Here is a 60,948-nt window from a genome sequence, read left to right as displayed (position 1 = left end):
TTAACACCCCGATAGCAATGAATAAATTAAAGGCTTTGACAATAAATATATACAAATATTTTATCTGTGGAAACCGTGGCGCTGATTGTAAACTCCCTAAAGCACTAAATGGGCTGGCTCCGGCCTATATAGCCGAACTCCTCCATCGCTACACCCCAGCCAGAGCTTTAAGTTGGGCTGACCAGCTGCTGCTGATAGTGCCCAAGACCAGGCTCAAAACCGAGCATTCGCAGCAGCTGGCCCTAGGCTCCGGAACACTCTGCCCCTCCGTGTGAGGTCGGCCCAGACCCTAGGGTTTTTTAAATCTACACTTAAAACTCACTTCTTCTCTCTGGCCTTCTCGTCTGAGCGGAGCACGACTCCTGACATTTCCGTGTGTGATTTTTTATTTGTGCTGTTGTATTTGTTGTAAAGTGTTTATATGTACAGCACTTTGGCTCGACCAAAAATCGTTTTAAAATGTGCTATATAAATAAGATTTGATTTGACAACAAAAACTTGTTCTGATTTGACTAAAAGTGGGGAATATTCAAAATGTTGTTTATGACTGAATCTCCAGAATCCGTATACATTTAATTTCTTATTATCTTTGTTGCACAATATGATCCAAGACTAGATAGAAAAGAAAACATGCTGCTCTTGTTGTAAACTTACCGAATCAAACCTTTGACCCGCAAGACAGGAAACCTATAGATAACCTCATCAGAGTTGTTCAGTGTATGCAGATACATGTGTTGGTGAACGACCTTCAGCAGGCCCATTAGCACAGACGCTGACCTCATATGATAAAGGAGGGTTGTCAGAAGAGTGGAGTAAGAAGGGGGAAGGAGGTTCTCATTAAATGGAAAGCCTTTCCGGATATGTCATGGTCTCCGCTCCTAAAACTGTAATGCAAGGGGACATGAAAAGGCACAAAGCATGATCTCTCTCTCTCATATATATATATACACACATACACACACACTTAAAAAGGTCAAAGGGGTCAGTAACGTTGACAAAGATATATTCTCAGTGTAACACTTGCCTGCTTGTTTTAATGCTGGGAAATGGGAATTGACTCCATGACTTTGTCAAAATACCACTGCCCTATTGTTTTGTGCTGACCACACACATTGAAATGCAAACCATAATAAGCAATACATCATTCTTATTAAATATGAGCAGATGATACTCAATTTGTGTGAGACATTTGGCCGCACTAGCAGACAGTAAAACTGTAACAATCTATTTTGTAACAAGAGATATCACTACATCAGCTACAGCCTGCAAATCCCTAAGAACTTTGAGAGACATTCCCACAGGACTCAGTTGATACATGGAATACTGCAATTTCGTTTTAAATGCAACAGTAAAATGGTGGGAAGTCGGGTATTTTTCAGGACAGGGTGAGTTGAAGAATGTGGCCCTGAGGGTTGATGGCTGCGTGGGCGAGGGGCTCGCCAAGACACACCAGGGGGCTGACACATTCCCATTTTGTTACAAGCCAGGTTGTTAAAAAGATGGGTAAAAAAGACAGATTTGTGCATAATGATTGCTTGACATGCGTGTCAAACAGAAACAGACTTTTTACTCCAACACAAACTGATATTCTCAAATTCGGGTTGATAAAGATATTTTTCTCCAAAGTTTAGATTGAAAATCCTTGAACTCGACTGCAACATGTCAAATTAACATAAGGTAACTGTCACACAGTGAATCAGACACTGTAAGGGCCCCAGGAGCCAGGGTCGGCGTCATGGGGGGTCATTCGCGGGCCATGCCCCCCCCAAATGAGTCACTGTGCCCCCCCAACGCAGGGTGGGCAAGCCTTGCCACTTTGCCGTTTATTTATTTTGTAATCATATAAGTGAAAGCGTTTCCACTAAAGGTTTTTTGTGTGAAATACATCAGAAATAAAGAATACAAATATAAAACACAGCCTGAGGTGTGCTCACTGCTGCTCTCTGATTGGTGTGTTGCTTGCGACCTTTGTTTTGTTATCATTACGTGGCTGTGTGTTTAGATGAAAGCCCAGTGGCGATCTGTTCATCGGTTACACTGATTATACAGTAAACAAGCCATCGAAAAAATAATATGATATACAGTACAGTACAAGTAGCCTACCTCTGGGTCTCTGTGTTTCATTCAAGCTCGGCTCTGTGTTTGTGTGTGTGGCACGAGTGCATTTTGTGAGTGCGTGAGCGGAATGTTGTTGTTAGCATCTGGTTAGCTAGCTATGCTAACGGATATAAAGAGCTGTTTCTACACCAAGGTGGAGGAGAGTCCTCTCCTGTCAGACTGAGAGGATCGTATAACGTCAGCTCAGTGGTAAGGACTCTCTCAGTGTTTAGATAGTTAACTTTAGTGTAGGTTATCTCAGTGGGTCTCAAACGGTGTGGTCATTTATGTAAACAAGTATTTGCGAGGAATACCTTTATATGATCATTATAGTTATTAAAGAATAAGAGAATAAATAAAAACAGGTATGAAATACTATAGGACAGTAACACAAGAATACAGTTTAAAGGGGAGTGATTAGTAAAATATCCATAAAGAAAAAGTAAATCTGTTTACAGTTCTGTTTCATATGGATGCTCAGAGATCCATAGATCTCTTCACTTTGCTCTCAAAGCGCACCAGATTGATGCATTTCACTTCAATATTTAAAAAAACATCTTCCCGGGGGAGCATGCCCCCTGGACCCCCCTAGAGGAGGTTAGGTCCACCCCCACCTAAAACATGTTCACATGGATAGGATACTAAATACATTTGCACACTTTTAATATGGTGGCCTATGTCCATATGTTTCTGTTTTGGTGGTCGTGCCACAATCGTGCATGTATGCACAAGTCATAGGCGCGCTATACAATAGCACTACACCCTGAACTGTGTGTGAAAGACAATAGACTTTACAGCATGTTTTTTTTAATTGAAGTTGCGTTGGTGTTTGTGTGTTGGTTGTTGAGGGCAGTGTGTGCCCCCCCTTGGTAAATGATTGCCCCCCCATTCGATTTGTTCTAGAGCCGACCCTGCCAGGCGCTCTGAGGCCAGCTGCTGCCTGCTCTGCCTGCTTGGTAATCAAAGCTATTTTCCAGCTACACTTTGAGTTACATTAACACAGGGACCTGTCCTTGGTACTGAAATTAGCCAATCTATTACATAATGAGTGCTAAGAGCACAAACACCTGGAGGCTTCTGCAGATCAAGACAGAAGCTTTACATAAATAACTCCAACATGGCAAAACAGGGATTTTCCAGCACATTACAAAGCAATGACGAAGCCCCCTCCTCATCAACCAGGTCTTCAAATCTGTCATCAGGTTAAAACAAGAGGGCTCAGTCTGACACAAACACACTTAATATGCCGTTGGAGTACTACTGTATAAATGAGAGCATTCCTGCAGGCTTGCCTGTAGTTAAAGTGCCAGACGATGCCTGGTGAACACACAGAATAACAGACCTAGCAGGTGTGGAATGCCAGCTTTGACAGGCACACACATGTAAAACCGTACATGTACAGTATGTCGGCTGCATGTTGTAAACCCCAACACCTCCTAATGACAGATGCTTCACCCTGGGGTGCTGCTGAGGGGGCTGACCGTTGGCTTTCAGTCACGCTTACCTGAAGGAGGAAAGACATCTCAGGTAGAAAAACATGGTAGAAAATGTTTTAATATGTGACTGGAGTGCGAAAGAAAGAGGAAGCTTTTATTTTTTTCTTAACAAAAACAGGTTTGTTTTGGAGCTGTGGTTCACAACAGGAAGAGAGCGCATGAGTTCAAACAACAGATGGCATGAACCACAAGTCAACTGCTGGGTGTGAAAAGACATACATAGTTATGGAGTAAATAAAAGGTTTATTAGAAAGGCACACACATTTTATCTCTGAAGATCTAACCTTGTTTTTAGTCACTGTTGGGGTTCACACTGGTTACAAAACATTTGGCTTAGGGTTTGAACAATGCAACTTTAAACATAGTTTCAGTCACAGCGGCAGTTTAATTGTGACTTGTTTATTCACTCTTTCCCAGGGTAAGTAAAGGGTTCGGACACAGAAACATGTGCCCATTTGAGAATGTCAGAGCAGAGTAACATTCAGCTGTTTGGAGAAGAACCACATGCTGAACATTGTACCTTTATTTAATAAAGTATTAACCTTTAGAGAAAATAGCAGAAAAGCCATTCCACACAGCAATGACCTGGAAAGGCTGTTGTTTAAGTCATTAAAGTCACCAAACTGATATTAAAATGCATCACCCCTGCTTAAACAAAAACAATTAGCACAACAATGTAATACTTGAAAAGTATCCCTCACAATCATTTGAACTGATGAGTCAAACTTGTGTAACTTGTAGTGATTTTTCAAGAGCATATTGGATATTCAGCAGCATCCTGCAGGTTAAGACAAAAGAGGTTACATAATGGAATTGTGTGCGTTCATCAGAATTGTAGTAAATAAATACACAAACTCTGCCTATTTCAAGTCAAAAACGTATGACATGCGTCAAAAACAAGGCACTGTTATAAGACATTTGAGTAAAAGTTCCCAAAAGAAGACAATGAGTTGAAAACGGCATAAAAGCAAAAGCATAAAAATAAAACATAAAATTCACTTAATATGGCTGTATGAGGTCATCTTCGGCATGTCAAACAGATGTGCAAATACAGCATTAAGCTAAAGCTTCAGTAATCTTTTCCACCAGAAAATAGAGGGCAAAGAAAGCACTTCCTGTCAAAGATGGAGGGCATAGATGAGTCTGATGGTGCACGCGTGGAGCAGGGGATCACGAGTACAGAGCAGGAACCTGGACAAAAAAACAAAACAGAATGATGATCTAAAGAGTGTATAAGTGAGAGTATCCTCACAGACTGGAGTCTCGGCACTGAGTGAATGAGGTAGTAAACTAAATACTCCAGGGAGGAAATAAAGTCTAGCAATAGAGACAATGACTGCTCGTAAAATATTTATAATGACACAATGGATGATCCTTCAAAAAGGCTGGGACGGTTTATGGAACATTTTATGTTGATGTGCAATAGAGGATACCTGAGACAACATCTATCTTTGAAGAGCGCTTCAGAAGAGCCCAGTGATCTCCTCTGTGACCGGGTCAAGGTCGATGTCGTAGAAACAAGGTCGGGTTGGCAGGCCCGGCATGGTGCTCATCTGAGGACACAATACAAGCAGAGACAGGGAACTTAACTGGAGGGAACTAAGACATAAGAAGCAATATCATATAATACAATAGTGCAATACAAATAGTGCAGGTAAACTGTTTACATGTAAATAGAATTAGATTTATTAAAAAAATCATGACGGTTAAGATGAAGATGTAATCCTTTATCTTGTAAAACCGTGTGATTTTTTAAATGTGGCTTTCATTTCAGGTGTTTGGGTCCAATCAAATATGGTACAAAAATACTTGCAATGCTAGATTGGCTGCCCTAGCCAAATGTTTTCCCATTTAAAGTATTTTACTTTTAAAGCACACAAAAAAACACTCTACTTATCTTTAAAGAAATAATTACACATTTTTCCAGATCTTTCTTGAATAAAAGTGAAAAAGTGTCCCCTGTGAATTTATGTTTAGCCTTGAGTTCTTATCGTAGAGACACACGCTATGTGGGAGACAATGCAGCTGCACTGAAATATGCTTTACACACACACATGCAAACTGTAAGCAGTTTATTTATGAAAAATATAAATATACCTATACATCTCAAATAAATGATAACAAAAGATGACATGAAAGAATACACCACATTATTTCTTCTATCTGCTGAATGAAGGGACCTCCCTGATGATCAAGTACTTGCAGATGGTTTATATTTTTGTCTCATCAAAATGTCAGTGACATCAGAACAATATAAGAACGTTAAGATTACTATCAAGATAATAACTGTAACCTCATATTAAAGCCTTTGCCACAACACAGCTGTTTTAAACCCAAAGACAATACGCCCTGCCTTGGTATGAAACGTTGCAGAGACAGAGAGGATCACCCCCTACAGGTTCAATAACTAGAATCTAGAGTCATTAACTCTGGGCAGACAGAGGATCAATGTGTAGACAACCTCTACTTTAGCAGTGATGAATTGAGACAATGGTGGCTTTGTTTTAACTGTCTTCAAAATATAGATAACAAAAGGGGAAAACTCTCAGATACAAGACAACGTTTGAAGGCCATATCCAAAATCATACTGGGGATAATGACTATCAAACTGCTCGAGGACGGGGGTCAGACAAAACTCCTGAGTTTCAAGAATCACATTGAGATTAATTGGATAGATAATAAGCTAAAAGAAGCTGCATTTTTATGTAAATTAGCGTAAGAAAATAAAGGTACTTTTAGATGTGTGTGTGTGTGTGTTTGTATATGATCATGAGTGTTACTATTACCAGCTGATAGCTCACTTCTATCAGGGGGGGCGATGTAGTACAGTCAGCGAGACCAGAGTTAACAGCCTAATTGCCTGAGCTTTTTTAGTTTGGTTTGGGTGCCGAAACTAATTTGAATCTTAAGTTTCCAATCAATAAATGAGTTGCCGTAGTGTCTGTGGTATGACAGATGAAAAGAAAAAATCGGTACAATTCACATGCAAGCTAAAAAAGGTAATTATCTTGCTCATTAAACAGGGAGCAACATTCTTTGCGTGCCTCCTTCCCTCTGACCCAGGGCCACTTTTATGGGCCCATTAGTGGACATAAGACAGGAGGAAGTGACCAGCCAATTTCCTGTCTGAGGAAACTGCATGTAAACCAAGGGACAGAATGAGGAGTGCATGCTTACATAATCCCACAGAGCGGATGCCAACGGCTCCCTCTTATTGTTGGCTGGTCTGATATCAACAGTGACCGCCACAGTTTCCCGACTCTGCTCTGGGTCACGACCATCAATACAGCTTTAACTAAAGATGACTCAGACTAAAACAGCATTAAAGGAATTCAATATCAATGCGTCACCCTTTATTCTAATGGACACATTAGGAACAATGACGGCAGAGGGATTACTTTACTTTCTCCCCCTGATCAATTCCTTAGTGACGTCACGCAGCAGTGTTTGGATGTTGTGATGTTACAACTAAAAGAAAAGTAAAGTAATCCCTCTGCCATCAGGTCCCTGGTCTTTGAAATAAAATGAACTTACATTTTCCCACACAATGCCATGTGACTCACTGTTGAAGCACATTATACGGTTTGGCATGAAACACTCCAAGGTTAAGCAGTATCACTAAACTGCATCAGAAGATGTGTTTTTTCTTCCTGAATAGTCATGATGTACAAGCATGTGTATATCACAAGATAGAAGGATAAGTACAAAAAAAAGCTACATCTACAGATTTTCTTTCTATTAATATCGCTGTGTTTTGTTCAAAAATTAAATGGCAGGGCCATACAAATGTCCGATAAGACAATAAAATGACTAACTATAATACCATAATTGTTTCCTATATTGTAAATGTATTTAATGGATCAAAGTAAAAATCATTGCTTTATTGTTAATAACAAACGGGAGGTAGGCCATGCTGGTTGTAGTTCACACTGCTAAAGAGGACCTCTGTCCACAGAGTGAGCTACTATTACCATCAAATGTGGTGAGAAAGCATGACAATGCACCCGTCTTGCCATCATAAATAACAAAGCAGAGCTGCAATAAAGAAATATCTACCATCGCCCATCACCAAGACGCCACTGTTTCAGTTGGACTATACCTCTCAGAGGAAGAAATGACATTCTAAACTCGCAAAAAGAAAACTAAAAAAATAAGTGCTTTGAAATCATTTGATGCCCAAACTTCTCTCAGCTTTCTGGTCCTCAGTATCAGGCTGCACATTTAAATATCAAAAGATGCTAAATGTGAAGACTAACTGCCAAGGTTTGAAAGCAACAAAGGATGAGCTGTTCTGCTGCTCCTCTCCAGCCTGAGAACAAGTTGGCACTCGCAAAAACACACAACACTCCGTGGCTAAAGTTGGAAACTCCACTCAGCCAAATCAGTCCCTCCATTATGCCCAAACACAATGCTTCTTTGTCGGGGGGAAACCCTGGAGGAGACAATGTAGCTGGATATCTACCCCCCACTGATTCTGGAGGAGAGCCTCGGTCAACAACAGGCACAGAAGGGGATTGAGGGGGATTATAAAATCGTACCATTTAAAATTAATGGAGCGTTAGAAGGAGATCAATGTTAAAATAATGGCAAGCGTGCGAGTAAACATTTAATAAACCGGGTCATTGATGCTTCTAATGTTGGGCTGTAAGTTCATCCAATGACTCTTGTCAAAATGGATGAACATAATTACCTGGTGACTAGACAGGTGGAGTTACATTGATGAGATCGAAGAGTTCACGGCTGCAGTTTGAACTCTCACCTGAGAGTGAATTGCTTCCCAGAGGGAGCACTTTGAACTTCACAGAGACAAGTCTGAGTGTTGTTTAGGGCTCAGGTTAAGTGTGACTACATAAATATTAACTACCAGAAAAAAATATATCAATACAACCGCAGTGTCATGTTACATCTCTACATTAGTTTTACTGTAACTGAAGTAAGACTGCAGTTGAAGAGCTGCCTGGATTTACTGAGCTAGCTGGTCTTTGGGTCATTAAACTCACCACATAAATGAAGGTCTACTTTCATCCTATGTGTGCTTTCTCTCTTAGATGTTATCACAGCGCTTTAGCCGATTTACATCTTGTCAATTATTAACCAATCCTGGAATATCCAGCCATAGAGGGGGGGTTTCTATAAATCTGCAGTGGGGCAGCTCTAACGGGATATGAACTCTAAAGAGATCTATTGTTCTGCTAGCGACCCCTCCCTCACATATCTGGAGAATGACATCAGCCCCTTCCTGATTCTTCACCCTGTAAAGACCCCTAACCCCCTCAAACTCTCCCTCTTCTCTCACGCTAACCGCTTCAGGAGTTTGGCTGGTGAGATTTTTCCACTTTTTGGAGTCTCTAATGACTTCAGAGTTTAGTAATTAAAAGAAAAAAACATATTATGAAGAAGCACAATTATGTTTAGGTTTTCTTTTTAATAAAAAGGAAGATAATACACTTTTTATTTGATGTAATGAGATGATTGCTTCAAGTTCATGTGACAGTATGCAGATGCTCACACGCTAGCCTCTGTTCTTGCTTTACTTTCACCCGCTACATTTCCTCCTAATGGGTCTCTTTCAACGTCTTTTCAAAAAATCTGAAATATTACCCTCTAGCGATACTGTAAAGGACAGGAAAATTGAATAACCTTGACGTTTTAACCCAAACAAAAGTTCAAATTGTCATTGGCTGGAGAATCTCTTTGGATCAGTCTGGTAGACGGAGGCTAAGCCAATGAGTTCAAAGAGCATTTTGGAGACTTCCTTTGGGTGAGGAGTCGCAGTTCAAGGGTTGTCAACGTGCCAGCGGCTCCGCGGGCCACAGCAGATCAAAGGCAAGGGTTTGGAGACTGGACAGACACTGCCATACCTTCCCCAGCATGCCCGGCGTTTGACACCTCAACCTCAGTGTATCAAAGTCCATCCCTCAGGGCACGCTGGTGAAACAGCAGGAGGCAAAACGCTCAGGAAGCTGCTTCCTTCCTGCCTGGCCTATCATCGGCAAAGAGGCTCCAGCTAGCCCAGCTCACCTCTAACCAGCTCAGTAATAAGGTCATCAGGAAAACAAGAGGATGAAGTATGACGAGAAATGTTTATTGCACCTGCATGATCCCATGTGGGGAGATGGTCGCAGAGCCGTCTGGAGTCATGAACATAACTACTAGCTCTCTGGAGACACTTAAGAAGTAATCAAGACAAACATTTTTGAAGTCCGGGCACTTTAAGACCAGGCTCCCAAGACAACTGATTTGAACACACATCCGTTTATTTACGACGCTCATCAGTCAAAACTAATTCTATCATAAGACTTCTCAAAGATAATCTGTAATGCACCAATACAACAATCTTTGGTTCAAAGACAAAATGCATATAAATCTTTGAGGGTAAACATGCCCAACTTGTTTCAGATTTGACTTAATTATTGGAAGATGATCACGTTTGAGTTGATATGTTGAACTTGATGCAAACGGCTGCTTATTTGCCCAACCTGAAGTTACGTAGAAATGTAATCATTCATTTTCCTGCGGGCATATTTTCTACTAAGACTTTTAAAATGCCATTTTGAATGGAATTTAAGAAAACTCTGTCTCAGTGAGCTATAAGTCACTCAGGCTGAAGTCAACATTAGCATACTGCTCTGAGCTGTTGCACTATACCGTTACGTACCGTTCCCACTAGTGGGTAAATGAAACCAGCCCCAATGCTAGCACGAACATCTCGGATTGGCAAAACGAATCCAGTGGGTACGCCCTTCTTGTTAGGCATGTGGGACAGGGACAGGTGAGTCTTGGCCATGCAGATGGGCAATGAACCATATCCCTAAATATAGGATGGAGGAAACAAGATTGGTTAATATGTCTTCATGTGTATAAGTTATAAAGACACAAAAAGACAGAAGGAGGTGAGCAGCCGACAATGGGAAAGTCAGTGCTTATAATGATCTCACCTGTTGATTGTAGTAATCAATTTTAGCCTTGGCCTCTGGAGTCAGCTCTATGTCATCAGCTCCGTACACTTTTTGGGCAATTGTCCTGATCTTCTCCACTATTGGCATCTAAGGGGGAAACATTGCATGAGAAGCAGGTGGAAACAACATGTGCACTCAAAAGGAAGTAATCAAGCAAATTAGATTTGTGAGTACACGTCCGTGTGACGTCAGGGTTAACCAGGGCTACACAGTGCAAATGAAATAATTGAACATGTTTGACTTTTACTGTGCGTCTCATACTAGACACTGCATTCCTTTGTTAGCTTCATCGAGGCGGATATGTTTTCGGTTCAGTCCGTTTGTTTTTCAGAAAAAACTATTGACACAATTTTCATGAAAATGTGTGGTAGGGTATAGCATGGCCACGGCAGAACACATTACAATTTGGAGAGGATATGGCAAAAACATAAAATATTTCTTTATTCAATTTGTGATATTTGGCCGTTGCGTAGGTCTGCAAAAGTTGAGTTACTTTCTAGTTTTTCATCTTTCTCTGCAGTCCCTGATTCTGGTAGCAGCATCATTCACAGCTTGCTTATAGTTACTTTACCTGGGTTTGTGAGCTTCACTATACAGAATGATGTACATTACAGTATGTGCAGAGTTTTGTTTTTCAGTTATGTTGTGCTCAAATTATATCTCAGTTTCACACAAGCATAGTTTATGACATCGAGAGCAGTTTGGTTGCAAATCCTGGTCCAATGTGCAACTAAATCAAGTGTGATGTGGAGACTTGAAGCCTAGAGTGCACATAAACTGAAAAACAGACTTTTTTGTGATTTTCCCTCTACAGTATCTGCTCTCACCTCTGTGTTGTACAGGAACTGGAAGTCGCTGGTTCTGCTGGCAGCCTCATGGACAGCCTTGGCGAGCTGGATGGAGCCGCGGCCGCCCTGCGCCCAGTGGTGACACGGCACAGCTTCAGATGCTCCACACTCTTTTGCTATCTCACACACAAGGTCAATCTCTGCCTGGGTGTCCGTCCTACAGGATCACCAGAGGAAACATTGTAAGCAGTGCTTGTTTGTAATGGTGACAAATTACATATTGAGATTAAGATACATATTAAAGTTACAAAATTGTGCTTTTGTGTGCTCAGGGAATGTGCAGACTATCCTATTACTGCTCCTTAGTGGTGGGTAAAGAACAGAAACCAGTACTCAAGTAGTTGTATTATTCAAAGAGAAGTATTTTTACTTCAAGTTATATTGACTCATGTGAAATTAAAAAATAAAGAGTTTAAATGTACCTCTTAAAAAAGTCTTATCTAATCTGCCAGTCAATTGGTGGTGTAAACTCAGCTAAATCGTAAACATTTTTTAAAAGTAGTGAGTATCCCAAAGTAACTGGAGTAGTAGTTAATATATTTTATTACAGATGTACTTGAGTAAGAATAAAAAAACGAATCCTGCAAATCAACTACATGAAACACTTTACTACCACTACTTCACGATCCATTTCTATGCATATATTGAAAGGTTGGTGACTTGTATTAGCTTATAATTTTGTGAATGTGTGTGTCTGCATGCATCTTACTTGAAGACATTGAGCGCCACCACGACCGGCACCCCAAACAGGTGAGCTATCTGGATCTGCTTCCTGAGATTGCTGCGGCATCCGCCTGCAACCAGACTCAGATTCTAGAGGAGAAAAAGACAGAAGGAGGTCAAAAGGTCAACGCTTTATCATTGTATTTAAACTGCTTGTTGGTCGTTCACGGCATAACGTGGACTACCCCCTCCCACTCTGGAAATACCCTAATAGAATAAAACGGGTAGTATCCTACTGTGGGCAGTTAGTCATGTATCATTCTTACATTGTATACTACCATGTGCAGGAGGCCAGTTACTACAGAGCACATTAATAGCATATTGTGCAGCCAGATACTCCCAAGTTCGGCCACAGTAATCCAATCATGCACTGTGTGTGTGTGTGTGCCTGTGTGTGCACGTGTGTGTGCATGCAGCCCCTGGCTCAGAGCAGAAAGGCCATGAAGGTCCCATAAATTAATTTCCCTGGCTCTGTTTTCCCCCAGTACTTCTGGTTCTTGTTACAGGCTTCAGAATTAACTTATACTGCTTCATTATTTACTCAGCTGAACCTGGCCAGTGATATTAGCCAGATATGAGCTCCAACCCACACTAACACACACTCATACACAGGAAGAATCCCACCTCCACTTTGCAAAAAAACACGAACCCGGAAACCCAAAGCAAAGGTTGTATTTGTGCTGTTGATCAAATAAGTGCTCTTAACCATGTTAGTGGGGGATGTATGTATGCTTGTAGGCTGGGAATCAAATGTCTGAGAGAATACAGCTGATCTCTGTAAGATCTCTATATATGTGTGGAATGATGGCTTATTTCCCTTGGCTAATGCTACACACACACCTAGCCTAAAGGATTTGATAGGTGATATGAAATATTGTGTGTATTGACTGTGTTGCACCAATATGTCGTGAGTCACCTCCATGCAAGTCATCCCGATCTTTTCTTTCTTTAAAGTCACGATGGGAATGTCAAGCGCATGATCTCGTGTCAGTCAAAAACACACAGTCACAGAAACAGCGTGATGTTATTGAGCACATGATTGTTCTATAATGGGAGCCTTGCATTAGCCGATGACGTTTGAAGGATTTACATTTCCTCAGAACATCCTGACCGTTACCACTAAATGTAATAAAACAAGCTCAGTTCATTACTTAACTTGACTTTAAGTTGATGTCATTATGTTTCCTTTCTTACTCCTTTTGGTTACAGTGGCTATTTTAATGTGTATATGTGTGTGGATTTATGCTTATTCGCTCATACCTCATCAATGTACTCTTTAGCAAGAGGTGCGCCTGCAGACACCTGTAAACACACAAAGAAAACAAATAAACACACACTTCAGTATTATCTCACATTCTTCAGTGCGCTATTATATATAGCATTTAGTTTAGTTTTTTGGCCATATTTATTTAACCACATGATGGAGTATTTCCATCCATCCATCTTCTCCCGCTTATCCGTGGTCGGGTCGCGGGGGTAGCAGTTCCAGCAGAGAGCCCCAAACTTTCTTTTCCCTGGCGACATCAACCAGCTCTGACTGGGGGATCCCAAGGCGCTCCCAGGCCAGCGAAGAGATATAATCCCTCCACCTGGTCCTAGGTCTACCCCTTGGTCTCTTCCCAGCTGGACGTGCCTGGAACACCTCCCTAGGGAGGCGCCCAGGTGGCATCCTAACTAGGTGCCCGAACCACCTCAACTGGCTTCTTTCGACGCGAAGGAGGAGCGGCTCAACTCCGAGTCCCTCCCTGATGACCGAACTTCTCACCTTATCTCTAAGGGAGACACCAGCCACCCGGCGGAGGAAACCCATCTCGGCCGCTTGTATCCGCGATCTCGTTCTTTCGGTCATGACCCATCCTTCATGACCATAGGTGAGGGTAGGAACGAAAATGGCCCGGTAGACAGAGAGCTTTGCCTTCTGACTCAGCTCCCTTTTCGTCACAACGGTGCGGTAAAGCGACTGCAATACCGCTCCCGCTGCTCCGATTCTCCGGCCCATCTCACGCTCCATTGTTCCCTCACTCGAGAACAAGACCCCGAGATACTTGAACTCCTTCACTTGGGGTAAGGACTCATTCCCTACTTGGAGTGGACAGTCCATCGGTTTCCTGCTGAGAACCATGGCCTCAGATTTGGAGGTGCTGATCCTCATCCCAGCCGCTTCACACTCGGTTGCGAACCGATCCAGTGAGTGCTGAAGGTCGCAGACCGATGAAGCCATCAGAACCACATCATCTGCAAAAAGCAGTGGTGCAATCCTTACTCCACCGAACTGCAGACCCCCCCCCCCACGACTACGCCTCGAAATCCGATCCATGTATATTACAAACAGGATTGGTGACAAAGCGCAGCCCTGGCGGAGGCCAACCCTCACCGGAAATGGGTCCGACTTACTGCCGAGGACCCGGACACAGCTCTCGCTTTGGGAGTACAGAGATTGGATGGCCCTGAGTAGAGACCCCCTCACCCCATACTCCCGCAGCACCTCCCACAGTAACTCCCTGGGAACCCGGTCATACGCCTTCTCCAAGTCTACAAAACACATGTAGACCGGATAAGCGTACTCCCAGGCCCCCTCCAGGATCCTTGCGAGAGTAAAAAGCTGATCCGTCGTTCCACGACCAGGACGGAATCCGCATTGTTCCTCCTCAATCTGAGGTTCGACAATCGGCCTGACCCTCCTTTCAAGTACCTTGGAGTAAACTTTCCCGGGGAGGCTGAGTAGTGTGATGCCTCTGTAATTGGCACACACCCTCTGATCCCCCTTTTTGAAAAGGGGGACCACCACCCCGGTCTGCCACTCCTTCGGCACTGTTTCCGACTTCCACGCAACGTTGATGAGACGTGTCAACCATGACAGTCCCTCAACACCCAGAGCCTTCAGCATTTCCGGGCGGATCTCATCCACCCCCGGGGCTTTGCCACTGTGGAGTTGTTTAACGACCTCAGTGACCTCCCACCGGGAGATTGGTGTTGATCCCCCGTCATACTCCAGCTCTGCCTCTAACATAGAGGGCGGAGTTGTCGGGTTCAGGAGTTCCTCAAAGTGTTCCTTCCAACGCCCCAACACTCCATCAGTTGAGGTCAACAACGTCCCATCCTTACTGTACACAGCTTGGATGGTTCCCTGCTTCCCCCTCCTGAGGTGTCGGACAGTTTTCCAGAACAACTTTGGTGCCGCCCGAAAGTCCTTCTCCATGTCTTCTCCAAACTTCTCCCACACCCGCTGCTTTGCCTCGGCCACGGATGAGGCTGCTGCCCTTCGGGCCTGTCGGTACCTTGCAACTGCCTCGGGAGTCCCCCGGGATAACAAATCCCTGAAGGCCTCCTTCTTCAGTCGGACGGCTTCCCTGACCACCGGTGTCCACCAGGAGGTTCGAGGGTTACCGCCCCTTGAGGCACCTAGGACCTTGAGACCACAGCTCCCCACCGCGGCTTCGGCAATAGAGGCTTTGAACACCGACCACTCTGGTTCAATGTCCCCAACCTCCACAGGAATGCCCGAAAAGCTCCGCCGGAGGTGTGAGTTGAAGGCCTCCTGAACTTGGGCCTCCTCCAGACGTTCCCAGTTCACCCGAACTACACGTTTGGGCTTACCAGGTCTATCCAGAGGCTTCCCCCGCCACTCGACCCAACTCACCACCAGATGGTGATCAGTTGACAACTCCGCCCCTCTCTTTACCCGAGTGTCCAAAACATACGGCCTCAGGTCCGATGATACGATAACGAAATCGATCATGGACCTTCTGCCTAGGGTGCTCTGGTACCACGTACACTTATGAGCATCCTTATGTTCGAACATGGTGTTTGTTATGGCCAATCCATGACTAGCACAGAAGTCCAGTAACAAACCACCACTCCGGTTCAGATCAGGGGGGCCGTTCCTCCCAATCACGCCCCTCCAAGTGTCTCCATCATTGCCCACATGTGCGTTGAAGTCTCCCAGCAAGACTAAGGAGTCCCCTTCAGGAGCCCCATACAGGACTCTTTCCAGGGTCTCCAAGAAGGCCGAATACTCTGAACTGCTGTTGGGTGCATAAGCACACACAACAGTCAGAGTTTTCCCCCCCATAACCCGCAGGCGTAGGGAGGCGACCCTCTCGTCCACTGGGGTAAACTCCAACAACGAAGCACCTAACCGGGGACTTGTGAGTATCCCCACACCCGCCCGGCGCCTCACACCTTGAGCAACTCCGGAGAAGAATAGAGTCCAACCCCTATCCAGAAGTAAGGTTCCAGAGCCGACGCTGTGCGTAGAGGTGAGCCCAACCAGATCCAACTGGTACCGCTCCACCTCCCGCACAAGCTCCGGCTCCTTCCCCCCCAGAGAGGTGACGTTCCACGTCCCCAAAGCCAGCTTCTGCCGCCCGGGTCTGGTCCGTCGAGACCCTCCGCTTTCACTGCCACCCTTCTGGCAGCGCACCCGACCCCATCGATGTTTCCCGTAGGTGGTGGGCCCGCGGGACGGAGAAGCGGAGGTGTTGCCCACGTTGCCTTTTCGGGCTGGGCCCGGCCGGGCTCCGTGGCAAGCCCGGCCACCAGACGCTCGCCGACGAGTCCTCCTTCTGGGCCTGGCTCCAGAAGGGGACCCCGGGCTTCCTCCGGGCCGGGTATCCTCACTTCTTGTTGTTTCTTTCATGAGGTCTTTTGAACCAATCTTAGTCTGGCCCCTTGCCTGAGACCAATTTGCCATGGGAGACCCTACCAGGAACACAAGGTTCCAGACAACACAGCCCCCAGGTTCATCAGGGCACACAAACCTCTCTACCACGGTAAGGTGCTGGTTCTTCAGAGAGGATGGAGTATTTATTCATTAAAAAGGACACTTTTTGTATAAACTAGTTTACTTATCAATTTCTACTGAGTTACAGTTTTTAACCATCCAGCAGCTTTTATCATGACCACTCAAAGCACATTTTCATTGACGTCGGGTGATTAACAGTGTGATATTCTAGTTCAGGCTTTTGAAAACAACTATGCCTTCAATTGTTTAATTGTACAACATCTGTTGAGAAAATGTATGGGAGAAAGACAGGCTGCATTCCACATTATGAAAGTCTCAGGCAGCATTATGGACTGAAAATATACAGACATCTGGTGGAATTAAATTACAGTGCGTTATGTAAACTTACATTTGGGCCACCGCCATGCATCTTTAATGCTCGGACTGTTGCAACCAGCACCACCGCATTTGGCCTCAGCCCTGAAGCCCGACACTTGATGTTAAAAAACTTCTCCATCCCGATGTCTGCTCCAAAACCAGCTTCTGTCACTGTGAGGGAACAGATTTCAAAAGATTAACATTTCTAACTAAGTTTACTGGGTTTAAATACGATTATGTTCAGCATACAAAAGGGAGGTAAACAGTGTGTACTCTTTAGGTGAAGAATTTGCCAAGTTAATCCTGCACATGAATTAAAAAGGTTGTTGAGGGTTATGGTGATATGTTACATATGCTGATCTCATCTGTCTACATTTACTCATTCAGTATCCTCTCTATCTCTTTGTTTAATGTAATTATGTTTTAACGACATTTATCTTCAAACCAACTTTATATTCACAGCTGGGTTCAGGCAGACATCTTTAAAGAATCATGGGAAAAAGAGGGAGTCCGACTGTGTTTCTGTCTGAACAGCAACACCGAGCTGAGTAATGTATTCACAGTGAGGTTCCCTAAAGACGGAGCGCCTCTGATATGGACGTCCCTACACACAGGCCTCTTGAACAGGATCCAAGCAAAGCAAATAGTCCACCTGGAGTGAAGGCCTTGTTAAGATAAGGTTTCCTGTTACTTATTGTGTGTTGTGTGTGGCACCATTGTACTGGAACACTTGCTGGCGGGCTCAAGCTAGAGTTAAGGTTGATTTCACGCCTTTCTTGTGTATCGAGGGTTTAACGACTTCTGGTGTATTTGAACCATAGGAGGGAGAAAAAAGCTGCACATATAACGGCAAACAGGTCGACCTCCAGATCTGCTTTTTAGTGTTCTCTGGGCGGTTTATTTTTTTATGAAAAGAAAGGCAACATTTTCATGTGATGTCTAGACTAATTTGTCAATGTGACCCTTTGTTACCAACTTACATTTGTGACACCTAAACCATCAATAGAACTTTATGTTGATGTTTAACTAACACAAAAAGTATACATTAAGTGTGTTTTAACCCTTAGTTTTCAATAAAACACGCTTAAACAGTCCATTTCATAACCATAACAACAATTCTCAGCAAGAAAAACAAAGCACTATAACTGTATCAACTGTTGTTTGTTCCTAAACAAAATACTACATTTAAAGTGATTCGTTGGAGAAAATGTGTTATGCTTCGTCATTTAAAATCAGCTTTCTTTAAGGAATATGGCAAAAAAAAAAAAAGCGTGACTCCCTCCGTGTACGGCAAGAAAACAGTGAAAATGTTCTATTTGAAAGGCTAAACAAATATTGGTTGAAGCAGTATTTGTCCTAGTATTCTTTTCTTAGTTTGTCTAGAGTTACTGGAAACGTTTGAATTACACAAGCAGCCAAAAGCGGAATTATAGTGCAGATACGACAACTTTATATAACTGATACACGTGAGACATGTATGCTGTCCAACCAATGATCTGTGTGTGGGCAGCCTGTGTATTGGACACAATTACCATCAGCGAACCCTCATATCATTTAATTCAATTTGAAAGATATTAATGCAATTAGACTCGGAAGCATATCAGGTTATCAATTCAATGAATGTTGTTTTAAATGTGTTTGTGCATTTGCAAAGAACATTAGATCTTTACAGTAAATTGTGCAACTTTATATAGTTTACATAAAGATTCCAGTAAGAAATGACTTATTCACTGTAGCTTAAAGTGCGTGTGGCTGACGCTTATTAAAAGACCTTCTCTTTGAGGTTTTAGTGAGTGTTTCAAATAAGGAATGCGTCACTCTGCATGCTCTTTGGAGTTGTCTGCATTAGTACTTAGAGTATGATTTATTTCACCAAAGATGCAAGAGTAAAACAACTCAAGTAAGGATGCTAGCAGAGAGGTGGGAAGAGAGAAAATAAGTGGGAAGTGACAAGAAGCAGATATAAAAACTCCACTGTACAACACACTGGCCCTTTAACAGTTTCTGGGAATATAAATGACATTGTTGACGTTACGCAGAAATTGTAGTTTGGGTGGCCTTGGCTGCATCATCTCCATCGCCAAAAAGCCTTTCTAAGTAAAGAGCAACAAATAAAGCCTAAAGGGATGAGAACAAGAATGTAAATACATTTATTTGGCTACAAATTGGCCACTGACGGAGCGTATTGTTCCCGTCAGCCCAACACTAGAGCTCTGGCTTTTATACTAAACTAAACCAGATTTCCAATAAAGCTCACATTCCTAAGTTTATGATTTGTGTATATTTCCATAAAACTGAGAACAAGAGTATGCAGAGAAAAAAAAATTGGGGTGGGGGAATAGTGAAAACAAAGGCTATGAGTATGTAATGACAGTAAGTATGACAGGCTTTCCACTACAACAGTGCACCAGGCAGGAGATTGACCCCAGAGGATGTCATGAGGAAACACTTACAAGCTTCCTGTTCTGCGGGGCAACCTTGAACTGACCGAGAGCAGGTGGGGACGAAGAGGTCGGTGTTGTTGTGAGTGAAGAGGAAGCTGGATGGTGTTACCACAGTCATAGCATTGGTATCAGCACCCGTGCCAAAAAACACTTGCAGAAAGGACTGGAAAGTAGGCTAACACAACCATCTATTTCCTGCTTGGGGTTAGATTTATTTTGCTTAGTTGTGCTGGAAAAAAAGGTGGTATTTTCATTGTTGAATAATGTGGTCTTCTTTAATATGTAATAAAACAAAGATATTAAAGTTACAATGACATACAACAAATCAAAATAGCAAATATGTATTGGAAGAGGCCCATTTTCTCTACGTAACAATTGTTTCTTATTAATTATCCCAACAACAAACTAATCAATTACTTTTAAATTCACATCATTATACTATGTGAGGAATGTATTTATCGTGTATCTGTTTGCATATGAAGTCCTGATTCTGATTCACTAATCATGCTTAAATGCACATTATAAACACAAATCTAAGATGAAGAAGTTAAGGACAATTTGACTAACTTAAATAACCAAATTAATCGGAGTGAATATCTTAAAAGACAAGATAAAACAATGGCAATGGTGTAATGTTGAGATGGTTTTTAAAATGTGGGTGTAGAGCTTGAAATATTTGACATGCTGAACATATCATCATCATATCTCACGGACCACCGGGGTTTAGGGAGGCTCTGCGGTTTGGGAAATCTTACAGTAAGTCAGTGTCAGAGGGTTATCTGCGTTCAATACTCCAGACTGTTAATGATGCAGGAATCCTTCAAATCTAGCAAGTGAAATCCACCAGCGACCCCTCTACTGGCAGCATTTCTCCATTTTAAGTCCAGATTCCAAAGTGACAGGAAAAAAAACACAATAATACAGAGCGTGATGAAGCATGGCCACGAGTATGTTGAGACACACCCCAACTACCCTCAGTGAGTTCACAGAGAGTTTATGTACTTCCTTCCTTATTTTAAATCAGGTTTGAGGATTTATACATTTGAGAACGTTTTTAATTGGTGATATCGGGTTATTTAAATGACATGTAAGAAAGATGATATGGCAAACTTGATGGCAATTGCTTATTCACACGTCCAACAGAATTGGAGCAGCATACACATTTATTTGGAGTTATGTTCCTGGCCTTGTGGTTTATATAAGTCATCAATACAAGTTTACTCTACTGTTAGGTCTGTTTTGGTCCCTACAAACTTCGACTATGTTCTGCAGTCAGTAGTTACGTTTTCTACAAATGGCAGCCTGCTGTGCCAGAAACAAGTTTGTCGAGACCAGTTAGAGTTAACCAAACAAATGAACTGCAGACAAAGAAGTAACGTTGTAATTCTACTACAGTTTACAGACTATACTTGTTTTATTTGGAGTTGCCTTTATTATGCAAGTTTTTTGTGCAATGATAAATCACTACTGAACATGTGAGTGTGCTTTCCATTGCCCCTCTCAAAAGTGATTTAGCTAAATCCTGTTTGACTTTGTCATCATGTTTCAAGATCTTAACCGTTACTTTGATGTGTACAATGTTCTCAAAACCAATAAAAACTAAGACCATTACTAAGAAATAAGGACCCAAGCTGTAAATTCTCTAATTTTATCATCAAGTGAGAGGATAAATCTGTTTTGTATTACCTAGTTTTCTAAATCGGAATATAAATCCAGTTTATAACCTTAAACTTGATCATACCACTAGATAACACCTTGGTAAAAAAACAAAGAGCTGACTTGTTGTTCAAGACTTTGTGCAGAATTATACATTTTCTTAACTTTGCTGTGGTGTTATTTTCAGTGCTGCCAGTTAAAAAAGGCATCAGGGAAAGAGCCTGAGCGGAAAGAGGGGGGTACATGCATCCCAGCTGCAGAGGGAGGAAGAGGAGGGAGGTGGAGTTCCTGGCATACCTGAGAGTCAGGTAGCAAACACACAGACGGGGAAGGGAGGGAACGAGACGAACAGATGGAGAACGAGCGGGGTGGAGAGGTGGATGGAATAAAACCTGCTCCAGTGTTGTGAAACCCAACACTCTGCTCACGCTGCATCTGCCCAGCTCACAGGTGACAGCCTGTGTAAATGTTGTGTATTACCCTTCTCCTTTTACCCGTTATTGCTCCTACATAGAAAACCTTTCCCAAATACACATAAATATAAGCTTTGATGAGCTTTGCACGTCCATCAAATTCACCTGACAAATTTCACACATATTTCTGCAGCCAAAGTAAAGGAGGACGGAAAGCGAGCAGCAGGAGAGATAGACAGATAAAAATGGAAATATTCAAGTATGCTTTGACGTTGAAGGGATTAGTGTGGTTTACTCTAAAGCATTCCAGGGGCTCTTAAGATTATCAATCAGCTTCCTTCCTCTCCGGTGTGTTTTTTTTACGCAATCTCTCCGACTGTTTCCGAGAAAGTTGCGCAGTGGCAAGACACCAGGGCAGCACACTAAGTCAGTTCGAACAGAGCCAGAACTAAGATGAATGTAGGCCAAAGGTTGCAGCAGCGGGGGAGCAAGTTGAAGTTCATGACTGGAGAAAATTGTAAATTATAATTTAAGCTACCCTGCTAGGGAAGCTTAAGCATTAAATTCCACATCTGGCGCTTCTAGACTCTACAGTTAACATCTTGTTGTCTGTCATCCCCACAGGTTTTGTGGGTGTGCATCTGCTTTAGCTTGTGTGTGTGTGAGATCTGTATCTCGTGAACGGTGAGTTCTTACCCACAAAGCCGTCTCGACCGACCAACTTCAAAGCCAGCTTGTCTGCCAGCACCGAGGAGTTGCCATGGGCGATGTTGGCAAAGGGCCCAGCATGGACAAACACTGGCGTACCCTGCAACAATTAGAGGGGCTCAAAACATGCAGGAGGAGTTGAGAAAACATTGAAAACAGGAACTCACTCTAAAAACTTTAAATAAGGACTTTCCCGTTCTTTCATTCTAAATTCAACATCTTTGAGAAGCTTATTGAAGTGTGGTTGCACTTAGGCTGGCAGCATGTTTGTCTAAACAGTCAACACAAGTTAAGAGGTGCTCGACTGGCATGGCAGCCTGACTGTGGGCCAAGCTTCCTTCCCCTGCTGATTTTAGGATTACTCCCTTAAGACTAGACACACACAAACTAAAGGTTGCTGCCTCTTTCAGACACTCAGACTAGTACAGTAACTTTCAGCGAGACAGTGCAACATGCAATACACTTCATGATCATGTTATATGCCCACTAAGTTCTGATAATAAATGCAATAGGTCACATTTTTTGAAGTAGAACTCTGACTTTAAGACCTCACAGTCTAAATGTTAATTTCTCTGTAAACTTTAGATACCAGTTCTCTATCAGAAACCACCCATGCAAGTAACATACATTTAAAATAGCCACAATATGTATACAGTATAAATGGAATAATGACTTTAATATAAATAATGAAATTAAATGGTTTAGAGCAGCGGTTCCCAACCTTTTTCAACTAAGGGTCCACTTAAGAATCTAAAACATTATCGCGGCCCACATTCAACCATAAACAATACGGAGGCTAAATAAAGTTCTGATTGGTCAAATCAGAACATGTGACACGTTGTTAATCCAGTAGAACAGACCACTGTCAAGAACTGTAATGGCGTTCCTAAGGAGGATCAAGAAAGAGAAGGTAAAACATTTATTAAAAATGTAAATGTTTCCACACAAATCATAATGTTTTGCAAATTATTTGGCGGCAAATATTGAATTTACATTTACACCCTTTAATATGTTATTTGGGCTTTTAGATGAAGACCGCACACAGTTAATAAATTAAATAAACAACTATTCTTCTGGCTAAAATACATATTTTTAAAAGTCAATCAAGGAGTAATCTTAATTTAAGGTGTTTGAAGAGTAGATTAAAAATACAATTTCTTTTTGAGAAAATTATTGCCACAAAAGATCAAAGGGTGGCTCAACACGCCATGAAATGGGAAATAATTAGCTTTAACGAAGAGTGGGATCAAAGGAACAATAAATATGCTCGCTATGTTGTGTTTTTGGAGGTTTTTGGAGGTCAACCTATTTTTGTTTGTGAAATGTTGAAGTGATCCTACTGACTGCATCTTTATTTCTCCTGTTTTTGTCTGAGATTGGAATGTCATCTCCTATATGTTATTGTTATGTCCATGTTTGTGTTTTTAGCCTGTACAAAAAAATAAATAATAATTTGGTGGCCCACTTGCAATGCCTTTGCGGACCACTAGGGTTGGGAACCGCTGGTTTAGAGACTTCACAGAAATGTTCTCAAAATGGATGGATGGATATTCATAGCATGATATTTTCACCACAATGTTTTGCGAGTGTGCCGTTATCTCTTTGGGTTTGTTGTGTTTTCACAACATTAATGTGTTACCTTGGATTTAAGATTTTGTATCCATTAAAGCCATTTGCATTCAAGTGTTTAAAAGAATAACAAAACTACCGTCTAAAAAGGAGAACTATCTAAGAGTGTTCATGACAACACATATAAATACCTCAATATTTGTTTACAATAGCAAATAAGGGTATATTCTTCTTAGCTTAGTTGAAACTCTGCCACTACAGGCTAAAGCTCAAAGCCGCTGTCAGCTTACAAAAGCAAACCTGAGCTGAAATGCTTAAGGGGACAAACTCTGTAACTTAGAGAAGGCAACAAAGAATACGCATACAGAGAAAAGGTCGACTGCAACACATCACAATCCTTCCGCTGCACTCATGACCGACTTTAAAAAAGGAAATTACTAAGAAAACTAGTCAAGAAGAAAACTGGGGAAAGGCAATTGACCTACACTACACTGCATGTGAATTCCTTGAGAGGGAGGAAAAAGCTTTTGTTTGCATACCTCTCCCACTGCCAGCATAAACAGCCTCCCCTCGGAGGAGTAAATCAGCCATTTAACAACGCTCTGACAAACACTGTCTGTTCCTCTATGTAATGTAGTAGTATAAATTACAGCTGCATTAAACTGCATTAAGACAAAGAAAGAGTACATGGATACATGATTCACATAAGAAGAAAAAGTATAAAGCAACATTTTTGTACCTATCGTGTCGAAACATATTTCTTTGTTTATACCAATGGAAAGACAACACACCTCATACATAGCGTGGATTTCCATGTGTGTTTATAACTCCTGAACTTTTAACTTGACCCAGTAGACTTTCTACGTAAGTCCATGAAGGAAATAGTATCTGGCAATGAATAAGCCACTACAGGGTAATGAAAGGGAAAAGCAATGAGAAGCAGAGTGCGTCCCCTCTTCAGCTGATGGACAAGAGGATTAGAAAGACTAGGGAAATGAACAAAAACAGGAAGATGGAGATCATGTCCTGGTTTCCTCTTTGTGAGCATCTCTTGTACTGTCCACTACGCCAGCTGCAGCCCAGTGCTACACTAACAAAACATTCCCAAGCTTATTTTCAGACGGCACAGGGATGCAAACCTAAGAGCAGTCCCATGTCTGATTGTCTGATATGCTCTACTGCTTCTCCCCAGGAAAGATGCATGTGGTCGTTTCGGCACGCCACGTAGACAGGATGTTTGAAAAACGCAAAGGATGACTGAGGCCCGCTTAATACACACGTACGCAAAGAGTGAGATAAAAGACTATTTTTCTCTTGTGCTATGTTTCCTCTAAACCCCATCTGAAATAACACATGTGTCTAACACACACACACCAGCTTCCATATGCCAACTCTATTCTCATGTGTGCATCTGTATTCAACACAAACAATGACAAGCGAAGAGGGCATAAAAGGGCACAGGCGGTCAAGCTGGATGGAAAGTTCTCACGGAGCTCAGAGGCCCTGACAGTCCCGATACCAGCTCCCTGACCAGAATGACAGGAAACCCACACAGGAAACGGTTTCACACAACAGGACCGCAATGCTTCCTCCAAAAAAACATAGAGTAACCAAATCTCTGCTTCATGCACCACTCCGCCCCCTCTGCACCCCCTGAAAACACAGTCTGTGTTTATCCTCCCCACCCAGTAGCCAGTTTACCAAGCTTTCTGTTCAGAACAAACAGACGAAAAATAGCCAGGCAACAAAAACAAAAAGCCGTTAGCAAACAGCATGACTGCTAACATTGTTAACTTTAATGACATAAATCAATCCATCAGGAAAATACACTCGGCTCGTTCAGAAAAACCTTTGGCCCACAGCTCAGTGACTTAGACTGTAGTTAGAAAATTGTAAGTCGAGAGCTTTAACATCAAAGATAAAGCAGATGCCTTTGTCTAGATGAAAAGACTCTTACACACTGCCAAGGCACCAGAATAAGACGGTAAGTACTGCAGCATCACATTTAAAAAGAAGAAAGTCTCATTTCAAGGACAAATAAGGATTTTTTTTATTTTTCAGTGTTAAAGCTGGCCTGTTGGCTTGTCTTACCCATGTCGTGAAGAAAATGTATACTATTGAGACCAATAATGGCAAATCAACTATAAATAATTCTGATTAAATGTATATACTCGTAGAATAATTTAAATGACAAATATGTTTATAATACATTTGTATTCAATTTATTGATTCCAACTGTCTGGATTTTTCAACAACAAAAAAAAGTTTTTAAATCCAACTATATGAGATAGATAAATAGGAAATGTAGTAAAAATGTCAATGTTAATAAAAGCATTGGTGTGTTCCATCCCAGTACACTCCTATCATTTAGTTTGCAGCTAAAACATGTTTACGAGTGCAGCACCTCTTCAATAAATACAAGATGATCTTCTTAAAAAAATGAATGTATCTTCTATGAACTTGGTACTTCTTTCAAGTGGGCTTCTGCTGTAACGGAGAGGCCAAAGATTCATTCTAGATGTCTGGTTTGTTATCGGCTCATTCAATCCTTTAAACCTCTAAACTAAACTTCCTCTCCATTTTTCCATCCATCACCTTAAGGGTTGGACTTGTTTCTCTTGCTAAGGGTCAGCTTAGTCTTAGTGTGTACATCATGAATTGTTTATGTGCCGGTGTGAACACATGTCCAGTTATCTAATGGTAAAACGCTAAATGAAAGCCAGACGCTATAAGAGGAGTTAGATATAAGTAGTCAAATTAAGGACAGTATGAATCTGGATGGCCTCGGGGGGGCCACCTGTCCTCTGCACATTGCTAAACTGCTGTTACGATAAAGAGCCATGGGAGGCAATCGATCACCCTTTCCTTAAAAGCTCTCAGTGGAGGCCTCACTTTCTTTTCTCTGACAGCAGAGGTAGAAGTACTGCAAACTGTCAAACTTCCCTGTGGACTGCCAGCCTATTCATTCTACAGGATATTCAGCAGAAGACGCTCAATAGAGAAGGATAACGACTATTTAAATGGGCTTATGTTTGTGACTCACCTCGAGGGTCTGCATCAACGTGGGCTTGATGGCATCTTTCATTAACACCGCCAGCGCTCCGCTCACACCCTGACAGGGAGGAAGAAAGGATATTGAAATTGTAAGTTGGAAACAAGAACAAGTTATAATATGTTACCACAAGAATACTATTTTTTTGTAAAATGGTTATGATAATAACTGAGACAGTCAATTTGTATGAGCTTACTATCCCAACATTCTTAGCGCTCTCCACACACCAACAGACATTTAGCATTCAGTCATATTCCCCCGGGGGTTGGCTCTGGGGTGTGGTGATGTTTTTGCTTTCAGCCTAATTAGGGACACTAATGTAACTTTATATAGGATCCTCCTCTACAGCTCTGAAACAACACAGACCGCAGTCTTCAGGGGGAAACCAGAACCAGCTGACCCCTCTAATGGATCCGGTGAGAGGTGCGAAAAACATGCTTTAGTTTACATCTTAATCGCAGGTTACACCTACATTAGACGTGCTGTTGTGAAGAGGGGAAGTGGTACGTTGGTATTTCTGGTACAAGAGGGAATTCATAAGCTGCATATTTGACAGAAAATGATGACGATGATGAATTATGTTTCACTCATTCTGTACACCCAGAAACACCCATAAGGTTCCAACGCCACAGGTTTCCCGAGCTAGAATGTAGCACATACCTAACCATCACACGTCTTTCCGCTTAGTAAAGACATAGAAAGATTCATCTGGAGATTGCAGCAGACTGAATTCGGAGATGTAATGAGGAAAACCCGCCAGTTCTTCTGGATTAAAATCCCCACTCTCTCTGAATGACACGACCACACAGTAACACCCACCAGGTCCTCTGCGGTGATTGGCTGCCCTGAGCGGCTGGTCCCCACCACCATGCGGGCCAGTCGGTTTTTCATGTCCACCAGGCTGTCCGCCAGCGCCAGGATGGCCATGATCTCGCTGGCCACGGCGATGTCAAACCCAGTCTGAGGAAGAGTGAGGAAACCAGAAACATTACACACATTGTAAAACACATTAAAGTATTTGTTCTGGGGCCTGCAGAGAATTCACACCGTGAAATGGAAACGCAGCAATGTTGTTTTGTATGAAATCCTGAGAGGATTACACTTTTTGACTAAATAGATTTGACTTTATATTAATAGGCCAGGACTTCTTGGAAAGGTATGATAGTTTAGAAAGGGAATTAAATGTATCATCCCTGATTCCATCAAATATTACAATCACACTGTAGGAAGAAACAAAAGTGGGAACCTTTTGGCTAGAAGACAAGATATAATCGAGACAGAGCAGCCTTATCACTTGGGCCAGAGAATACGAGTCATATGATCATGGCCTAGTTTTGGAGTGATAATCATGGGGAAATAAATTACCATTAACATGTTTAACTACTTTTTGATGGGACTTTCTGTATTGATCAATGTCAAACTAACAGAAACAGGAAGAAACTAAGAAAACAAGTAAAAGTAGCAAATGAGGGATTTCAACAGGGAATAAAAAGCAGTCACCATTCTTCATCACAAGTAAAAGAAACATAACTTAAACCACATTAATCCACAACAGTTCTACTCCCACTCCCATTGATAATACCCTGAGGGACTATAGTGTGTCCAATGATGGAGGGAGGTGGAGGACAGGGGAATGAAAAGGGAAACAGAATGGATGAACTGATGGCAGTAAATGTAAACATGTGCTGAACCAGCTCAGAGGCTTTTCCAGCTGTGTGTGTGTGTGTGTGTGTGTGTGTGTGTGTGTGTGTGTGTGTGTGTGTGTGTGTGTGTGTGTGTGTGTGTGTGTGTGTGTGTGTGTGTGTGTGTGTGTGTGGGGGGGCAGGTCACTTTTCTCCTTCTTTAAACATTTGCTTTCACTTAAAGCCGCTTGCTTCCCATTGAGGTGAAGTGTTTATTTACAGGATTTTTTCGTTTAGCTGTCATTACTACAGACATCTGGGTGAAATACATCTGGGCTTTATCATGGACAAATGAGAGCGAGATCTGTCTGGGTGTGTGGGAAAGTTTTTATACACTCATCCTCATTTTACTGTACAATCACTCAAAGGCACAGGCAACCTGTGACACGTTGATTAAACACACGTTGTATTTTGGCCCCCATTACTGTAATATTGAGTGCAATAATGACAATTTCATATCTAGGCATGGTAATTTATTATATAACTGTATGTGAATGTATGACTTTTAAGATGTTTGTTCAGGTTTTTGCTTTTTTTAAAGACATGTCTACTAGGGATGTGCATCTCCATCACTGAGGCCGATGCGATGCGCATCTCGATACGTTGCCACGATACGATACATTAACGATACATTTGAAACACCAGGCGATACGATACGATACGATACGATTCACCCCTGTTGCGATACAGTTCGATACGATTTGATTCAACATTATGCGATTCAACACGATGCAAAAATAATGATACTTCAATATGGTACGACAGAGGATTTTTGTTTTATTCCTTATATGCAGCAAATCATACATTAACAAAAAAGTGCTTTACATATTTGGTACTGCACATCCCATCATGGCGTTTATTTTTTTACCTTTAAAAGCTCTCTAGAGTACAGTACAATTGTATAACACCTCACAGTTAAACAATGTAAGGATGCATTGCTCATGATTAACAATGTGCAAATAACAGCTACCATAGTGCAATGCCCATCCAGCTGCCAGCCTGATGTGCTTAACACTCATCCAGAGGCTGACTCACCAGTGAGCAGAAAGCAGTGGGTTCTATATGAACAATAAAGAATACAAATAACCTTTCACAAACAGATATTTCATAACTGCTTACAGTGAGGAAGACATTTAAATTATTATTGGCCGTCACAGGCTGCTGTAAACTAAACACCACTCTCTCTGACAGAACACCTCACTGAGTGATTTAACTCATATACGTCTAACTTTCAGGTTTCTCTTTTCAGCCGCAGACCCCATGTCGCCTCTTTATGTGCGTCGCTAAGTTCCTCGTACTACTTGTGTACTTTAAAGCGGCTCGGCATCGTTAACAATTTGCGAGCGATTTTTCAAGTTGACCGTCTGTAGTATATAGTGCCGCGCACATATACCATCAGGACGTTACTGATGGGGTGCGGCTGCGGAGTGATACTGTGTGTATGCAAGCCCGCATCTAGGACGGATCTATGTATCATGGCTGGAGACCTGTTAAGTAATAAAGATACCTCATACAAAGGTCTACGGATACCTTATTACTCTCCATGACCTGCAGTCAACTATAGAGCATAAAGGACTATTACACCGTCTTTCTTGAACAATCCGAAGTATTGCCAAACATTTAATTTGTAGGTATTTTTCGGTGCGCTGCGTTTCTCTTTCTCCTCAACTTCCGTGTGTGTTGATAACTGAGACTCAGCCTCCGTAGTGGCGAAGCAAATATCAAAGATCGTCTCTGCTGAGCGTTGACAAGATGAGGGGATTTTATATGAATGAATCGTTTTTTTACCGATGCAAAGACCCTACGCAATCGATGCATCGCGAGTTCAACCCGGTTCAACCCAAACTGTAGCCGGTGTGCACTCTTTCAACCGGTGCACTCGCTTCTTGAACGTTTATGCCGGTGCACCGATGCGAATCGGTGAATCTTAACATCTCTAATGTATACATGTTATTTAGTGGAGTGGATGGCTGCCAGCAGTGTTTGACAACATGTAATGACAATAAGCATCTTCTTGTATTTTTCTATAAAAATTCAAAAAGCATCTTATATTCAGGAGAATGAAGATTGTGAAGGCATGAATGCCGCATACCTCCCTGGCCTGTCCTTTTTCGGTGCTCGCCTGTCCAACTGTGATCTTCCTCAAGAAACGGTCATTTGTGTCAAGAACTGGAAAATGAAAAACATAAAGAGAAGTTAGTTACGTGCAACATTTGTCCTTGAAATCCACTGCATTGTTTAAGAAAACATCAGTGACTGTTCTCAAAGTAGTAAACTTGATCTGATACCTCAGACCCTAACATTTTATATTTTTTACAGCCTAAAAATCTATTTCCCCACATGTTGTTAAATGAACTCAAAGGCACATCCACAGTCTTGCGCACACAGACATGATAACTTTAAAGAAGACAGATTCTTATTGGTAATGGCGAGTAAGTGATGACACGTTAAAAGTGCTTGGGATTTGCTTCTTGAAGTTTCTTTGCTCAGCATTAAGCCTACTGTCTGATAGTGTGGTCAGATATTTGTGGCTATAATGTTTTTACAATGAACCGGGAAACCACAATCCTCATGTTGGTTTGATGTGATGGAAGGGAGAGTGAAAAAACATGGTTTGTTACATGAACGAATAGACACACAGACACACCCGATTGTAAATCTGTTTTTAATCTCCAGGGTTCGTCTTTTAAGAGTGCCCTCTGGAGCGACTGGAGTAAATACCACATCAGTCATAGCAGCACCTGGCTGGCTGCTCTCACTGACAACTTTAAACCAAACACAACTACCACTGAGGTAACTATTCCCACTCCTGCCACACACTACACATTTATTACCCTGTGACTGATGACTGTGACGCTTTTACATTCGATGTGTGAAATCAATATGAACAAAAGGGCCATAAAGAGCCATCATAGTCAGTTTTCAGACGAGAATAGCAACAAAGTGCGGAGAATATTAATTTGAGAACGTGCTATATCAAAGAAAATCTATTTTAATTCAAGAAAGCGTTTATGGACCGTGAGATGTTGGTCAAGAAAACGGCAATTAGATTTGCATGATAGTCATACCGATCGTTGTGTATCTTATTTTCAGTTTGACTTTTATATGTTATTTACTCTTTATTAAGTTTTAGCACGACCATTTCATCCTCACTGGAAATGCGTCACTATGAAATCAAGCTTAAAATCTAATCTTCTGCATCTTCCTCCAAATCAAAACATCCCTTTTATTAAGAAATGTTCTTGCCTTTGTGCTCGGCCAACAACATACAATGTCACCATTTAGTAAAACAGCAAGCTGCTTGTTTTGTTAATCATATCGTCAACTCAAACCACCATCTACATGTGATAAGAACAGTTGAGACTACATTAAGAAGCAAAAACAAACCTGGTAAACATGTAACAGATACAACCTACTTTATTTTCTAAGCCATTGTTAGGGCAACCAGAGATAATGTAGAGAGGACATTCAGAATGTTCCTTTAGATACCTCTCTGCCAGGTGATCTTGGAGGGGTCAAGGTCAAGACGAACAAAGGTGCTGATTTCCTCGGGTGATAGAGACGCAGGATCTATTTTATTGATCCCTAGACGCTGGAATTATAAGAGAGAAAGATTGGAGGATAATGCTTGGCTTCACAGACATGCATTTGATATTTCAGGATAATCAGCAGGACACCGTATCATCCCAAAATGTTTAGTACAAATCCTGAATGACTACGAGTGAATCATCTTACTGTGAGGTTCAAAAGGTTCACTGGGAGTGCTATGTTTAAAAACACACACATCTCTTTATCCCTCACTCTGTCCATTAAGACCAATGAATATTTTATAGTCCTTTTAACTTCTCATCGCAGAGACTTTCATATAACAACAAACATTCCCATGTTCAAGCTTCACCCTCCTATCTCAATAACATGTGTCATATTCAACTTGTCTACTACGACCTTTTATTAAGGATTTTAGTATTAAAAGCTCAAAAACAGCTTATAGTTGTAGCTTCAGCAGACATTAACACATACAAGGATGTGGTGGCGAAAAGAGGGTATTTAAGATAAGCTCACCGAGGACCCCTAGTGGACAAAACTGTTTTTTTAAAACAACAATGGTTTTGGCTAGTAATGATTGTTGACGCAAGTGATTCTGGCACTGCGGTGTTTGGACTCACCCTCAGCCTGGAGATTTGGATAGGGGAAAATCTTCTGGCTCCATTCACTGAAGGGACCAGTCTATTGAAGAGGGCCTTAGGGTAAAAGAAAAACTATTTAAGTACATGTATGTGTGTATATGCATATAAAGTACATTTAATTGCATCTTGAAGAAAAAACGTGTATCACAGCAAATACACAATCGCATCATTAGATTGGTAAACTGTTTCTGTAAAACATGTTTGAGGCTTCCCTGTGACTACTCATTGATATGCCAAGATACAAATATTGTAGTATGTACACTCAATATTTTACAATAAGACATTATTTCCACTCATAAATCACAGAATAACACATCAAAATAGCAATCCAGGTCAAAATAACAGTTTTACTTTGTTTGGTGGTATAAGAATAACGTAATACTGGGTGACATCATCACATGGTCACCTTGTCTGTCTGCGTTGCTTCGTGCAGCATCCTGGCATCGATGGCTGCTGCCACCAGGTTGTTGGCTGCTGTGATGGCATGAATGTCACCAGTCAGATGGAGGTTGAACTGAAGGGATAGAAGAGGAACAACAAGCCAAAAAAAGAGAGGAATAGAGATGACGGGATTAGACTCAAGAGATCAAAGCACTATCGATGTAATGTTGAAGTACACATTGTTGGTTTAGATAAGTTGAGATAAAACAAGGATGAGGTTATGATGCTGAAATCAAACCATTAGTATCACATGATTAATGTTGCTTCATACAGACACTAGTTCTTTACAAATATTATGACAAATGTTATCTCATTTTGGCAGCAGCCCTTTGATTTAAATGGAAACAAAAAATTGAAGTAGTGAGGAGTAGGAGTGGTAGAAAATATAAATCTTTAAAAAGCCAGTGTTTTGTTATGAGAGAAGGAGGCTACCTTCTTGCAGGCTCTGTGTCTGCAGTTTAAAAATCAGACTCCATTCCTCTCACCCCTTCCTGCTTCACAGACAGTGATTTAGTCACAGGCAATATTATGCTACAGCTCCAGGGTGTAAAGTAGTTTGAATCCCTGCATGTCTTAGGCCTTTGAAGCCAGCATTAGTCCTGCTAGGGAGCAATGAGAGTGTCTGTGTGTCTTACCTCCTCCATAGGAATGACCTGGGCATATCCCCCTCCTGCAGCTCCCCCTAGGCACAAAGAAGAGGTAGCACAGTCAGAGGCTGACAAACAGGGACACACAAAGGAGGAATGTCGAGTGGTGGACTTTGAGTGAACTACTCCATCCCTGCACAAAATGTAGCAGGGTATGAAATGCTAGCCTCCCGCTGACAAAGATAGCTTATCTATCACACAGTGATACTGCTGGAGACCTAGCTGCTGGTTTGGGCGCCTGTCTGTGGCCTTGTCCAAATCTCACTAAATGTATTTGAATCGGAAGAAAAACAGAAATTGCATTCCAAAACAACTCCTACCTTTGAAATAGTTGGACATCTTTTCTAACATAAAAAAAAAAAGTCTCTGTTATTAAATGTGATAGCGTTCATGCAAAACAACTTTGGAATGATTATCTACAAAATAAGAGACTACTGTGTCGTATTTCCATGAGGTCCAAAGAGCACAGAGAGGGCAAAGTATTATTTTCAGCCAGAATATTTCTTTAACAATTAACCTAAGGACCCATGAAGTATTAATTGCTGACCTTTAACCCCAAAGGTGGGTCCTTGGGATGGTTGTCGGAGACAGGCGAAGGAGTTGAGCTGAAGATGGGCAGAGAGGGCCTGAACTAGGCCGATGGTCACCGTGCTTTTACCTTCGCCCAGTGGGGTGGGAGTGATACTAGACAGAAAGGAAATTACAAAACAGTTTAACATCATAAACATTCAGTTTGCAGCCAAATAAATGATAAAATGGTTTAAGAAAGCAGGGATAGATTAAGCGATTGCCTTTGTTCCCTTGTTGAGAACCAGCCAGGCTCACTTATTTTAAATCACACATTTAAACAATTAGGAAAACTTAAGAAATATGATAATTATGATAGTTACGGAAAGGAATTTAGATGAAAAATAAGTCACACACACCCAGCAACCAGTACATATTTCCCATCAGGCTGTTTGTGGAGGCGGTCTAACAGGGAGAGACGGACCTTAGCTTTGCTCCTGCCATAGGCTTCAAGCTCTTCTGGCAGCAAACCAATCTCCTCAGCCAGCTGGTCCACTGGCTTTGGAGTCTGAGCTCTGGAAATCGCTATGTCACTGACAAACAAAGGAAGCATTACATGTCATTTATTTATATTGTAAGCTTAGTGTAGGTCTCTAAGATGCAACTTAGAGACCTACGAAGAGTATAACACGAGAAAAGGATCCAGATAGATGTGGTTACATTCCTCACAGACGGTATACCTTGGTACAGGGGTCAGGGGCTGCAGTTTGAGGCTGTGTAGATGCCAGGGTTGGTACTGCTGCTCCTGCACCCACCGACTGCAACTACGCACAACATTCTAGTAAACAAAAAGGAGACAGAGGGGTAGGTAGGAAGTTAAAGAAGAATAGAGTAGGTCAATTGGGTGAGAAAGGAGACCAAAACGAAAAGACGCACCTGTGTTCTGTAGGCGGCTGTGAGGTATCCTATCCCAGTCTCGATGGCATGTTCATCTAAAACAGAAAAAACTGTAATGTAATGTTGTGTAAGGCTGCATCAAATATTACAAAACGTCAATACTTAATTTTTTGTCATACTATATTATCATGACTATCGTAATATGTTAACAATACCTGTCTCTAGGGTGGGCTCACAGCGGATTAGAGCAGCCCCCGCATTAACCCAGGCGGGTGGGACTTCCATATTCCCTGCTCCGAACAGAACCACAGCATCAGCCTGCATCACCTAGGAAATATGGAGAGGAAAGACATTTAGATATGAACAAAAGAGGAAAGTGAAACATTTACAGAAAAGAAAAAACGTCAAGCAAGAAAAGCAAACGTTTAAGTAAAGAATATTGTTGAGTTCGGACAATTGAAGAGTATTTTATGTGTAGTTCAGGCATTATCACTTTTAAGACAAGTGAACCCTAACGTGTGACTGATCATATTAACAAAAGGCTTTCAACTAGCAAAACAGTTACATCTATAACTGATCACGTTTAATAGCATTGCATTTTATAAAGCAGAGACTGACTCCATGTGGTCGGCCACTAAAACTGCAGATAATGCAGCTGGTGCAACTGAATAATGACAAAACATATTTGGAACATCAGAAGGCTTTTCATCAAGCCATGCCTTAACAGAGCTTTTTTTAAGCCAATGACACGTAAAACACTATTAAAAGAACACACGGAAAACTAAAAATGTCAAGCGGACAACGAAAACTACTGGAGATGAGTGATTCAAACTCCAGTCATAAAAAATGTAGTGTTTAAAAAAAAAAAAAAAGAATCTCACCAACACACATAAACACACACCTGTCTTTGTAAGTTATTGGAGCTCCAATGACTCTTGAGAACTACCATTCCACTTCTTTCAATCAGGCACTGCAGGGACACCCCAAGGGGTCCTTCTCCGCCAACCAGCAGCACAGTTTTCATTTCCAAAGAAGCATCTGCAGAAATGTAACATTAGGACATAATCTTCTGTGATCATTAAGTGACTGCACATAAGCTACTAAACTGTCAACATTGTCCACATTTCCATTATCTAGAACAGGGGTCGGCAACCTTTTTGATATGAAGTGCCATTCAAAAAATTAATTGTTATCAGCGTGCCAACGATCGATATATTATCAACGGGGGGGCGGGCGGTTGAAGAGCTTGACGCTCGTCAACTATCAGCAGGAGGGCGGGGGAGCCTCGCTGCGGGGAAGCAGTGTGTGGACCTGTCAGCGCAACTTACATGATGCCGAATTTAACAAACACATTTAAATAATTGGTTTAAACGGCATAATAATAAGGACGATCGTCCGTTCTGTGATTCTCCAGAACACACATGTTATGATATTAGGGTGAGATGAGATCGCTGTCCCTTTGAGAGAGAGAGAGAGAGAGAGAGAGAGAGAGAGAGAGAGAGAGAGAGAGAGAGGTGTGGCTTGTGCATGTGTGTGGATGGTAGAGCGACAGTGAGGGAACGTGTGTTTGTTTCTGGAAGTGAAACGAGGCAGCAGAAAAACAGAGGTCTGTGATGTCTTTTGTGAAACAGAAGAACAGCTAAATAAATGCAACGGCCTCCCAAGAGGAGCTCGCCTCTCTCCAGTCATTGAAGCTAAAGTGGGTTATTGAACCTGAATCTTGTTGCTTCTGCCCTCCTCGACTACGGTCCGGGAGCCGACAGGAAAGTTCAACACACAGATGGCCAGTCCGCCCCTTTGTAGCATATTATTTCGATGAGAGATGAGCAGATCGCCACTGGGCTTTCAACTAAATACACAGCCACGCAAAAACTGCGGCATTTGTACAGCTCCTTATGGGTACTGCAATTAGTGAAGTGCTTTCCTCCGTGGTGAAACGATCAGCACTGCACCACGGAGGAAAGCGGCAGAAAGTCAGCTGGAGTTAAAGAGAACGGGGCTACGCTGCTGCATGGCTTCCTTCTGCAGGTAACGGGGAGACGCGCTCTGGCGGCGGTCTCGTTCAGGATCCGAAAATACAATTTAAATATTTTGCACACTTATTCCTAGTGTGCCAGGGGTTGCCGACCCCTGATCTAGAAGTATTACAGTCAGATGCAGACAAACAAGACACAATTCTTTACTTTCAATACATCTGTGTTGCAACACTTTTTCACATGTCAGTAGATCTCTACTTTTTGTATCATGGACTCTTAGAATAACAGTGACCCCTGAACTTTGACCCGTACCCTTTGAACCCCAGGGTGAATGTTAAATGAGTCCCAAACTCAGCAGTTATTCTGATCAGTCAGCATTTTTTTATTGTGTCCGAATAGTAAAAATGTTATTGTACTGAAGTTTAAGATGCCCATATAGTTCCTCAAAATGCATTGTAATAACAGTGGGTATTTTAGCTTAATTTTCTTCCTGAAGTTGAGACATTTTCACGTGGGAAGCTGTTTTAAATTCAGGCATGCTAGCTACAGTGTTACTCTTACTGGAACATTTAAATAAAATAGAGTCATTGATAGTGTTATTTGAAAAAACCTATACTTTTCCTGCCGTAACAAGGGACAGTAAGCTACGGTAACAGCACTCAAACTTACACTCTCTTTACTTTTATTAACTACACCTGCATTTTGCATGCATTGCCGTCTCCGAATAGAGTCCCGGTAGAAGCAAATGTATTTACCATGTTTCTCCAGCAGATCCAGCACAGCGCTGGCTATGGGCGGCACGAAGCCTTTGCTCAGGTCTCCTCGCACCAGACGGCCAATGTTCAAATTGGATATCCTATAAGGAAAAAAATGGATATAAATATAATATCTAAATAAATACATCACTCTTTTCTCTAGAGGCTAGTCACTTTTTTTGTCAAGTGATATGGATGATATTTTCAACAACATTCAGAAAAATGTGATACAGCTGATGCACATGTCAGTTAATTATAAATCTATAAAACACTGGAGAGTAAAATATTAAACAAAGTAGCTTCCTGAGTAAAGTAAAATATTACATGAGTTTCTCATAGGACAACCTCACTTACTTTACGGACGTGCTTTTCGTAATTAGACCTTGGTTGAACCAGTTATCTATCATTTGTGATAATTAAAAAGGGTGCGTTGCACATTTTCTTAACCGCTTGGCTGCTGAAGTCACACATTTTGCATTTAGATTTAGCGAGTCTTAATTCTGTGCAGCCCGTTCTGATTTAGTGTACCATGTGAGTAAATGCATTTGTCTCTGATGGGACATAGAAACACGCAAAGCTGATACCTGGCTGACTACGACATGAAATGTCCAATGCAGACATGAAATAACATGTCAGGCCATTTTCAAAGGGAATACAAACAATCATAAATCATCTAAGTTAAGTACCGTTTAACAGCATGTGCCATTTATAAAATATATGCTCTTCACTGTTATGTCTCTCTTTGGGACAGAAAAAATAATCTGCAGTTTTAAATTCAATGATCCATTTGGTTAGTGCCGTTTTTACCCATCTACGTCCTTCTCAGGTTTGAGTGTGTTCAACACTCGAGTGGTGAGGGAAGCAGGGGGGAGGTGGAGGTAGACTCCGTGCACCCTGGGGTCTTCATTCAGCTTCAAAACCTCCTCAACAATCTACACACATTCACACAAAGACAAAATACACATAACAGAAGATGTGAAACAAGTCACATTTCCAATAGTAATGGTATGACTACTGTCTCTATGGTTTAAAAAAGGCCTTCACATCTCAAGGTAAAGTTTTTGAAACCTAATGATCTTAATCTAACATATTTTATTTGAATAAAGAAGTGATTCAAAACATGCGACGAGGTGAATCAATAAACTCAACATCAAATTTAAGGCCAGTGCTTTTGACTGAGCATACACAGTGATTTCCGAGGGAGTAATAGTGTGACAGAGGGGAAGATTTCTTAAACAGAGGAAAGATATGTGAAAGTGGAGCAGAGGATCAGTGAATCAGTAGAACCCTTTGGGCCAGGAATTGTAATGTAAATCCATTCTCTCTCAGCTGAAACCGCCAAGCTATTCACAGAGGTTTATCCGTTCTCTATGCCTCATGCATTGACTAAAACCTGGTTAAAGAGAGTAAAACTTAGATGCTGAAAATACTATGAAGTGAAAAAAGAAGTGAAAACAGAACCCCAAAGAGTGACAAAGTATATTAGGAAATCAGGGATTAGTCTTGCAACAGAGTTGCATCAAAGCTTATGTTAGGCACCGATTACCTTGATGCGCTTCACACAACCACCATGATCACATGCTACACAGACAAACATCCAGGATATGCTAAATCAAGCACTGACTTGATGAAAATAAGGGGTTAGGAAGAGTTTTTCTAGTTTTAGGCATGTAGGGAAATTAACCAAATGCCTGAGTCAGCTTCACTTACATCATCTTCACTGCACTCCTTTGCCAGACAAATCTGTGTGATGTTTAGTCCAATCTGCAGGCAAAGAGACAAGGAAAGGGTGAACACTTGAATTATTATTATAATGTTGATTTGTTTAAAATACAAAGTTCTTAAAATTCCTTAAGAGTAATAGCAAGAGAGGACTTTACCCTTACTGCCATTTTCTTATTGATCTCCAACAAGCCGTCAACTTCACCTGCCTTTGAAATGAAAAGAGCACACTGAGAAAAAAACAAAAAAAACACAGACCTGATAACACAGGCATCTTCAATGACTTCAGTAAAAAGAGGCCAACTTTAGGTCAACGGTCAATTAAGACAGCGCTAACACTCACACAACAAAACTCCAAAGCCAATTGGCTTTAGACTAGATCATATTTCAAGGCAACCTTCCACAAAATTATAACTTGTGTCCTTACGCAGTCTTTCGTTCTACATTGGCAAATACAAATTATATATATATATTACTTTTTTGTTGTTACAATACCTGTATAATGGCTAAAAGGGGTTGAATTGCTGGGTTTCTTCTATGGAGGGCCAACATTGCCTCCTTGGTGCTCTGAACCACTTCCCTGTGAAAGAAAATTAACTTGTTAGCAATGAATCTGCATTAATCCATTAAGGCTACACATAGGATTGTAAGATGAATTAAATCACAAACATTAGGTCAAATATACTTTCTGTTTAACATTTGGGGAAAGGTATCCTAAACAAAAAAGTGTATACCGTTTCTAACTTCTCTGCTTGTTGGAGAGCTGGTAGGAATGATGAAACACTAAATTATTCCTCATATGCTCTCACTTACCCTATTCAAATGAAATAATTATCCTCCTAGTGAAACTCTTTTAAACTTGCCTGGATCCAAAGTTTTGAATTTACCAACAACACTGAGTTCAAGTGGACAAAAATAGTTTGATATAAGATACAAATATAAACAGTAACTCAAATAAAAAACATTGGAAAGAGTGTGGCTTGGCTATATTAGCTACTGTTGAAAGAATACAACATCTACTAAGAACAAAACAAAGGAAACATTGAAATATATGTCAAATAATAGAATCAAAAAACCCTTAGGTGGAAGTTGCATCCGTTGGCCGCCTTACTACACGTGATACGGTGTGTGTTATGGTGAACAGTTAACCCACTGACTTACATGTTGTCAAAACGTCAACATCGCCCTAGTCGTATCAATGCATGTACTGTTAAGTACGATATCATGTAGTAGTAAAATACATATGTTGTCACCATCAAGTACGATACAACTTCCATGAAAAACTATGCAAACAAGCAGTGGTGATGTTGCAAAAATGCAACAGTAAAAGTATTCAGCTGGACCTATTTTTTAACCCATGGGAAGGTAGTGAGGTTTACTGCTTATAAATACAGTCACATTTTGGCCTCGTGTGTTTTTAGCAACAACAAAGAAAAGTTACATCAGCTTTCTGGAGTCTCTCTGATATTAACATCGCACGTGATGAACTGAATGCTAACCATGAGCATCACACGCCGGCGGACCGGAAGTACATAACTTAGGAAAAACACCTACATTACTTATTTATTTTAGGTTAACACATATAACATTAATACAGTTATTTGTGGTCCCTTATTCCAATGTAAACACTACTTCCTCACCTCAAGGAACTGTCGCATTCAAACCCATCATCATTTTGGGACAGTTTCCCGAAGTTGACGGATAGTTTCGGGTTGGTTCCCCCGCTGCTTGTAGCGCTTGCGGTCCGGAGGATCATCCGGCTGTGAGCAGGACCAACCGGGGGGCATCTCCGCGTAAAACCGCTCACCCTGCTTCCTGAACGGGCTGGGTGTATCCGAAGGCTGCCACACGCACTACGAATCATCGACAACTTCATGGCTATTTCTTCAAGTTTTTTTTCCCGTGTCGTTTAAAGTTTGCTCTGTGTGTGTCTTGCGGTGGTCAGCAAGGGATTCAACCTATAGGAGGAACAAACAAAGTCTGCAACTGGGTCCTGATGGAGGCACGTCGTCTCCAGGGAGAGTGGGAGTTTTGAAACTCGGCATGCTTGAACAACCCACACTTTTTGAAAACAGCACAACAACGTGTGACTGAATATTCAGCACAATTTTAAGGATTTCGTTAGGACATTATTCACCACTGTGTGTGGTTTAATACTAGCGTTCAACGTATGTGCATTTTCTATGTTTTTTCATGGTATTCACTTTACACCAACACAGCAACAGTTGGACAGTGTCAGCGTGAAACGATGTAAACAGAATGTTGGGAGCTATGGTTGAGAGTTAGCCCACCCTTCTCTTGTTGATATTTTTGGCTGTTTACAAATATAGGAAGGGTTCGTCTCTATTTTCTCAAAACTTCTACAATGTAATAATTTAAAAGTAAACTTCATAACTTAAGAAGTATTTGTCTTCCCCGTCGAAACGTTATTATTAAAGTTATCGATCAGAATGTTTTGGCGTAAGGTCTGTATTTTTCCATTAATAGAGCTATCAAATTTCCGAGCAACACTTGAAGGCAGCATCCTCAGAAGAAGGGATGTGGTCTCGGTTACGAGCGTGCGCGTTCACGTGCTATATGATATGTACAAGAGAGAGGCGAAGTCAGTTCCATTATACATCCATGGTTTATAGACTATGATATACATTTAGTTAAGACTACTCATTAAACAATAGGATGAGCAATAGGCTTGGAGTAAATGTTATTAAAGTTTAACACATATTTCAATAAAAATGAATTAGATATATTTGTGTAAAAAGAAAATAAAGTTATTCCAAATAGAATTAATGCTAAAGTGATCTCATGTGTCTACTGCACAGTGTTGGATGACTTTACAGCCTCAACCTTAATGAACATTTGCTCTTAGGCTAAATGTCCTTGTATGTCTTGACAGGCCAATCAACACACACACACACACACACCCTCACACATCACGTGCCTAACTGGGTTTTGCTGAGAACATCTTGAGATTAGTGAACCTCAAAACGGTACGCTATTAGCCTTGCACCATGACGGCAGTTCGAGAAACAAAGTTGGTGATTGACACCTGTCTTGGGCTACGCTCAAGATTATCTAACAATTCCGATGTATTAGAATAAAGATACAAATTGAAATTGGCACTTCCCTGGTTCGTACCGGTTCATACACCAGCTGCTCACGCCTCTTCCCACCAGATTGACGCTTCTGACATGCAGCGTCACTGCAAAGGCCAAACCGATCTAAACCAACCGAGCTTCATTCCTTAAATCACGTCATTACAGGCGCATGGCGTGGCGCAATCCATCCCTCAACAAAATCACAGTTGAATACCAGTTCTGGCTCCAAAGACTGCAGCAGTAGGGCCCTGCTTGTTCCTGAGCAGTCGACTTCCCAACTGTAGGATGGTGTTGTGGCTCCACGGCCACCTGACATTAATAGACAAACTTTGATATCTGTGTGAACAGCGGAGCACATCAGGTAAGGAGCTTTTATTTTAAACCTTCACTCCTGCATTACATTGAGAACACCTTTGACAAGCAACAGGGCGAAATTGTAGGAAATGGGTCACCTTTTATATCTGGTTTGTGTTGTAGTCTATCATGAAATGTGCCTGAGATACATGGGTTGATAGATACTTGACAAAATACAGTCGTGGCGTAATGCTAACATAATGTTGTTAAAATGACATTGCTTAGCTATAATATTGCTTAAAGCTGGTACCATTAATGTAGTAGTGTTAACTGTATAGGTAGCAACAGTATGTGTATATATAGCCAATTTTTCAGGATTATTGAGCTACAGTAATGGGTTCTAAAATAATGACCAGGCACACTCTTGTCAAGATTATGTGTTCATACATTTTAATACTTTATCCACTATATTAAACTGTTAAGGATTTAGCTGAAACTGGTTAAAGACAACCATAAGATAAGTAAAGAGTTCCTGAAGTTTGAGAAAGTTTGGGTCGAGAAGCCTTTTAGACTTCCTTGTAATGATGTCCTACCTGTTGTCTTTTTTCAAATGGGAAATATTTTAATTTTAGAGTATTGCTCAAACATGAGCCAGGGTAGGCCTATATCTGCTACATCTGATTGCTCAGTAAGATTATAAATCAAAATGAATGTCTGGATAAAGAGTCAGACACATCACAAGTTAAAATAACTAGTTTGGTGAGGAGCAACACCTTTGACTATTCTTAGGAGAACCTGTTAGGCCGGTGCGTGATGGCTGATGGAAGAAATAATGGCTTCTTAACAGGCACGACAGCTTAAATGAGAATGGGTGTGTTTGAACTTTCAAATGTTTTTAGTTTGGATCTTAAATGTTATCAGAGTCACTTTTTGCATTTTGTTTTATCAAGCCACCTATGGTAAACACATTCCAATGGCTGTAAATTAGATATGTTTTGTTGTTTCCTCTTCATCAATGTGTTTTAGAAGAGGAAAGATAACCAGCCAGAAAAACATTTTGACATGTGTATTTACAGCCCAACCATGAGGGACAGACTGAGCAACCTGCAGGAAATGTCCAGCGGACCTGTGGAGCAGATGGAGTATGCCGAGTCCACTGTCTCCGAGGCCTTCAGTACCGTGGACCTGGAGGAGGAGTTGACACATGAGGCCGTGGTGTTTGACAACAGCCCGGCTCTGGATGAGGTTTTTTCCCATTCGCAGGACATCCACAGAGAGGTCCAGCTCATCCGACTGGATATCAAAAGGCTTCGCGAGCATAACTCACGCATGGTCGGTGGTGTCACCACCATGAGCATTATCAAAAGGGACTCCAACGCTATTGGTGCTGACATAAAGTCTCGAGCTGAGGAGGTGCTGGCACGCCTGCAGGTCATGGACGGCAAGGCAAAAAAGCTTGAAGAAGAATATGGCTCAAATTCCGCCGTAACACGAATTGCGAGAACCCAGTATGCTAGCCTCAGCAATGGTTTCCGCGACACCATGTTTGACTATAATGAGGCTGAGATGAGCCATCGAGAAAACTGTAAAGCCCAGATCCAGAGGCAAATGGAGATAGTGGGACGCGAGGTTACAGGAGAGGAAGTGGAGGAGATGATCGAGAAAGGTCAGTTACACATCTTTAATGACAACATTATTGCTGAAGGTAAAACGGCTCGATCAGCTCTGTCCCAGATTGAGAAACGCCATCAAGAGTTGATTGACCTGGAGTCACGTATCCAAGGCATCCATGAGATTTTCCTGGACATTGCCATGCTGGTTGAGGAGCAGGGCCCCATGCTGAATGCCATCCAAACCAACGTGCAGAAGACCGATGAAAGCATACAGGAGGCACTCGTTAAACTCGGCAGGGCCCAACGTCACGACAAAAACAACCCCTTTAGAAAGATGTTTTGCAGCTGTTTCCCCTGCGTCGACTAATGACTACAGTACAAACATGGGTAGTGATTTAGAAATTACAATGCTGTCTAGACAAGGAAAAGTGGGGAATTTTAAGAACATTTTCTGTATGTTTCAATTGTACAAACTTCAATATTGATAAAGGTTAAAACTCTTGTGTCTAGATTTAAAGACAAGGGTAACATATTTGTAATATTGTATTTAAGTGATCCCTCGACCTCTAATGTTTGTATGAAATGTTTGAGACGGGCATCTCAAATCCAAATTCATTCCCCTATGATGCAGGTGTCATGCATACCTCGAGCAAATGGTATTTGAAAATGTTTGTTTTGAATGTCTGCTGAGTTTCCACATGTGAGGGATTTATCATAATGCAATGACTGCAACAAGTAAATTAATGTATGCAATTGTTTCTGAGGTTATATTGTGTTGTGTCTTATGAAGCCTTAAATTAAAGGGTAATTAAATGTGTCACTTCATCTCAATTCACTGGTAAAAACTGCTATTCTTGACTTACGGCTGAAATAAATTTGACTTGATTTTTGATTAAATTGTTAATATATTCTGCATTCTTTTCTATATATATATATATATATAATCATAATATTGGGTCAAAAGAAATCAGCCTTTTTGTGATTACCATTTAGCATTACACTCCTCCCCATCTCCCATTATTGTCTTATCTTTACTGTTTATTTTACCACCAGTAGGCATACATTACAGCAGCCCGTCAGTCGCATTGTTATGTACCTGGATCTTTTACTATGCACTGCTATTTTATGATTGATTGTATGATAATACCTTTCTTCTGTGGTGTCATATATTACATAAATAGTTATATTAAAAGCTGGTGAAATTAACCTGTGTGCTTAAGTATTAACATCTGAATGTTCTCTAAACATTTGAGTAAAAGTACTTATATAATTACGTTATTCAAATATGATCACGTTGGAGCACATTTTAACTCCATATCTTATATTGTTGGACAGTTTAATTTTAAAGTATAATATTATAATAATTCATCAAATGTTTTGTTTGTATAATCTTAGCCTGTAAAGTACTGTAAATAGTAATAGATTTCCCTGAGTTTTAGTAGTAGAAGTATAAACTAGCATAACATTTAAATACTGTATGTAAAGTTAAAGTACTTGAAAATTGCACGTAAATTCAGTACTTGAGTAAATGTAGTTAGTTTCCACTACTGCAATTATAAACCCTATAATTGTTCAGGAAATAGGCCTGAGCCCTTTGAGTCATCCACACACACACACACACACACACACACACACACACACACACACACACACACACACACACACACACACACACACACACACACACACACACACAGGTGTCATCACTTTACAAACTTATGGCAGCTAGCATTGCATTAGCCCAGTGGTGCACTATCAAATATTTAAGTATAGCTTCAGATATCCAGAATAACTTTTTCATGAACACACTGAATGTTAGTGAATCCTTTCGCTTCCTGAAGTGAACAGTCAATTAACCAAATAGAAAAATGCGTCTTCCTTCAAGGAAGTATTGAGTGTTGCAGTAGGAGTGCCCATGTTGGTCACCTGAGGAGGGGCGTCAGTCACAGACATGCTGAACACAAAGCGACCAGACAACTTCCTTTCTCAGAATAAAATATGCATTGCCCAGGCACCTTGGAACAAATTAATCAGCAAAATACACTTTGAAGGAAATTACTTGCTTCCTGTTTTTGTGGGAGCCACTCACAAGAGGTAAGAAAGTTTGAATTTACAGCATTTTGGGGGGTTTTATGTGTAGCAAAGCATCTGGAGACCAGGAGATTAACTGGACATACATAGTGCAGAAAGATGGGATTAATGTAATGGACATAAAGAAGACAATATATAATAAACATTTTCACACATTGTGACAATAAATGTAATTTTCTTCAATTGTTTTACTATTGTGACATGGGGAAATTGATTTTATTCAGTCTATTGACAGAATGAGACTACGAGAGAATACAAGACAGATATTAAAGCAAGACCCACCATTTTGAAAGGTTTTGCAACATGCAGTCTACAAACAGTTTTTACTGAGATACTTCTAAAACATATATCGTCTAACAATATTTTCTGTCTAACCCCACTTTCAATGGAAATATCTGATTTTCAACAAGCCTTGCCTTCCTTGTTCCTGGTTTTAAAAAGTGCTTTGAGCTGTCACTGCTGTCATTGTTATAAGTTGTTAAAGTAGAAAATACTGCAGAGAAACTGACCCATTATTGTTGGAGTGTATATATATATAACCCTAACAGGTTAGCTCTGTATGTGGTTTAGTTTCCCTGGGTAAATGAAATATGAACCTATTCATGTTGCCATCATGGTACTCAATGTTAAATATTTTCTTAAATGTTCACATTGTATGAATCGAAGGTTATACCAATACGAGTATGCTTAAGTATGTCGAACCTGAAACATTTTTTTCAGTACACAGTATTGGTACTATCCACATATCCCTAAATAAATACAAACAATTCTAAATAAAGAAAAACTCAAGTTACAAACGCCAAGAAATAAGATGGACAATACCAACAAATGCAGTCAAAGCCACATTTTGAACTGAGTTGACAGGAAATACAGGCATTTATAAATGTTTAACCATGTGATCGATAATTAGACCTATGATTATAAATCTTATCTATGGAATTGTATTTTCAACACAAAAGTACACAAGAACCAAAGCGAGACTCTTGATAGACACTTCAGATAAAAGCCTTTCTTTAATATAATGTAGACTTGAAATTATCAACATATTTTTTTACATGGGTCTCTCAGGCAGGATGTTGGACATGCTGGAGAGGCTGCAGACCATCAGTGAGGGGCAGGAGGACGACGAGTCAGACTGCTACGAACCTGAGTACGATGTAGACAAGGTGACTCTGTCTCAAGAGGCAGTGGTGTTTGAGAACTCCTCTGACATTGACAACATCCTGGGGGAGGCCCACTCAATAAGAAAGGAGATCTCCCTGCTCCAATCGGAGATACAGCGTCTGAGCACCCACAATGAACGCTTTGGCACCACTGTGCGGCATCTCACCTTGCTCAAAAAGGACTCTGACTCCATCGCTAGGGGGATCCAGCAACGTGGGGAGGGCCTGTATATCTGCCTTCAGGCTCTAGATAAGAAGAGCAGACGGCTGGAGGAGAAAAAGGGTCCAAATGCTGCTGTGAGCCGCATTTCCCGAGCTCAGTATGACACACTGACCCGTGCCTTCCATGATGCCATGAGTGATTACAATAAGGCGGAAGAGATGCAGAGGTACACATGTCGGGGGAGGATTCAGAGGCAGGCCTCTATAATGGGGACTGAAATCACTGATGACCAGCTGGATTTGATGGTGGACAAATGTGGTGAGGGATGGGCTGAGCTGTCCCAGAGCCTGGAGATCCAAAGTGCACGCTCGTCCCGCTCGGCGATGTCTGACATCAAAGGCCGACACAAGGAGCTGGTGGAGCTGGAGGTCCGGCTGAAGGAGGTCCATTCACTGTTCCTGCAAATGGCAATGCTGGTGGAGGAGCAGGGATCCATGGTTAATAACATTGAGGCAAATGTGTGTTGCACTCAGGAATACGTTAACAAAATCAACGTTAACATGAAGACGGCCCTAAAGTACAAGAAGAAGAATCCTTTTCAGCAATGTTGTCCCTGTCTACCTTGTTGGGGACACAACCAAACTCTTTAGGGCTTATTTTTACTTTATGTCATTATATTAATTATTTAAAAGTTGAATAAACATTTACCTGTGTAAAAGGTTATGGACAGTTGAAAAAGAATGTTTGTACATTTTAAAAGGATGTTATTTGAATTGAAATGTTTAAGCTTACGGACGCAAAATAAATAATGTTATAGTAAATAAAAAGTTTGTTGTCCTTGGAAGAAGATCAACAGTAAGTTGGTTATGGGGATAAAAATTACAATTGTTTTGATGTTGAAGAATTGGGTTCATGAGAGCTCGTGGTATTAAGGATGGAGAGTGATAAAATGTGTCTGAAACAGACATTAAATAAAGACGTATGAGAAAAGTTGAAATACTAAAAAGGATGAGAGATGTTTTCATTTCATTTCATTTCAAACCTTTATTTAGACAGATAGGTCCCTTGAGATCATGGATCTCTTTTACAAGGGAGACCTGCATCAATTTAGTTCCACATGAAACATAAAAACAACATAAAAACAAACAATAGAGGACATCATATTTACATATTCACCAACACTTACAAACACCCATAGTGTCAGAAAGCATCTCGTGCAGACGTGCCTTAAAAACATTCAGAGAAATAAAATTGCTCAATTTCAATTTGGACTGTAGGCTGTTCAAAGCAAGTGGAGCTGCGCACATAAAAGCCGTCTTACCTAAGACAGTCCTCACTCTTGGCACATCTAACAAGACCACATCCTGCGATCTCAGACAATAGCTGCCCGCAACTTTCTGCTTTACCAGAGAACAGATGTAATACGGGAGTTTGCCCAACATAGCTTTATAAATAAAAGTGTACCAGTGACTGAGCCTCCGTACAGAGAGTGATGGTAAACCTGCCTTGGTATACAGTGTACAGTGATGTGTAAGCGCTTTACAATTTGTGACAAATCTCAGAGCACTGTGATACGCAGCATCCAATTTGCTCAGGTAATTGGCAGATGCATTCATATACAACATATCACCATAGTACAGCACAGGTAAAAAGGTCACAGTGACTAGCCTTTTCCTGGCCTCAAGCGAGAAACAGGACTTGTTTCTGAAAAAGAACCCTAGCCTAACCCTCAGTTTTTTAAGCAGGTTATTGACATGAAGTTTAAAAGAGAGACAATCATCAAGCCAGATACCAAGGTATTTGTAACAGGCATCAACTTCAAGTGTTGTTCCTTGCGTAGTTACAATATCTAAAACAGGCTCTGGTGTCTTTTTTGCTTTTGAAAAGAGCATTACCTTGTTTTTATCCACATTTAAAAGAAGCTTTAATTCAGAGAGCTGAGTCTGAATAGTGTTAAAAACAGCCTGTAATTTAACAACAGCCTCTTTAATGGAGGGACCTGCACAATACATCACAGTATCATTCGCATAAAAATGTAAAGTAGCTTCATCCACATTTTCACCTACTCTGTTAATATATATGGAGAATAAAAGTGGTCCTAAAACAGAACCTTGTGGTACACCATTAGAAATGTTTAACCACTCAGAAGACAGCCCATCAAAGTGAACACATTGGGACCTTTCAGAGAGGTAGTTCACAAACCACCCCACTGCATGGCTGGATATGCCAATACTGACCAGCCTCTGCTTTAAAATGCGATGATCAACGGTGTCAAACGCTTTGGAAAGGTCAATAAACAGAGCTGCACAACTCTGCTTATTATCTAAAATGCTAGTAATGTCATTTACCACTTTCATTGTCGCAGTGATGGTGCTGTGTTTCTTTCTGAATCCTGACTGATGTTTAGACAGGATATCATTTATACATAAAAACTCCTTTCGAGCACCTTAGCCAGAACTGAAAATGTAGAGATTGGCCTATAGTTATTTAAAATAGTTGCCTCCCCTCCTTTCAGTAAAGGCAAGACATAAGCAGACTTCCATACTTTTGGAATTGTATTTGTGATGAGGGAGAGGTTAAAAAGAGAAGTAAGAGGTGGAGCAATAAAATCTGCAGCTATCTTTAAAAAGAAAGGTTCTAAGTTGTCCGGGCCAGCCGGTTTCCTAGGATCTAACTTGGATAATGCTTCATGAACAATACCAATAGTTAAAGGAGTAAAACTGAAAGGGTTTTCCAGACCACATTGTTCAGAGTCAAGGATTGGAGCATTCACAGAAGCAGAAGTACAGTCAGTGACAGAATCAAACAGAGAGCCACAAGACACAACATGCTTATTAAAGCAATTTAGCATAGTAGCCCAGTCTGATATAATGCCAGTGGTGAGGCACGGAGGTAGCTCATTTGGGATATCACCAGTGGAAATCGATTTTATGGCTTTCCAAAATTTCCTAGGATTATTCAGGTTTTCTGTGGTAACTGACAAATAGTACTTTGATTTAGCACTTTTTATTTGAGATGTGAAGTAGTAGAACCTTTATTTATCCAGGAAAATCAATTAAGAACACATTCTTATTTACAATGATGACCTGACAGGAGGCAAAGGCTTCCTGAGGGGATGGGGTTTGGGAGGAAATAAAAAGACGCACTACAGAACCCAGGAGACAACACAAACACATAGAGCAAAGATGACAGGCATAGCAGTTGAACATATAAAAACTCTAAAACAATATTGCTGTGGTTCAATCAGTCATTAAAATCAGCATCAGGCAAAGCAGCTACATGTGTGTACCAGGGTGTCAATAATAGTGACATTGAAGGTGCGGGGGGAGACAAAGGTTTTAATTTGTAATGTTTTTTGAATGGTATTCCAGCTATCTGCCGCTGCAAACTGAAAGGCGGAGCGGCCAAAGGATGTATGGGCTTTAGGGATCTTTAGCAGGATGCTTGTAGCTGACCGGGTGTTGTGCGTTGGGGGTGTGCGGAGTTGCAGTGATTGTGTGAGGTAGAAGGGAGTGAGGCCTAGGAGTGTTTTGTAAACAAACATCAGCCAGTGGATGTTGCATCTGGTCTCAAGAGAGGGCCAGTTAGCCAGAGAGTACAGGTCACAGTGGTGTGTCCTGTAGGGGGCATTGGTGGCGAAGCGGATGGCGGAGTGATACAGAACGTCTAAATGATCGAGAGCTCCTTTACACGCCGAGCGGTAGATGGTATCACCGTAGTCGAACAGAGGAAGGACAGTCATCTGGACCAGAGAGAGCTATTTCTTAGCTGCCTAAAACGTAGCCATTCTACCTCTGAGCCTGATTTCTATAGCCTTACGGCCCGTCCACACAGCGGCGTGCGTTGACGCTTCCCCATTCACTTTGAATGCGGTGACGTCACTTTTAGCCGAAATGCATCGTGGGAAGTGATGTGGAGCGTAGCTGGCGTGGCTCGCTGAAAAAGTTGAGCAATGTTCAACTTTTGACGCTTCGGTGAGGCGTCAGCCAATCGAATCATATGCCAGTACAAGCTCTAGCCAATCAAACCGCTGCTTGTGTGTCAGGGGCGGGAGATTCATGTGATTGGGGACTTAATATTTGGGCGAGTAGGACTGTCTATAATCTGGGTAAAATTCAAAGAGGTACACAGGTTTTTTAAATCCTCTGACACAGAAGTTAACCAGTCCCAATTAAAATCACCAAGCAGCACTATTTCCTTTTAGGAAAGTTGTGATAACAGTTTTGCCAATGACGATAAAGAGTCCTTGACAGCCGAGGGGGCCCTGTAGCAGCCCACCACCATGACCTGTTGACCCTTTGTTACCTCAATATTCACGGCTAAAAATGCTAGCTGTTTACTAACAGATTTGGAAACCATATTAGTTACACAAAACTTATTTTTCACATAAATGGCAACGCCACCACCTTTTTTAGGCCGGTCAGTACGATATACACTGTAACCATTTATGTAAATGTCAGAGGCCAAAATGGATTTATATAGCCACATTTCTGATAAGACAATGACATCAGCATCAGTCGAACTCGCCCAAATACGGACAAAATCTAATTTAGGTAACAGACTACGCACATTTAAATGAATTAAACCTAGCCCAGATCTAGATATAAAATATCATATTGCTGACAAAAACGCAAGTTTGGCACGAATGATCATTTGACGTGGTTGGTCATGAGAGACAGCATGGGGAAAACCAGGTATGCACAAATGTGAGTTCACATGCAGATTGTAAACACCAGAAATGGCACTTGTAAAACAAAGAGAAAATAAAACCATGTGGCTCTCCCAAATTATCCATTAGTCTACCTGTTGACATTTTGTATTTCAGAAAAGATGTGACTTTTATTTGAAAATTAACTTGTTAGCAATGAATCTGCATTAATCCATTAAGGCTACACATAGGATTGTAAGATGAATTAAATCACAAACATTAGGTCAAATATACTTTCTGTTTAACATTTGGGGAAAGGTATCCTAAACAAAAAAGTGTATACCGTTTCTAACTTCTCTGCTTGTTGGAGAGCTGGTAGGAATGATGAAACACTAAATTATTCCTCATATGCTCTCACTTACCCTATTCAAATGAAATAATTATCCTCCTAGTGAAACTCTTTTAAACTTGCCTGGATCCAAAGTTTTGAATTTACCAACAACACTGAGTTCAAGTGGACAAAAATAGTTTGATATAAGATACAAATATAAACAGTAACTCAAATAAAAAACATTGGAAAGAGTGTGGCTTGGCTATATTAGCTACTGTTGAAAGAATACAACATCTACTAAGAACAAAACAAAGGAAACATTGAAATATATGTCAAATAATAGAATCAAAAAACCCTTAGGTGGAAGTTGCATCCGTTGGCCGCCTTACTACACGTGATACGGTGTGTGTTATGGTGAACAGTTAACCCACTGACTTACATGTTGTCAAAACGTCAACATCGCCCTAGTCGTATCAATGAATGTACTGTTAAGTACGATATCATGTAGTAGTAAAATACATATTTTGTCACCATCAAGTACGATACAACTTCCATGAAAAACTATGCAAACAAGCAGTGGTGATGTTGCAAAAATGCAACAGTAAAAGTATTCAGCTCGACCTATTTTTTAACCCATGGGAAGGTAGTGAGGTTTACTGCTTATAAATACAGTCACATTTTGGCCTCGTGTGTTTTTAGCAACAACAAAGAAAAGTTACATCAGCTTTCTGGAGTCTCTCTGATATTAACATCGCACGTGATGAACTGAATGCTAACCATGAGCATCACACGCCGGCGGACCGGAAGTACATAACTTAGGAAAAACACCTACATTACTTATTTATTTTAGGTTAACACATATAACATTAATACAGTTATTTGTGGTCCCTTATTCCAATGTAAACACTACTTCCTCACCTCAAGGAACTGTCGCATGAGCCCATGACATAACTGAATCTATTTTCTGATTTTAAAATTGTAGTGATAGTTTTTAATTACATTATGTCAAACTGTAAGCTCCTAAAAGAAGGCAAATGATGCAGACACATTTGTGTGTTTAGGGGTGAATCAGTCCACTCATGTACTTGCCTTTTTCTTAGTGGAATAACCTGCAAATCTTACATTGTCCAATTTTATTTGCTTGGGGCAAAACGCCACTGGGCTCTTGTTTGCATTTCTTCTTGGTGCTCTGTACTATGTTCAATAATAGGCCCAGATTAATTTGATTACAACATGAAACATAATAGTTATGGCTATCAGCTTAGATAATAAAGGTTCCAAAGTTGGATGTTGTAAAAGCATGCTTAATTGTTTTAGTAGAACTCAGAGCCCTAGAGATACTAAGTTATATATATATATATATATATATATATATATATATATATATATTTAGTATCTCTAGGGCTCTGGTAGAACCCAGTTAAAGAGTTGTGTCTTATTTGTCCAGTGAAGTCATAATATCTAGTATTGGTCACATGGAAGCTACTGAAAAAAAGATCTTCTGTTAAAATATGTTTCCATAATTTTCACTAATGAGCATGAAGGTATTGAAAACAACATTGGTTCCCTAAGTGAAAGACGTTTCTAAATCAAAAGTGAAGCACAACAGTTGAAAGGCTATCACTGTTTGGTTGTTTATTTCACTTCGACATAATTGTACTTATTGGATTCAGTCGTAAAATGCAAAGAATATAGTTATTACAGTTGTCAGATAAGTGTAGTTAAGTAAAAAGTATAATATTTGTATCTTAAATTGCAGCGGAGAGGAGGCGGAGTCTGAGTAGGCCTATAGTGAGTATTATTACGATTTACGTTGTATTATCTTAAGTTGGTGACTTGAAACCTTTTCTAAAGTTAGTCTCTTACTGGGAACACAAACGGCAAAAATAATGCTTTGCTTGTAAGGCTGCATTCGAATTATTTGTATACATCAGTGTTTCAACGTATGACATGAACACGTTTACTCCAGGAGGCCTATGCCATTACTAAAGTTAGCACAACAGCTAGCTGCTAACACTGCGCTAGCATAATGGCTAGCAACTATGGCTATCCCCATAAAGCTACTCGTGACCTATGCTCGTGAGTGACGCATTGTTCATATGTGAGTATTGTTATAATGGTGTTCATTGCTAGCGCGTCGATTCTGAGGATGAAATACAACAATCATACAATGTCTGTTCCTCTTCTTCCTGGTGTTTTTCAAGTAGAAAAGTGTCAGAACGCGGTGTAGACACCAGGATGGCCGAGTGGTTAAGGCGTTGGACTTAAGATCCAATGGACATATGTCCGCGTGGGTTCGAACCCCACTCCTGGTAGATTTTTTGTTGTTGTTTCTGCCAATGACCTAATAACAAAAACAGTGTCTCCGAAAAAGAGCATTCATAATAGAATACAGCAAAGTAAGCAGCTTATACATATGTCGAAGTCATTAACTGACATTTGAGTTATTTTAGCAGATACGAGAAGTAAATACACTGGCTTAAAAGTGTATTGGTAACTGGATTAATGTGAAAACAATGGAAAATAAATGTCCTCTGTAAGACTTGTGTAAGTAATGATTAAATATCTACTGTGATCAAATAATGAAATTTAACTTCCCTCCAGTCCTTCAAAACAGCGTTTGGAGACTCACACAGTCCCGGAGTCAGCAGCCTTTGTAAACATGTTTTAATAAAGATCATAAATAACCTTAACACAGGTAAATACACTGCTGATGCTCTACTACACAGTATGAAATGAAATATATAATTACTTGCCAGGCACTGAAGCTGTCTGAGGGTGTGCAGCCTGTAAAACCACGACACAACAGTTAAAATGAGTTATACAATGGTTATATATATATACAACAGTAAGACTAACCACGTTAATAACCATTCGTAAACTTAGCTTCCCTTGTTTACACGATGCACGGGTGTCAGATAACAGAGAGTTTGTAACGTTATTAGCTGAATTAATCTAAATGACAACACTACACAACAGTTTACATGAGTTATACACTTACAGTTGTATCATACAACACTGTATCAAGACTCACCATGTTCATAACGACTTGTAAACTTTGATATCGTCCGTCGTTTGCCGGAAAAAAGTCAGCAAAACAAAACTAGCAGCAACATTGCCTTCTATTCTTAAACATTTATTCGCCGTGATTGGTCAAATGTTATAACAATGTTGGAGCCAGGAACATAATTGGACAACGAATGTTCGAGCTCGCACGCTAATTGGCCAATATTCTCAACATTTTAGAGATTGCACAGCCGATCTGGCGGCAGCGGTGGTTTCCGCATAAATGTATGTATTTTCTCGTTTATCCGTCCACATTAATGTCTGTCTTTAAGTAGCATTTTCATCTTTTCGACAGAAGAGGGCAGTCTAATCCTTTATTTCAGTCGTTCGGCTTTTGTCCATCTCTGGCTCATTGAAGGCCTGCACATTTTCACCCTATAATTTCACAGTAAGGGCGATGCCTTGGACTCATGGATACCTAGTCATCTTCAACTGCCACAGGAAACGCTTCTCAACACACATCTGTAACTCTTTCAAAGTCTTATTCAGAAGTTTGTCACACTAGTCACATGGATGCAAGAAGATAGGACTGAAATTAGCGTTTTGAAGCTTCCTTGAAATTCATTTATATAGGTATTTTGTGCTGCAGTGTAAACAAGCACAATACATGTTATATTATGTAGGCTATATGTAGCAGTTATGTGACACATTCAATATAACATGTGCATACGGCATTTGCCTACACTGGAGTTTTGATACTAATAGATGTTTTTTGTACTTATCAGTTAACATATTGTTTCAGTTAACCATAAGTGAGTATTCCCACCTGTCCCCTGTCTCACTCATACTCACCACCTACAAAAAGGGCTGTCACTTGATAGGTGTTTGAGGCCCTAAGTGAGCACTAGTGAATGAACTTGAGCTTCTTCTTTGGGGATGTGAGAAAGCATCAACAACAGATCCCTGATAACTGAGAATAGGGAGGAGGAAGGATGAGCGCTTAAGATGTACGATCAACATCTCTGCATCCACAAAGCCTCAGGGACGCTTTCCAAATGTCATTTTCCTCAGGTACTGGAAACACATCATGCAGTATAATAAAATGAAACGATAATAGATGAGGTAATGTGTGGTAATGTTAAAGGCTTTTGTTGTTCTTATGGTTGGGATTGTTACTGGATTGTTTTTATTGTACTTTTATTTGTACATGTTAAGTGTTAAATGGTCTGCTCTTTTTGGTTTTAATATGCACTTCAAGTGGAAGATGCAATCTGAATAAAGATTTGTATTATTTAGTGAACTGTTTGATGTTTGCATGAAATCATTCTAGTATTTCAATTTCTTGCCACCTTATTTTATAGTTCACCACATTGAGGAAGGAAACATTGTACTTTAGAATTAATCTGAGTATACCATTTAGTTGCTTTTCAGATTAATCATTTACATAACACATGATCAATTATAGATTAAACTAACCAATAGTGTAAAAAGTAGTTCAAATGAACTCAGCCATGTAACAGCATTTGAATGAAGCTGTGTATATGTTATCATATCAGTAATATAAATCTGATTCTGATATTATTATTATTACTAATCAAATATCATGTAATTATACTGACAAAATACATTTTTAAGTTTTTTGTATTTCAGTGAAATACAAAAAACTTGTATGTATTTAGTAAATGTAAATCAGTAGGATTTTGAATAAAAGGATTTTCATCATCGTTTTTTCACTGTGAAATTGCTATTTTTATTTCTGTATACCTTTTTTCGATCACTGCATATAGTCATCATTCTTTTGATTAAAGTAATCTCTGTCACATTACACATAAATGTAAGAAATATATTGGGTAAATGCCTTGTTTAAATAGTTGTGGAAAGCCTCGCCCCTTGGCCTACTAAACATTCCAGTTTTTATTCCACAGTTAAAGTTTCTTGTAAAGTGTTGTGTCTCCCAGTGGGAATCACTGGTTTCGCTGGTGTTACGTCACGTGACGCCCACCGCGCCATGTTTCCATCTCCGCGTCAGGAAAAACTTTTAGAGCCCGAGGGAAAACCTCAAGACCACCGTCAATTTCCCGGAGTGAACAAAGAGGTTCCAGTTAAAAACTTCAAAATAAAAGTGAGAAACGAAACATTTAGCTTTCTAATGTCAAATTGAGAGATCAAGTAATTTCATTATATTACTGATCTTTAATTCATAATTCATGTCATATATATTTAGGAAATGTTGTACATGTAATGTAAGGGGTAGCAGGACATCTTTAGCTGGAAGCCACAGTAGTTTATTTAAAACGAGGAAAATTAAATTACTATACAGAGACGAAGGACACCATTTCATCAACAGTTGTGTAACTGATGGAAAATCACAATTACAAATGCGAGAAACATCCAGGTAAGCAGACACAATAAATTAGAAGGTAAAATACACTTAAGACTGAAATGGAAGCGATACACGTTTAACTACCTATTTATTATAAACATATTTACCTAGAATATTCACATAGTCAATAGTGTCTACATTTTCTGATTTATATTTTACCATAAAACAGATCTAAATAATATATATGTATGAAATTATATATCGAAAGGAGCCAGTTGAGGTGGTTCGGGCACCTAGTTAGGATACCACCTGGGCGCCTCCCTAGGGAGGTGTTCCAGGCACGTCCAGCTGGGAAGAGACCAAGGGGTAGACCTAAAACCAGGTGGAGGGATTATATCTCTTCGCTGGCCTGGGAGCGCCTTGGGATCCCCCAGTCAGAGCTGGTTGATGTGGCCAGGGAAAAGAAAGTTTGGGGCTCTCTGCTGGAACTGCTACCCCCGCGACCCTACCACGGATAAGCGGGAGTTCTAAAATGGATGAATGTAAATTACATACGGAATATTTAAAAAAAAGTGGTCTATTCTTTCAGCAAGTATCTACTTTAAATAAAAAAAAATGTTTGTAGAAGATCAGAAACAAGATTAAATGCTGGTATGTTCAGTCTCTTTTACTTTGAAGGACCTGTTGCAGCATTTCCGGTATGTGTAGCTAACTCTGGAGCTTGACGTTGGTGTTAGCGGCAGGGAGAAAGAGTCAAGTAAGCAACAGGAATAAAGTTGTGGGACCTGAGTCCACCGTACCGCGGCGTTCACCCGTGAAACGTAATAACCATCTCTCCGTTTCCAAGAGTCAGCCTGCCGTGTGCTTTAAACACTACGGTAGTTTGCTGCGGTGCAAACAGGCGTCTCTGAAAGCTTTTTTTTAAACACATTGTGGAGACTGGGTGCGCTCGAGGACGGTTCATTTTAGTTAGCTTGGTAGTTAAGAAGAGTGCCTCTCTGAGTTGAAAATGCCTTAAATGAATTGGATATGCGTTTTCGAATGTACTTTTCCACTACACTTTACATTGTTTGTGTGTCCATACCATAGACTGTATATATAAAGGTCCATACTCTACACGTTTGGGACTTGTTGTGAGGGAGCACGTCTCCTGACTCCTTGGTGACAGCAGAGGTGAGTGAGATTTGTATCCATGATGTTTGTTAACATGTAACATTAATAAACGCATTATCTTGGTTATTTTGCAGTTTGAAGTCAGACGGTGAAACTGTAAAAAGTTAAAACGTTAAAAAAAGACGTCAAACAATAACTTTCTTACCTACTTTACGCGTAGCTAGCTGTTAGTGTACATTGCAACCAGTTTGAAAAGTTAAGCTCTAAATACCAGTCATACCTTGGAGATAAAAATTAACTACAGCAAGGCCATAATAGATTTGCAAGTTCCTTTTTGTATTTTCTTTTAGCAGTATCATGGTGTTAAGTCTTGTCGGGAAGGTGTTTATCACGTCAGGTTAACACAATACACAAAGTTACTTAAAATGTATTGTTATTAAGCCAAGCCATTGACACTGCTCTTGTTGAAATCAATCTAGAAAGTACTGAACTACCCTTGAGGTTCACAGCTTCAAATGTAAACTCTCTGTTGTATCCTTTCAGTTGTTTGCCACTGATGTCAAAACTACTCCTCTCCCAGTGAGAGGAACCGAAATTGTAAAGACACCAGCTACACAAATGTGTGTGTCCCTTCCTTGAGCTTACAGTTGTTATTTTTGGGTCTTGCATCATCCCTCAAGAACTGTAACTCACCAAGTACTGCCTGATAAAACAGGAACATGCACTCCTTTCATGGTAAAAGCAAACTATTTTAGGAGTGGACATGGTTGAGTTTTTAATGAAAGGATAACAGCCTGAATTAAAACAGACCACAAGCATTACACCTAAGCAGATTTCTAAATCTGCAACAAGATGCAGAAAAATAAGTGCATTAACAGCTGACCTATTAATTTGAGTCACATTTTAACATTAGGAGATTATTACAGATGGTGTTTCATTTGCAGCTTCTGAAAGTTAGGCACCCACCATAGTGGTCATTATGAAACTGATAGAAAACACAGGAACATTCGAAAATATTTGCACATGACAAGTCATTCACATATTTCATGAATCCCCTAAAGGAAACACTTATCACTTGAGCCCATAACTTGAGATTCACCACTTTCAAGAAGCAGTCAAGGGTTCCCTTTCCTGGAAAAAGGTTGAACTAACTAACTAACTAACTAACTAACTAACTAACTAACTAACTAACTAACTAACTAACTAACTAACTAACCTAAACACACTT

General features: G+C 40.7%; 4 protein-coding genes and 1 non-coding gene across 5 annotated transcripts in view; 4 read left to right on the top strand and 1 right to left on the bottom strand.

The window, feature by feature from the left end:
* Positions 1-3,673: 3,673 nt before the first annotated feature.
* On the bottom strand, positions 3,674-43,090 carry mthfd1l (methylenetetrahydrofolate dehydrogenase (NADP+ dependent) 1 like). The gene is made up of 29 exons (XM_034076047.2): positions 43,016-43,090; positions 41,521-41,838; positions 40,376-40,460; positions 40,039-40,089; positions 39,869-39,922; positions 38,966-39,090; positions 38,159-38,259; positions 36,329-36,465; positions 35,643-35,754; positions 35,467-35,522; positions 35,271-35,368; positions 34,950-35,123; positions 34,571-34,707; positions 34,012-34,058; positions 33,342-33,449; positions 32,915-32,989; positions 32,238-32,340; positions 30,841-30,917; positions 27,886-28,026; positions 27,058-27,126; positions 22,434-22,545; positions 17,256-17,395; positions 13,384-13,425; positions 12,110-12,213; positions 11,380-11,557; positions 10,532-10,639; positions 10,252-10,404; positions 5,027-5,146; positions 3,674-4,784 (listed from the first exon to the last, which is right to left on the bottom strand). Exons 2-28 carry the CDS (start codon positions 41,754-41,756, stop codon positions 5,057-5,059), a joined length of 2,913 nt encoding a protein of 970 aa, XP_033931938.1. The 5' UTR covers positions 41,757-41,838; positions 43,016-43,090; the 3' UTR covers positions 3,674-4,784; positions 5,027-5,056.
* A 155-nt stretch (positions 43,091-43,245) lies between these two features.
* On the top strand, positions 43,246-46,126 carry stx11b.1 (syntaxin 11b, tandem duplicate 1). The gene is made up of 2 exons (XM_034076048.2): positions 43,246-43,336; positions 44,346-46,126. The coding sequence occupies exon 2, from the start codon at positions 44,353-44,355 to the stop codon at positions 45,247-45,249; it is 897 nt and encodes a 298-aa protein (XP_033931939.1). The 5' UTR covers positions 43,246-43,336; positions 44,346-44,352; the 3' UTR covers positions 45,250-46,126.
* Positions 46,127-47,205: 1,079 nt separating this feature from the next.
* Positions 47,206-49,995, top strand: LOC117439561 (syntaxin-11-like). The gene has a single exon (XM_034075499.2). The coding sequence runs from the start codon at positions 48,029-48,031 to the stop codon at positions 48,947-48,949; it is 921 nt and encodes a 306-aa protein (XP_033931390.1). The 5' UTR covers positions 47,206-48,028; the 3' UTR covers positions 48,950-49,995.
* A 5,515-nt stretch (positions 49,996-55,510) lies between these two features.
* On the top strand, positions 55,511-55,593 carry trnal-uaa (transfer RNA leucine (anticodon UAA)). Its single transcript has one exon. It is a non-coding gene; the product is annotated as a tRNA-Leu (tRNA).
* Positions 55,594-59,351: 3,758 nt separating this feature from the next.
* utrn (utrophin) overlaps positions 59,352-60,948 on the top strand; it is a 195,949-nt gene continuing 194,352 nt past the window's right edge. The window contains exon 1 of the mRNA XM_034076052.1: positions 59,352-59,780. The gene's annotated coding sequence lies outside the window, so the exon portion shown is untranslated. The remainder of the gene's footprint in view (positions 59,781-60,948) is intronic.

The sequence above is a fragment of the Pseudochaenichthys georgianus genome, chromosome 24 (assembly GCF_902827115.2).
Source record: "Pseudochaenichthys georgianus chromosome 24, fPseGeo1.2, whole genome shotgun sequence".
NCBI lineage: Eukaryota > Metazoa > Chordata > Actinopteri > Perciformes > Channichthyidae > Pseudochaenichthys > Pseudochaenichthys georgianus.
Note: the sequence above shows the minus strand (reverse complement) of the source record. Positions and strands in the feature narration are given on the sequence as shown.

What these genes read in the sequence shown, in the direction of transcription:
- mthfd1l (XM_034076047.2), bottom strand. Translation starts at nt 41,756, where the DNA reads ATGAAGTTGTCGATGATTCGTAGTGCGTGTGGCAGCCTTCGGATACAC. An exon ending in CCCCTGACCCCTGTACCAAG is followed by an intron (nt 35,124 to 35,270) that starts GTATACCGTCTG and finishes TTTGTTTGTCAG; the next exon opens with TGACATAGCGATTTCCAGAG. An exon ending in GTGGCGCTCAATGTCTTCAA is followed by an intron (nt 11,558 to 12,109) that starts GTAAGATGCATG and finishes GTGATCCTGTAG; the next exon opens with GACGGACACCCAGGCAGAGA.
- stx11b.1 (XM_034076048.2), top strand. Translation starts at nt 44,353, where the DNA reads ATGAGGGACAGACTGAGCAACCTGCAGGAAATGTCCAGCGGACCTGTG.
- LOC117439561 (XM_034075499.2), top strand. Translation starts at nt 48,029, where the DNA reads ATGGGTCTCTCAGGCAGGATGTTGGACATGCTGGAGAGGCTGCAGACC.